The 60,948-nt window shown below is 39.7% G+C and overlaps 2 protein-coding genes across 5 annotated transcripts; one reads left to right on the forward strand and one right to left on the reverse strand.

Annotated features, from left to right (window-relative positions):
* The first annotated feature begins 1,611 nt into the window (after window positions 1–1,611).
* On the forward strand, window positions 1,612–11,346 carry chrna6 (cholinergic receptor, nicotinic alpha 6). 2 transcript variants are annotated; one of them, XM_031903396.1, is made up of 6 exons: window positions 1,612–2,102; window positions 5,980–6,119; window positions 6,352–6,396; window positions 6,710–6,819; window positions 6,925–7,903; window positions 10,827–11,346. In XM_031903396.1, the coding sequence occupies exons 1-6, from the start codon at window positions 2,033–2,035 to the stop codon at window positions 10,947–10,949; spliced, it is 1,467 nt and encodes a 488-aa protein (XP_031759256.1). In that variant the 5' UTR covers window positions 1,612–2,032; the 3' UTR covers window positions 10,950–11,346. The 2 variants fall into 2 exon arrangements, with proteins under 2 accessions (XP_031759256.1, XP_031759258.1); XM_031903398.1 differs by having other exon boundaries at window positions 1,623–2,102; window positions 7,540–7,903.
* An 18,635-nt stretch (window positions 11,347–29,981) lies between these two features.
* On the reverse strand, window positions 29,982–60,412 carry prc1.2 (protein regulator of cytokinesis 1, gene 2). 3 transcript variants are annotated; one of them, XM_012967703.3, is made up of 14 exons: window positions 60,188–60,411; window positions 58,819–58,951; window positions 54,642–54,764; window positions 53,445–53,678; window positions 52,982–53,152; window positions 52,709–52,858; window positions 51,887–52,034; window positions 48,678–48,814; window positions 42,226–42,321; window positions 40,528–40,674; window positions 37,348–37,443; window positions 35,755–35,868; window positions 32,811–32,915; window positions 29,982–30,709 (listed from the first exon to the last, which is right to left on the reverse strand). In XM_012967703.3, exons 1-14 carry the CDS (start codon window positions 60,208–60,210, stop codon window positions 30,641–30,643), a joined length of 1,746 nt encoding a protein of 581 aa, XP_012823157.2. In that variant the 5' UTR covers window positions 60,211–60,411; the 3' UTR covers window positions 29,982–30,640.
* Between the last annotated feature and the right edge of the window lie 536 nt (window positions 60,413–60,948).

Here is a 60,948-nt window from a genome sequence, read left to right on the forward strand (position 1 = left end):
GAGTCAATAGGTTTTTCCAGTTTTCTTAGGTAAAATTAGGTACCTCGGCTTATATTCGGATCGGCTTATACTCGAGTATATACGGTAAATGGTTGAAATTAATGGATGTGTGTCTTTCTTCAACCTAACTTACTATCTTACTATGTTATTTGGAGGCCTGAATAACCATCAGTCTTGTTTATTATAATCTGATTTTGAGTCATAGGACCTCATTTATATTAGAAATCAAAGCACTATGGATAAAGTCAAATCGTTTTTTTCAGGGATTACGTAGGCCTAATAATTAGGATCTATGTACTATCTATTGTGTATAAAATGTTAAATAAAAACATATAAACTGCACATTCCTGTCTCTGTTATGAAATCTTCCATGACAGGTTGAAACTGGCTATGTATTTTTTACTAATGCTACCTTTCCACTCTGGTTATATTTAAAGGGCAATGTTCAATATTGTCAATGAATACAATTTGTGCAGAATATACTTTTGCCCATTATTTTAATAAAGATGGTTTTACTTGTTTTTTGCATAAAATATGACAAAGACTGAGCCTAATAGCAACTTCCTGTCATTTTTCAAGCAACTGTAGAAAGAAGAGGAATGTCCTATTTATAATGAGCTTCACAAGTCTTTAAGGTAGGAAAAATGTGCAGGCAGGCAGAAAAGCTCCATATAACAGGCCAGGGGTCAAAACTAGTAAATCAAAATAAGGAGGTTACATTGGCTACAAAACATTGTCAGCATCCATAATATCCTTAAAGAAGTAATCTACCCACTTGTTCAACATGAGTTCAATGAATAGGGCTTGGGCTGAACAAACTTTTTAACTATTGTTTTAATCATGAAACCTCTATGGCTTTTGTTATTTCTTAGGGTGAAGACACACAGAACTACTAATAGCAGCTACTTGTCACGGCTACAGAAATAGACAATGGTGATCATTTACTGATAATTGTCTCTACGTGGGTTTGACCAGAGGCAATTCTCAGTACTGTCTATGGCAGGGTATGTCTTCACCGTAAAGCTAAACAGGGGGTTAATTATTCACTTTGCAAGGATCAAACATAGAGTAGCCCTGTTTGCCTTGTTCCTTCTCAAGAAATAAACCACAAAGATTTTTCATAATTATAAAATTATGTTTAGCACAAGCGCTATTCATTGCACTTGTGTTGAACAAGGCTTGTACTGACCATTTAAGTGAATTCATTGCTATTATCATAACTGTTCTCAGGAAAAACTAAATACCTGTCACAAGTATTTTTACCTTTTTTGTTTACATTTGCACCTGTTCAAATCCTTATCCCCTTCTATTTCTTTTTTCCCTGTTACTATGTACAAAGGTTTTAACAAGATATTACAGGCAGAAATTATTGTTGGAGAATAAATATCTCAGAAATATATAAAGACAGAAAAATATACACAACTTTAAAAATTTACTTATGAATTAAGTGCTTTTTGACAGATAACTTCAGCATTTTTGAGGGGATTGCGATACACAGCAAGTCACACCAAAGCAACAGCTTTATAAATAACCATTTATTATAGAGTCTTTTTTAAACCATATTTCTGGTGTAAATCATTTTGCACAGCTTTATAAAAAGGTCCCTAAAAGGAAATTATAGGTTTCTGGTAAAGCCATTTGCTGGTTTATTTCAGAGGAGCTGAGAGAAGATCAGAGCTCAGTTCCTTCAGGACAGGCTTTAAACACAAACAGGTTCACTTCTCCCTGCTCCTCTTTCCCATGTAACATTCTTACGTGTATCCCTGTGGGCTCTATTCTGTTTCACATACGTACATGAGTACTTTCCTCTGTGAATCTTTGATCGTGAAGAAAATATCCATGGAAGCAGTTTGAAAAGGCACAAATTTCTAAACCATCCAATTACCTGTGTAAAGGACAATGACTCTCCAGCGCATTTCTTTGCCTGAGCTTAGTGTTGGAAGATAAAAGAAATAAATTGATTCTTGGGGAATACCAAATACCTGCATAATCCTGAATATGGTCACTGACTGGCTTTGCTAACTGTACAAAAATGTACCGTTTCCTGAGAAATGAAAAATCTTTTTGCTTTCTGCTATTAACTCTGCTGGCAGTCTTGAAAGGTAAGTCCTGAATTCAGTTTGATGGAATTTATATCTGTTTTTACCAAATGTCTTATAACTTTAATGTCTAAATAAAATGTGAGACTTTGTACTTGCCCTGTATTTGTTTTCTTGTTATTTATAAAGAGCCCTGTTATTTCATGAAAAGTATAGACAGTATAAGTGGATGTCACTTTTATTTATACTTTCTTGAGATGATTCTGTTTTACTTTGCTAATCTTTAGATTATATAATTAGACACATAAGGTTACATGTGACTTTGTAGGGAATATAGTAATATGGATAACGTGGTGGCCTTCATAAAGAAAAATATTAATATTTGTTTGATTACACAGATAAGCAACATATAGATCCATGTTTATTGTGGTCTTTCACTATTATGCTTGCTGAATTACCTTTGATGGAATAATTGTTATTAATTATCTGTTACTATTAGTATGTCTCCATATTTTTTATCAGTTAATTTTTTCTTCTGCAGTAGAAAGAAGCATCAGAGGGCAGTTTTTTTAATTAAAATACTGTCTGTCTGTCTGGGCTTCTGGACATTATAATGAATGAATGCTTTAGCACTGAAGTGGTTAAAAGACCAAGAAAACATAGTCAATGAAATTTTAATCTGGTCAAGCCATGCATTAAACTAAGACTTAAGGGAAAGTCCTAACAGTCTCAAGTACCTTGCATAACATCTGCTCCACTTGTCATATCAAGTTTATGTGGATTAGGCATAAAAGCTTTCTAAGCCTGCTTTTGCTTTCCACTTCATCTGTTCATTATATACAACTTTAAAAGGCTTGCTTGGAGGAGAATAAAAGGGGGGCAGTTGAGTTTTACATATATATGTGTAAAGCATGGTGTGGGCTGTACTCCAGCATTATTAAGGATAAATCCATAAATGTTTTTTTCGCAGGGCAAGCAGTCCTTTTTTATGCAATAGGGTGTGCCCTTAAACTCAAGGTCTTCTGCATAAGGTGCCATCAGAAACCTAATTTTTACTCAGGGGTCCAGTATTTGCGTAAAAATTTCGGCCTTCTGTAACCATGTAAAATATTAATTTGCAGGACCCTAAGAATGACTGGCCCTCTACTGTTAAACATCTTAGGCTAATGCCAATTGTATCAGATCAGGTGCAGGCACACACAGGGGATTTGGGCGTGAAAGTGCTCGTAGATAAATGCAGGTTGAGTATCTGCCCCAGGTGGTACTTGCCTTTTCCCCTAAACGGGACACCTTGCATTTTCTCTTTGTTCAGGTGCAAACATATCAACTCACATTGATGCATGGAATAATTTTATTTCTCCTCAACCTATTCATCTGTAGTAACAGCTGAGTCTTCAGCTTCTTGTAATTTGCACCTGGATTGATGTTAACCCCTTACTAAAAAATATTGAAGTTACACCCAAATATCCTCAGTAACAGACAGCATAAGGTAAAGAAGAAAGCATGATCAGGACCCGGGAGTTAACAAGTGGACAAGAGGCAACCACAAATTAAAACCTCTAGTTTGATGTCTTACTGCAGGCACTTTTTTCCAGAACCAAACACCAAAAAAAAAACCCATTGAAAAAACCCCATGAACATCTAAAACTGTACAGCAATTACCCTATTTTACCAGTATTCTGATTTATGTTGCTCTTTCATACTGGAAAATGATTTTGCATCTATAATTACATATTACATTTAAGCTAGCAATCAGCATCCCCTTATAGACTGTAAAGCTCTTTTGGGCAGGGCCCTCGTCACCTCTTGCATCGGTTATTGCTTTGTATGTAATTATGTTTGTCCAATGTATAAACCCACTTATTGTACAGCGCTGTGGAATATGTTGCCGCTTTATAAATACATGTTGATAATCATAATAATAATAATTCTCTCCCCTTCATAATTCTAGCATAATAATGGTCGTGAGGAGGCATAATTCCTGACACAACTCTGGGCAATGTGTAAAAATTCCTGCAGATGCATTTGCACTTTGATACTTATCAGACAAAATTGCATTAAAAAGTTTTAAGTTCAAATGGCATCATTTTTATTACTTTTTTTGTCAAAATATCATCTTTTGATGCAAATCCCTTCCATTTTTTCAGTGATGGATTCTAGAAACTGAAGACCCTCTGCTTTTCATAGTGCATTGTGCACAGATTCTCTGGAAAGCAGAGGAACTTCAGGTTCCAAAATCCATCAGTTCACAGGGTTTGGAAATGTTGGAGTCAGTGGCAAATCATGGTGTCTGAGGAGAATGACTCCCCTTTAATACGGAACAGAATTACATATTCATGTAAGAAAACTTTCCATTGGGTAGTATACTAGGTCTGACCTACAAGAAGGCATGACCTCTGTATTTTATTATTTCCCAAAGAAATACATTTTTATATATATTCAGTCCCCATATTTTAACATTTTTAGAACCACCTTTTGCTCATGGGTTTTAAAGAGGATTACTATTTTGCCCAGCGACATAGGCAAAGTGTCAAAAGTCATTAACAATTAATAAATGCAATAAAAAATGGTCCTTTGTCCATGCAGAATTTTTACAGAAAATGTTACCCCCCAACTTGTGCCACCTATAAGGCGGGTCCATTTCAGCATTGGGCGAATAAGAGCATGTTCTATATTTATTCTCCAATGAATAACCCCATCAACTTGTGCATGGGAATCATCTTGAAACTATTAGACTAGGTAATGCACTTTCAAATGATTGGCCAGATCAGTGTATTTTGCCTATTATTATACAAACAAATCTTCTCACTATAGGTAGATCCTAACACATGTGCTGAACTGCTCCGGTGCAATTACCCGTTATAACCAATCGAACTGGCTCAAATTCTAACTTGTAGAAATCTGATCAAAAGTAATTACTAATTGGTTTAGTAACTGCACTTGTACCATTTATGTTAGCATATGACTCCAATTCTTGTATTTGTGGCGTGTGTATTATTCTTGACTTAATAAAAAATGTAAGCCTAAATATGCTAAGACTTCTTGCAGAAAGGTTATATAATGCATACGTGAGAAATAAATCTTACAAAAACCTGTTTAGATCATGCAAAATTCTATTGTTTAGATATTGAAATGATTAATTAACTTTACACTGCAGTATTGTGTACTAAAAGTAAATTATTATTTAAGGAAACATAGCCAGTCAGATTATTCGTCTTCTTACAGAGTTACTGCTGTGATGGTACTGCAGAAAAAATCGGGCACAGTCCATGTGATTGTGTATTGGGTACAAAAAATATAATCATCCAAGTTACATAGTTACATGGGGTTGAAAAAGACCAGAGTCCATCAAGTTCAACCTTTCCAAGTAAACCCAGCACACACAACCTATACTTACCAATCTATACACTCACATACATAAACTATATATACAACCACTAATACTAACGGTTGATATTAGTATCAAAATAGCCTTGGAAACTATGCTTGTTCAACAAACTTATCCAGGTCCCTCTTAAAAGGCATTAACAGAATCTGCCATTACCACATCTCTAGGAAGGGCATTCCACAACCTCACTGCCCTCATCATGAAAAACCACCTACCCTGCTTAAAATGGAAGCTCCGTTCCTCTAATCTAAAGGTTTGGCCTCTGGTGCGTTGATCGTTTTTATGGGGAAAAAGAACAGTAATGTACTTGTAATCATGTCCCCTTGCAAGCGCCTCTATTCCAGAGAAAACAACCCCAGCCTCGACAGTCTAACCTCATAGCTTAAATCTTCCATCCCTTTTACCAGTAAAGCTGTCCCTACTATTATGGTGTGTCTTTGTTGTTAAACTGTATTTCTATAAAGAAATCATAAAGCTACTGGAGCACACAATGCTATTGTGCCAATATAAAAAAAGGTTCCAAAGATGACTGTATTTTTTGTGTTGCCCCAGGTTCCTTGCAATGTGAGACCGAAGAGAAGCTTTTTCAAAAGCTGTTGGCACGTTACAACCAACATATCAGACCAGTAGAAAATGTGTCTGATCCTGTTATGGTACATTTTGAGGTAGCAATCACTCAGCTTGTTAATGTGGTAAGACAAAGTTACTTGAATATTCCCCTACTACTGTCCCACTTTCACTGATCCAGTCACATTCCATAAGATTGCTAAATGAACCTTACAATACCAAATAATACCACCCAGATCTATATCATGTTAATAAATCTGGTCCTCAGTTTCATTCTGCATGTTCTGTTATAGCCACTGCAATTTTGAGGGGGTTTACACTATTATATCCTTAATCATGACTAAAATTATGTTGTAGGATGAAGTTAACCAGATCCTGGAAACAAACTTGTGGCTTCGTCATGTAAGTAGAAGAGATTTATGCATTTGGGTAAAAAAATATAATTAAAACTGGTGTGAATATATTTATACAACCAAACAACAACCAACAGTCTTCTCATTTGTGCCTCAAGACTCATTAAAATTTGTGCTTTATAGGACATTAGATACCCCAATATTAAAATATCAGAAGTCGTCTTGGAGTTCAAGGAAACGCTCTGCTTATAGTCGTGTGCTTGTATGTGATAGAACTCTTCATGGAATACCTATATTCTGGCCTACTTTTTACCCTATAGCTATACAAATAAGCTACAAATAAAACATCTTCTTCCTCATAGATATGGAATGACTATAAATTGCAGTGGAATCCTGAAGAATATGATGGGATTGAATTTATGCGCATTCCAGCAGACAAAATATGGAAGCCTGATATTGTTTTGTACAACAAGTATGTATGTTTTTCTTTACACTTTTCTTTAAATTACTGCGGCATTTACATTTAATTTGTGTTTCATTTTAAATCGTCTCATTTTCCCATATTGATTTTCTGCAGTGCTGTTGGGGATTTTCAAGTAGAAGGAAAGTCAAAAGCTTTAGTAAAATACAATGGGTTGATAACATGGAGTCCACCTGCAATATTTAAGAGTTCTTGCCCAATGGATATTACTTTTTTCCCCTTCGACCATCAAAACTGTTCAATGAAGTTTGGATCCTGGTCATATGATAAAGCTAAAATTGACCTTGCCATCATTGGTTCAAAAGTGGACATGAAAGATTTCTGGGAGAACAGTGAATGGGAAATAGTTGACGCTTCTGGCTTCAAGCATGATATTAAGTATAACTGCTGTGAAGAAATCTACACTGACATAACCTATTCTTTTTACATCAGAAGACTACCCATGTTTTACACCATAAATCTAATAATGCCCTGCCTCTTTTTATCATTCTTAACAGTTCTGGTTTTCTACCTTCCATCAGACTGTGGGGAAAAGGTTACCTTGTGCATCTCTGTTCTGCTTTCCTTGACTGTGTTTTTGTTGGTAATAACTGAAACAATTCCATCAACTTCCCTTGTAATCCCACTTGTGGGTGAATATCTTTTGTTTACAATGATTTTTGTAACTCTGTCTATTGTAGTTACAGTATTTGTGTTAAACATTCACTACAGGACTCCAACAACCCACAAAATGCCCATGTGGGTTAAGGATGTATTTTTGAAACGTCTGCCAAAATTATTAATGATGAAAAAAACTGTAGAGAAAAAGAACCGACCATATTCTAAACAAAACAGGAAAAAAAGCTGTGAGAAATCAAGTGAATTGGTAGACTCTGAAAGCGCAGAGGTGGAGCAGTTTGAAGACGAGTCTTGTTACCATTGCATGAGATCAAAAGAACAAAGCTCCAGGGTCAGAAGGAGGCAACAAAGGGACTCTAATGGTGCAGTTCAAGAATGTTCATCTGAGTTGACTGAGGTGGTTGACAGCATTCAGTTCATGGCCGGAAATATCAGAGATCACAACGAAAGAAAAGAGGTAAACAAAAATGGCATTGTTAGAGATCATACTAATAGTGATTTTTAGTTCAAAAATATCTGTGTACATCCCACAAAACTCACTGTGCATTAGTTTGAATTTTATTCCTATCAAAATTTATAGTGGATCAAACAATACTGAATAAGTATGTAATTGATTTTATCATAATATTTTTAAAATGTTGTATTAAATAAAAATGCCAGAGATTGTTGCCCCTCACGGAACACCAGTCCAAACACCTTAAAGCTCACAAATGAAAAGTATTATTAACATTTTAAGAAAGGGAGCAACCTCCTTCCCGCTGTCTCTTACCACATGACACTAAGGGGCAGATTTATCTAAATGTGAGTTTAAAGCTTAATACATAAAAACTCACCCATGTTCTATTCATTCCTATGTGATTTTAAGAAGCGTAGTTATCAATTGGTGTACTCTTACTTTCACCTATTGATAAATACGCAAATTAAAATCCTATAGAAAAAAATAGAAAGCGGGTGAGTTTTTATGTTTTAATATTATAATGCTTATCCTCCCTGTGTCTACATATTGATGTAGCACTTTAGAAATAATCTTATAAATAAATACATACATACTGTACATACAAGTATGTTTGGCCCAGGTAAATTTTCATGTAAAGAATTCACCTTGGGCTACTATTTATGATATTATATTTGGGTCCCATGGGAGAAAAGCACTTTACAAATGTTTCATTGTTGTTGTTGTTATATTAACACCTTAAAAGATGATGAGTAACTCCAGTAAATGAAACATTATTCATTGTAAGTGATATACAAGTCATACCAGTTACCAGGCTTCCTGTTTCCTTAAGTCATCCTGAGCTAGGGGTTGGCACAACACTTTTATAGGCTGTACAGTATTCTAGCATATTGATATGTGACTACTTGACAGACAAAAAACGGCTCTCCAAAGACTTTGGTCTAACTATGGTCTAACTATGTACATGCTTCTGAGTGGGGTTTGAGGGTACTCTTCTATGAAATGAATATCTATTATGCCTAGACACATTCCTATAAACTTTTTTAGGACCATACACCAACTGCACTGTGTGCAATAAAGCCTTGGGTTGATGACAGACCAGCTGTTTTTTTCTGCCAGAGAAGGTGTTTGAAGGCTTTTAGGCTGCCGTCAGCCTAGTGTGCACAGTGATAGCCAGAAGCCATTCTTTGTGTGAAATAAGCATATTTTATACCAAGGGTGTCAAGGTAAACCCTATATGGTGGTCCTAACTATGTAGCTCTGGTGATATTTTTCAAAGGCTGGCAACTTCCTGCATTTCTTGAGATAAGTGTCTCCTGACCTGGGCATTGGTCTCAGTTACAGGCTTGATCCTCCCCTACCATTAGCTTTTACAAAGAGATTGACAAAACCAAAACATTAGTTTTCATAGTCTTTAAAACATAGCAACCATCCAAACCAACACCCATTATTAAAGGTATAAGACCACCATTAAAGGAATGCGTGTGGGGGTGCTACAACCACATGGAAGTTTGTAGTGCTTGGAGTGCTCCCAAAAACCCTTTACAAGTACAAACATAAAAAAAATATCTTGTGCTTGAAATGTTTTAAATTGCAAATCAAGTTAACATTAAAGGGGCGTATTTGTTATGCTGTGTAAAACTAATTCGCCGAAAAAACGCTGTCAAAAGATGTGTAAAATAAATGGAAAAGATCGCCGTATGACCGCCGGATATTACGCCGTTATTTTCCATAAGTTCCGGTGGAATAAAAAAAACGTAAAAAAAAAATTACGCTGATTTTATGCTGTTTTTACACATCGAAAGCCTGGTGAATTTTCTCACCTTTTTTTACACAGCATAATAAATATGCCCCTAAGTCCAAAGCATTTAGGGAATTTTCATTTCCTGGTAATATTGGCTCTTAAATTTACACTTAGCTTTTAGTGGACAGGGCTCTTACATTGCCACCTTTACTATCAAGCTTGAACTGAAACAGCCACAACCATCTCTTTTAAAGACTAACAGTTGACATGTTAAATGTTATGTTAAATCTTAGGTTGCACTGCCATTTTCCAATATTGATAAAATAGCATGCACAGGTATGGGATCCGTTATCCAGAAACTTGTTATCCAGAAAGCTTAGAATTAAGCTCAATTTCGTTTTTGAAACCACGACTTAAAGGAACAGTAACACCGTGTGCGTTATTTCCCGCTGCAAGCGGTATAGTTCGCCGCATGCTATATTATCGCACGATTTTATGCACGTAACCATTACTTTCAGAAAACTACTGTTCTGAAAATTACCATTTCCCTGAAAATTAGAGGATGCATCACTCTAGGGCCAACACATACTTGAAAAAATCCCACTGTAAAGTCCATGTTGTGTTGCCAAAAGCTCACGAACCACAATTACTAGTACTGCCTGTCCCAAGTAGGTGTTAATATCCGCACAGACTAATGCGATATTTAGCGCGTTTAACGTTTCATATGTGTTTGTGAATCATGCGTTAGTATTATTTCTATGCGAGAATTAACGCAAGGTAAATAACGCATGACTTTGATGAATCGGGACTTAATTATCGCATGCTTTTTAACGCAAAAAAGGATGCGATAAGCGTTATCGATGCTGGTCCCAAAGTGTGGAAAAAAAGAAAAAAGTATGGAGATCCAAATTATGGAATGACCTCTTATCCAGAAACCCCCCGGTCCCAAGCTTTATGGATAACAAATCCCATACATGTACAGTATATTAGTTAAACTAATACAAAGGTATTATGATAGCTATTGATTATATTATGTAATCATATAAAAAAACTGTTTAGTAATAATATTATATACAATTTACTCAAATCATTGTTTACAGCTGACTTATCTATGAGCACTAAACATCTCTACACAAAACAACTGATTTACATAATTATATAATATTATTTGTTGTTTTGCAGGAAGAAGATGACTGGAAGTATGTTGCCATGGTCATTGACAGAGTTTTCCTTTGGGTATTTATCCTCCTGTGTGTTGTAGGAACCACTGGCTTATTTTTACAGCCTATGATAGATGGTAACTAATTCTAGAACAGTGCATACTTGTGGAAATATGCTCTTACAAGACATAACACATGGTAGAGCAGCAGTATAAGAAAACGGCAAAAATGTTATCACTCGTACAAATCCATACACAATGCATGTGCACACAGATACGGGCTTTAGGCTTTATTAGTTTGAATGGTCAACACAGAAATAAATACTGCTCATAAAATTTCATGTTCTGCAATTTCTTTGTGAAGAGTACATATAGATTGTGCTCATATGTTAATTCACAAATTAAATCTTTCTGTCCAAAGATCAGTATATCATCACACAGAAAACACCACTCAGAGCATTAATTGCTTAAAATGTTAAAATGGAATCATTAAAAAAAATTCTTAAAATAAAACCAGTAAGGAAACTTGTTCCTTAGACTCCATTGACATGTGTGTTTTTTTAGAGTCTGATGCCCATTTTCCAGATATTAATATCCTGCTGGGTAATAACATTCGTGCACCCATATTTACAGGCTGAGGCGGTCAGCCTTCACCCATCATCAGAAGCAGAGGGCTAAAGAAGTTCAACTCCTTAAGCTATAGTTGCTCCATGGAGTTTCATGTAGTTACCCTCCATGGGATTATGCAGCCTCTGGCAAGATACATTTAGGCCCATTTATCAACATTTTCATTTTCCTGGAACATCTTTCTTTGTTTCATGGTTTTAGAGGATTCTGAAACCACCACTAGACTCATATCCACCAATGTCAGTCATTTATCAAAAGATCTTAAATTTGAAAAAAGATGATAAAAAAAACCTGGAAAATTTGAATTTTTTGTATTGTCGCACAAATGAAAAAGACAACCCCCCCCCCAAAAACCTTTAAAATCCAAAAAGCAAAAAAAGACCTTCCCACTGTTTAAGGGACACCTGTCATTGACTTCTACATGATCTCGACAGGTTTTAGACAGTGTATTTTTGCTTTCAGATTTGTCTCAGTTTTGTTGCATAAGCGTGGATATGCGCAGGCTACATTAAAAAAACACTTAAAAATGTTTTTTGTTGTTCCTGCACTCAAAAGAATTTAATCCGACGGGGTGCAGGCACATGTAGTCGATATTCAATAACAAATTCGAGACTTGATGTTTGTTGCCGGATATTGGCTGCATGTTTCTGCACATGGGCACAGGCACAACAAGAAGATTGAGCATACATGTTTCTCCCCGTGTGCCCTTGCCCTTATAGGTGTCCTTTGGCAGTCCTTCAAATGTGCAACAAATAGTAATTTCATCTATTGTCTGCACATTTAAATACACACAGGAATGCAGAAGTAAGAGATATAAAGAGGCTCAGTGATATCCTTATATATCACTTTGGAATGGAGAAGACAAGATGAACTGTGAGGGTACAGGGTGGGTTTTTCAGGCATGAGGAAGCAGCCACAAGTGCAGGCATGAGGAAGCAGACTCTGCACTTGTGGCTGAGAGAGGACAGTCTGTCCTGGGATGGAGAAGGAACAACTATCAAATTAAATGCTGATAGACCCATGGTCTGAGATTTGAGGCGTAATTTAAAGCTCTTTCTTGCCATTTGTACACTAAGGTGTTTCGATCTATAGATTTGGGAGAAGATGTTCCTCATGTATTGGTAAGAGTGTCAGCGAAGTTCTTTAGAGAGGAGATCAATTTGGTTCCTCTGGACTCCACTTATTTGTGGAGGGTGGTAAGATCTGTTTTACAGCTACTGAAAAAAATGAAAGTCAGTGAGGAAGTTCCAACAGTAAAGCAATTAATTGTGTTTTATGTACGACTGATGGACAAGTTATTGAAGATCTATAATATGTGTGTGTCAGGCTGAAAACCCTTTTCATCTAGAGCAACGGCCTACTTGAGAAAATTGTTGTAACATGTTCTACTGGGAGTAGCAGAAACCTATAATAGTACAACTTTAATAAAAAGCATTATACAACAATAACATACATTTTAAATGGGCTATGTACCAGTTAGCATAATATCTGGTAAGGTATTACTAGCTCAGAATACAGCTGATTGGGAGAGAAGAGTAACATTTTAGGTCCTCTGCTACTATGAAGCGCTTGTTGCAAGATCCTAGCACTGGCAGGGTTTATAGTGGCATTGCAGTGATGCGTCTATGTTTCAGAAAGATGTACAGTTAAGAGCCCAGGCTAATACAGAAGTGGAGGAAACACAAGGAATTGAATTTTAGGACATAGCTGAGGGGCTAGAGTTTGGTAACATTGGTAATTGAAACATTGCTGTGTTGTTGTCAGCTAGAATGACTGGTAGAATATGTTTATTTGCATGGATGGTGGGTAAATGTAAAAACTTTATATCAATGAAGGGAAGCAACGACTGTGTGTGGGTACAGCAGGGACAGGACAGTTGTGTAATGATTGCCCTGCAGTGACTGTGCAGGAAGATATGTGAGTGGATGGAGGGGACAAGATGAACTGTGCTGGGTGAAGGCCCTCAGCTTGAGAGAAAAATGTTCTGTAGATGGATAGTCAATGAAGAGAATGGATGCTAGAACAGGTTGTGCAGGCAAGGAGGGTACAGGATGGGTTCTTCAGGCATAAGGAAACAGAACAAGGAGAGGACAGTCTGTGCGGGGACAAGTAATGCAGGTTAGAGGAAACAAAATGAGCCATGTAAAGTCTGTTCAGTGAATAAGGTATATAGTATGGTTGTACTAGGATAGCTGGAATAGGATTGGGTCTGCAGTGGGGTCTATTTACATAGGGTTTAATATTTGCTGTTTTATAGACATTCAAATAAAGATATTTCTGAAGTCCAAACAAATGTCCTTCTGAACAGGCCTTTTATAAAAATATTAAATGTTCGGTACACAAGAACAAGTAATTGTAGAAGCTACCAGTAAGCATAATTTGGGCCTTTTCCTTAGAGGTGTCTTTCTGTCACCATTATAAGCACCAGTTACAGTTCTGGAGTTGGTTGGTGTGATCGCTTATTAATCTCACTCAGTGTGTGATTAATAAAGAAACTCTGTTCATACAAATGAAATATTTAAACATTCTACATGCTTTTTCAACAAGGGCTGCCAGTTGCATTTGAACTTTGATTTTTGCACAGTGTTAGAGATATTGTACCTGGGTAGAGAAATTCTTCTGTTAAAATCGTTTGCTCTACTGCTCATCCTTTTTTGTCACAAAAAGCCGGATAAGGTTTCCATCCTTTGTTGAAAGAAATGTGAAAAGCTTTTAAATGATTTAAAAGGCTCAAGCTTTTCTGTAATGAGGATAGTGTTAGCAGAATGCCTGATCCCTCATGTGCTTCTCTACTTCTATTTTGATCATCTAAAGCACTCACCTTTCTCTAACCTCTTTTTAGATCTGTGCTTTATCCTATCAGGAAACAAAAGCAGGTGCTGAAAAGAAAATTGCATGCTTCCAGTTGACAGAGCAGTAAATAAAACATCTATAAATGTGTCAGCCTTTATTACAGCAAGCACAATATCCTATTTTTCCAATAGAGATTTTCTATGAATTCTGCATGGTTGCAGCTGAAGGTAGCAATCATTTTCATATACTCTTCCTTCCTATAGACCAGTGCTGTCCAACTTCTACGGTGCCGAGGGCCGGAATTTCTCTAGCATACATGGTGGAGGGCCGCTAATGGAAGCCAGTTTTGACCACTCCCCTTTTTGAAACCACACCCACTTCAAACCACACCTATTTTATCACAATGGTGGTAGCACAGCAAAATCCCAAATGCTTGGTCCTTACTGTGGGGATATCAACCATCATTCATATGTGAAAGAATTATGTCATATTAAGATATACCCTTAAATTCCATATGCCTCCTGCTCCCCTGTGGATAGCAGAGCACCCCCCAGTACATAATTACACACCTTTGGGACCATTTAATGGCTATTTCCAACTGCTAACAAACTCTCACAACAAACCCCTGCCAGGTTCACCTCCCACAAGCAGCATAGGGCAAGCAGAGTATGGCACACACAGGCAGCACTCTGCCTGTCCTATGCTGTCTGTGTGTGCCATACTCTGCCTGCCCTACCCTTCCTGTGTGTGCCATACTCTGCCTGCCCTACCCTGCCTGTGTGTGCCATACTCTGCCTGCCCTACCCTTCCTGTGTGTGCCATACTCTGCCTGCCCTACCCTTCCTGTGTGTGCCATACTCTGCCTGCCCTACCCTGACTGTGTGTGCCATACTCTGCCTGCCCTACCCTTCCTGTGTGTGCGCCATACTCTGTCTGCCCTACCCTGACTGTGTGTGCCATACTCTGCCTGTGTGTGCCATACTCTGCCTGCCCTACCCTGACTGTGTGTGCCATACTCTGCCTGCCCTACCCTTCCTGTGTGTGCCATACTCTGCCTGCCCTACCCTGCCTGTGTGTGCCATACTCTGCCTGCCCTACCCTGCCTGTGTGTGCCATACTCTGCCTGCCCTACCCTGACTGTGTGTGCCATACTCTGCCTGCCCTACCCTTCCTGTGTGTGCCATACCCTCCCTGACCTATGCTGCCTGTGTGTGCCATACTCTACCTGCCCTATGCTGGCTGTATGTGCCATACTTTGCCTACAGTACCTATGTCTGAGGTGTGAAGAAGTGAACAATGGGAGTGATTACAGTCTGAGCCTGAGGTGTGAACTCTGCAGGGGGTGAACAATGCAGAAACTAAAAGGTGTGAAAAACACAGGGGATTACATTTTTAAACAATACAGAGGGATTACAGCCTGAATCTGAGGTGAGAACCATGCAGGGGGCCAGTTAATCTCAGTACTGATACCATTTAATGCTTACTCAAAGGTAAGCCATCAAAGCAGCCAGACAGGTGGGGGGCCACACAGAGGGGGGTCGCGGGCCGCATGTGGCCCGCGGGCCGCCAGTTGGACAGCACTGCTATAGACCATAGTACATCATATCATACAAAAAAAATTTTTGATCCCTCAGGCTGCATTTTGGAATCCCGGTTGGAGAGCCCTCGTCAAAACAACAGCTACATCTCATTATAGGAACTGCTGTTTTTTATATTCATTTGGTGGGACACCTGTGACCTGACCTGACTGTCCAATTCATGAAATCATGAGATCATTTTTTATAATCATTTCTACTGCACAATATATTCTACTAACATCTTACAAATACTGCTTAGATCGTTTGAAATCATTGCCACATTTTTAGGCATTAGGTATCTGAAATATAGCTGAAGAAATACAGTAAGGGAGAAGCAGAGGGGTGGGTGGAACAGACTTATGATAAATAAATAGAGACAGATCTGGGACATTCCATTTACCAAGCTACTATTGCCAATGGCAATCCTACTGCTTTAGTTGTTCTTAAGATAAGAGTCCTTAGTGTGACTCTGCATATATAAGTAATGGATGCTGATTATCCTTTTGCCACTTCTGCCAAACAGAATCCAGTTTATGGCAGATATTGTCACCTTTAAAGGTAGTTGTCATATGAAAGAATGTCTATTAAATAGTGTGAAATGGTTTTCAGGCTTGGTAGATACAAATACCTTATTCTCACTACACAACTTCAAAGGTTTACTATACTTTCAACGATTTGGGGGTTGCCCCCTTTGTCAGACATAACCATTCAGTGAAGCAGTAAACTATTTATAACAAACAGGTAGTAACATCACTAGAACAATTAATATAAAGTCCTGCAGGGTACACACCCAGAAAGCCCAATAAGATGAAAATCCAGTGTTTAGTCAATTGTGTTACTGTGTTTCCATATTATCCCAGTCCATGCTGTAAGAAAAATCACTATGTTACACAAAAATGCAACAATTATTAGAAATGATGAATCCAAAACAAAATAGTAACCTATGAGTATAACAAAATTAACGCTACCTTACCCTACCAGGCTAGCCTGTAGGATGCATCTCTATGCAACTCTAAGGAAGGAAAACAAAAGTTCGAATGAATGATTGTATATATAGACCTATCAAGATATTATATTAACTTTATAAAAAGCAAACTAAATTAAATTCCTCATTGAGGCCATGTGGATATTTAGTCTGTAAGACCCATATCCAATAACATTCAAGCTGTAGTAAAAGTTACATCTTTTTTTGCAATATTTTTTTTGAGTACAAAGTATTGGTGAAGGTGCCTTCCCCCATAACTACTGAGCGCCGAGCGGAAATAGCAAGGGAGGACTGGGTGTGCATGTGAAGAAATTTCTACTTCTATTTTGGTGGCCATGGCCTAGCATGGATGTGACATGACATTATAATACAGTTAACTGTAAAGATTATTCCATTTAGACAAAAACCTGAATAATATACTTACAGATTCATTTTTTTTTTAAATAAAAATAACTTTTTATTTAAAATTTGTACTTTTTTATGTACAGTATGCCAACTTCTATGCAGCATTAATACGCAGCTTGTTTTATAATTATTGATAAACCTTCAAACAATTATTCTTTTGTCCCACCCCCATACAATTCATGCATCATGCCCCCTTATCCAGTAGGGTTAGCACTTTTTCTAGAAAATAAAATTGCATCTTCTGTATGTCTAACAATTTATAACATAGCCAAGTGGCAACCCTACTTTCTAGACTAAACACTGTATATGCACCCAAACAATTCCCTTGCCTCCCTTTCTGTTTACCATGATCCTCTATATAAGGCAGCTAGCCCACTGGACACCCTTCTTGCAGTGCCTTAACCTCCCCTTGTTCTTACTGATGTGCCATTTTGTTCCTAAAAAAATGTTTTTTATATTTACAATCACATTTTCACCCATGTAACATAACTTTATGAAAAGAAACATCACTCTTCTCGAGTTATTTTTGGCAAGAATTAAAGTTTACTGCCCTCTGTTCACTCTACCTGGTAAAATGCACTAATGAGAAATTTAAGCTCCTCCGGTTAGTTTCGAGATATCAGATCAAGAATTCCACAAAAATCTTCATGGTCCCCCTATTAATATTTTGATTTTAGAGCTGGAAAGGCAGATTAAAACTGGCTTTCTTATTTTTAGTCTCTGCGTATGTGGTCACAACATGACCTTGCAAAGCTCCACATCAAAAGCTTCTTCTCGTGTTAATAATTCAGTTCTTAAGTGCAGTGGCCAAATTGCTTTTCCTATTTTAAGCACACAAAATGTCAAAACTCCTGAGCCTTGGGGACAATGGGAATACACTACATGATAGTGCTATACCTACTTCTACCATTATGGTATATGCTACTCATTCTGTTCTTTATTAAACCTTTATAGAAAACAAAGTAGGAAAGAATGCGAGTCTCTATGTACTATATATACACAAATATATTTATATATATTTACACACATACAAGGAATCTTAGTATATTTCCATGACACTTTCCTTGGCATCTGTGCTTAAATCTTATCAGGAATCCTTACAGCTTGCAGTCTGGAGTCTTCTAATTCCTTTGACAGCTTTATGGTTCGCTGGTACAATTTAAAATGCTATCAATCACTTTTTTTCCTTTTCAGATAGTCTTCAGCCTTTTCTTTAAGCTACAAGCATACATACGAACATTGTCATAATTACAGTTTGTGCAATTAAAAGCATATGCATTACGAAGGCTGACATTGGATAGGAAACAATGGAGTATTAAAGGAGTTGCCCTAAAGGTCCATTCACAGTAGTGTGTTAATTTTGTTATTCCAACTGAATGGGTTGCAACATATCAGCAAGATCTTAAAGGAACATGGTAATCACAATGTTAAATCCTGTGTGGGAAAAAAATCAGTTTGTGGGGCACCCTTTCCCCAGCTCTGAATTGATACAGAATGGCAGTCTTAGCTAAGCACCTTTTTTGGACCGTGGTGACAGAGGGCATACAGTGAGAATGTGCATCTTACAGGGTCCATATGACATACTAAATGCCTGTATTCAAGAAATGAATGTTGTGAGCCTCTTGTGCATAGCTATAGTGGGCTATTGACCTTCTATAATGGGATTGCTGGGTTTTGCTTATGGGAGTGGGTTTCGGCTGTGGGGTTTTCTGTCTCTTTTGTACAGATTTGTGAATAAAGACACATCTGTGAATGCATTGCCAAGTGGACCCAATAAAATATTTCTGTTTTAAATTACTCTTTCTTTCAATTTTGGTATATATCCTATACTGCATTTATCAGAGTAACATTAAAAAATAATTCTACCTTCGTAGGATGCTATTGTGTAACTCAAATGTTTCCCTATAGAAGTAATTTGTTTTGTGCTAGACACCATATTCTTATAGACCCACACATCTCTCACATTTAGTAATACCAGACTAAAAAGTGAGAACTTGGATACATGTAAGGTGACAGCTTTATTGCTACTGCAAGCAAAAGCAAAAGGAGGTCTGGAATTACCTGCTTCATTGCAGACAGAAGTTGCAGAATTTATTTTGACTTTCTAGTGATATGTTACTAAGGGGTTCAATTTATAATGTGTGAGACTGAAGTAATGGTGGAAGGTAGCAGAAGGTGCGTGTGTCTGTGTGGGGGTGGGAGCGTGCGTCTGTGTGGGGGTGAGTGCGTGCGTCTGTGTGGGGGTGGGCGCATGAGGGTGGGCCTGTGCGTCTGTGTGAGGGTGGGCACGTGCGTCTGTGTGAGGGTGGGAGCATGCGTCTGTGTGGGGGTGGGAGGGTTGGAGCGTGCGTCTGTGTGGGGGTGGGAGGGTGGGAGCGTGCTTCTGTGTGGGGGTGGGAGGGTGGGAGCGTGCTTCTGTGTGGGGGTGGGAGGGTGGGAGCGTGCGTCTTGAGGTCTGGAATTACCTGCTTCATTGCAGACAGAAGTTGCAGAATTTATTTTGACTTTCTAGTGATATGTTACTAAGGGGTTCAATTTATAATGTGTGAGACTGAAGTAATGGTGGAAGGTAGCAGAAGGTGCGTGTCTGTGTGGGGGTGGGAGCGTGCGTCTGTGTGGGGGTGAGTGCGTGCGTCTGTGTGGGGGTGGGCGCATGCGTCTGAGTGAGGGTGGGCGCATGAGGGTGGGAGCGTGCGTCTGTGTGGGGGGTGGGAGCGTGCTTCTGTGTGGGGGTGGGAGGGTGGGAGCGTGCTTCTGTGTGGGGGTGGGAGGGTGGGAGCGTGCGTCTGTGTGGGGGTGGGAGGGTGGGAGCGTGCGTCTGTGTGGGGGTGGGAGGGTGGGAGCGTGCGTCTGTGTGAGGGTGGGAGCGTGCGTCTGTGTGGGGGTGGGAGCGTGCGTCTGTGGGAGGGTGGGAGCGTGCGTCTGTGTGGGGGTGGGTGCGTGCGTCTGTGTGGGGGTGGGAGGGTGGGCGCGTGCGTCTGTGTGGGGGTGGGAGGGTGGGCGCGTGCGTCTGTGTGGGGGTGGGCGCGTGCGTCTGTGGGAGGGTGGGTGCGTGCGTCTGTGTGGGGGTGGGAGGGTGGGTGCGTGCGTCTGTGTGGGAGGGTGGGTGCGTGCGTCTGTGTGGGGGTGGGAGGGTGGGTGCGTGCGTCTGTGTGGGGGTGGGAGGGTGGGTGCGTGCGTCTGTGTGGGGGTGGGAGCGTGCGTCTGTGTGGGGTGGGAGGGTGGTTGCGTGCGTCTGTGTGGGGGTGGGAGGGTGCGTCTGTGTGGGGGTGGGAGGGTGCGTCTGTGTGGGGGTGGGAGGGTGGGTGGGTGCGTGCGTCTGTGTGGGGGTGGGAGGGTGGGTGGGTGCGTGCGTCTGTGTGGGGGTGGGAGGGAGGGTGGGTGCGTGCGTCTGTGTGGGGGTGGGAGGGTGGGTGCGTGCGTTTGTGTGGGGGTGGGAGGGTGCGTGCGTCTGTGTGGGGGTGGGAGGGTGGGTCTGTGTGGGGGTGGGTCTGTGTGGGGGTGGGAGGGTGGGTCTGTGGGAGGGTGGGTGCGTGCATCTGTGTGGGGGTGGGAGCATGTGTCTGTGAAGAGGTGGGAGGGTGGGTGCGTGTGGCTGTGAGGGAGTGGGTGGTTTGGTGCGTTTGTCTGTGAGGAGGTGGAAGGGTGGGTGCGTGTGTCAGTGAGGGTAAATCTTTTGTCCTCTCGCTGCATTTTACAGTTTGGTCACTTACCTTTAATAATAATGGCACCTACTGGACACAGAGGCTCTTTGCTGCACAGGATAAGATAAATCTTTTCCTGCTCTTCCAGTTGTTCCTTTAACATTAAAGCATTAGAACTCAGTTTATACCATACTGTATGTTTGCTCCCAGTTGCCAATCAGAATTGAGCATTGGTACAATTAAAATGAGGACAGGACATAGTGTACCCATGTATAGTGCATTGGTGTTATTGTCTTAGGAAGACATTAGCCGGGGCTAATGACTACAGCAACCAGTTAATATTTTATATTTATGCACCACAGGCACCTTAATGCAAAAGTGATGTTGCTAGTGTGATGTCCCTGAGCACGGGACCAGTCTATGGGCACATAAGCAGCACAGGGGCAGGTAACGGTACTACAAGCTTTATTAACAAGCAATCCCTTTGGTTCAAAACAAGGTATAACTGCTCAACAGGAGTCCCTCTGGCAGTGCCCGGCCTCAGGCAGCAGGCTCATGTAGGGACCCATAGGGTTAAGCTCCCTATGGCTTTATTTCCCTATCTTTTCTTATCTGTACTGTTATTGGGCAGAGCCCTCTATATTCAAGTTACAGTTTCTTAAGCTATCCCTTAAGGTGGCCATACACGCACCGATAATATCGTACGAAACCTCGTTTCGTACGATATTCGGTGCGTGTATGGTATGTCGGCGAGTCGACCGATATCGCAGGAAGCTGCTGATATCGGCCGACTCGCCGATCGGACCAGTTTGAAAACTTTGATCGGGCACCATAGAAGGCGCCTGACCAAAATTCTCCCTTCAGCGCTGAATCAGCAGAAGGAGGTAGAAATCCTATTGTTTCTACCTCCTTACCTGCCGATTCAGCCCTGAATGGTGTGTGGCGGATCTGACGATGTTTCGTGCGACCATCGGTAAAGCTGGCCACGTGTATGGCCAGCTTTACAGGTTTAGTCAGGTTGACCACTCCCCTTGGCAGACTATATAGTGTCTTGCACAAGGGAGTGTCTTTCTCTTTGGCTGCCCCTGTCTCAGGCCTCAGTCCACTGAGCCTGGGTGCAGACGGCCCCAGTAAAAGCCACTTACCGTATATACTCGAGTAAAAGCCGAGTTTTTCAGCACCCAAAATGTGCTGAAAAATTAACCCTCGGCTTATACTCGAGTCCCTACAGCTTGCACCCTCTGCTACCTGATTCCCTGTGCGCTCGTCTGCGTGCCTCTCCTTCCTGGCTACTTGCCTCACACGCCTCATCGCATTAGACACGCCCACACCTATTCAGCACTGCTCCGTTAACTTTAAAACAGTGAGTTTTATATCTTCCTTGCATTCCTCTTGTGGTGCTGCCGTCCCCAGTGTTTCTGCCTCCTCCTCTGCCTTACCTTCAATGTAAACGCTCCTCTTCAAGTGTGGCACGTTCATGAGTTATTGTAGCTGCCCTGATGGGGGGGGGTGGAAGCTCCGGGAGGATGAGGGACGGGGGAGGGGGCAGAGCAGGGAGAAAATAGAAGGCAGAAAACAAATGTGCTTGAAGTTATATTCACTTTGTTGAAGGTGGAGGGTCAAGGCATAAACACTGAAAATGGATGGCAGCACGAAGGACTGAGCATGGATGTGGGGGAGTTGGAAAGCTGGGGGGGGGGGGAGTTGGAGTGCATAGGGAATACATAATGCTGAAAGTTATTAGTGAATTAAGCAGAGCTGAAAATCTGTGGCACAGATGGACAAAAAGGGGTAATTTTTCATAGGTAAAACTTCATAACTCCCTGAGGTGCTGGTGATGCTCTAAATGATTTAAACAGCCACCCTCCTCCACCCAGAGGGGTTGCCTGGGCAAGCACTAAGTTTCATACATGTAAGCATTTAAAACCATGTGCTAATAAGCCTCCATTTATAATTGTGGGTTATGTATGTACTGGTATGTGCTATGCACTTATCCCATCTCAAACTAAAAGATTAGAACTGTTCAGGGCCAAAATGTAGCATGGGATGGGAAATACTGTGGCTGTCATAAAATGCTGGGGTTCAGTCACTGTTATGACATGCAGGTGCTATAGATGGGAGCCAGGTTGTTTGTCTTAAACCATTAGTGTACTTGCAACTAATGTCATTTCCCACCATAGGCTTATACTCGAGTCAATAGGTTTTTCCAGTTTTCTTAGGTAAAATTAGGTACCTCGGCTTATATTCGGATCGGCTTATACTCGAGTATATACGGTATATCATCTGAAGTCGGGGACAGGGCCCCGTGAATGAGGAGAAGACAGTATAGCAGCATATTTCATAGCACCCTCTAGGAGTGGTGAGTTCAAACAGAATTATATAGAAAGAGCAGCCATTTGCTCCATCAAGGATAATAGCAAAGGAGTAGTCTTCCTAACAGGCATTACTGGCCTTAGGTTAGGGGCACAGAAGTGCTAGGGAATTAGGTTAGCAAATATGCCTTGCCCTAACCTCCACAAGAGCATGGGACTATGCCGGTGAGCTTTCCTACCTATCCTTCTGTTGGTGTTGTACCTGCCCAACCTCTTGATGAGAAGGGATATCCAGGGGAGCATCATATTTCTGCTATTCATCTATTTTACATCAATTGTATAACTGCATACTGTTCTGCATCTATTGAGTAAGTATTGAAATACCCTGAATACCATTGTCTTGGACAATAAAGCATTATCTAGTTCATCCATAAGAATCCTCTGGCGTCCATTTCTATCTATTGCACCACACTATTTCAGCTAGTTGTAGTTTAACAATACCCTCAGCTCCATTATCTAACTCCCACTTAGCGGAGGCCCACTCCTTTGTATTAAGGTCGCATGTAACACATGCTCTACAGCACGCTACTAGCCTGGGTTGGCCATATTATAGCCAAATAGGTGTTACACTCACATGTATGTGACAGTTATTTAGTAGATCTGGGCCACCAGCCCGGTTTGAGACACAGCCCAGTAATGAGAGTAGCTCTCCCTGCTGTAAGTGCTGTATGGTCTTTGTACATAAAGTCCCTTATAATAGTCACTTGCAGCTCCCAGGCAGTCCAGTAACAGTTCACCTCACAGTGAGTCTCACAGTTGCACTTCTGTAGGTGTGGGGATAACGGGAAGATTAACTCAACTGCTGGTGTACAGTGCTGGGGAAATGCAATCCAAAAGGAGGGGACGCCGCAGCTTGTCCCACTCTGCTTTGCAGCCACCAGTCCCCACTGCAGCCAGCCTTTCCAGCAGCTTCTCTCTCAGCAGCTACTTCCTCTTCCCTCTGACCCCTCAGAGCTAACTGCTTCCTGTCCATGGGACCTCCTGGCCCCTCCCTCCTGAGCCAGCAGCTTCCAGAGCTATTAGGAGTCTTTTCACAGCTAGTAGCAACAAATCAGCACTTACTGTAGCTTTAATCAGCCCTCTAAGGGGCATCACCATAATTTCTGATCCACTGATTGAGATTCAGCCTCTTCAGTAGTAAGAAATAGTAAATTAGGCCCTGTGTCTATAAGTAAAAGTGCCTGTTGGAGGCAGAAAGGGAAAATACAGTTGGGCTCATTTATCAACACTGGGCATGATGTAGAACTATACAAATTTTACTAGTCACCAAGCATTACTGCCCAGTGTTGATAAATGCTCCTCTGTCATCAGAAACATTTAATGCAGGGCAAGAGCAGAAAAAAAACCAGCCCGAAGTATTGGTATTTATTCCGTTAGTCAGTTACATGTTAATGTTGGTATATAAGAGCAGGGCAGGTAACCTGGGGATAGGGGGGCACAATTCTCTGAACCCTGTCAAAACTGTGAACAATAATAAATTATTTTATGGTTTTGGAAATGTTGTCTATTTATGGGGATTTCCAGTGGGAAAAGGTGTATATTTGCTGACAGTCCTGCATATATTAGCTGCCAAATCCTGGGTCTGTGTCTCCCAACCAGATTTAAAATCCAGCCCTGCCAACCAGCACTAAGGTTAAACGCATCTCCAAAGCCCATTTTAGGGTAAAATTCTCCAAATTCACTAAAATCAGTCAAAGGAAAATCCTCTAGTCTGGGGGGTGCAGGATCCTACTATTTACCCCTTTTTTAGGCTAAAATGAGGGTTATTTGGCATAAAATCTCTCAGAAGGGGTGTGTTTTTACCTCTCATCACAGTGCCAACCAACGGACTAAACCAACTGTCACACCTCTAGGTGTGAAGTCACCTCTCATCACATGACAGGTGCTGCTATTAAAGGGGAAGTGTACCCTAATGAGTCAGGTGTATATGGCATTTATTTGGCCTCAGATGTACAGTACACACATAGCTTATTCTGCACACAGAGCATCGCTTTGTATGTGTGGCCTATTGAGTAAGTGCAGTTACTGTGCTGCCATATCTCTTGGCAAGATCCTCTCATTCATCAGCCATGGTTTCAGTCAGTGCTGCTGCTGTTGCTAAGTGTGGTGAAAACAAGAGGGTCCTTAGCTTGTAGGGTGCCCCTTCCTTAGCCTGAATAGGGGGTAGAGATGGGGTTACACTCAGCCCCAGCAATAGAAAGACCTTTGTCCTTAACTGGGGAAATGCTTTATACAAGGTATGTCTTGTAGGCATGTTTCTTCTAGTAAGGGAGCAGCACAAATCATTCATTACTCTGGCAGTGACCAGGCTGCTTGGCTGTTGGGCCTGAAACTATTCTCCAAGTAGAAGCTGTTGCATCTTGGGAATCAGGAAGTGATGCTGCATCCACCCTGAGGTCAGTAACACAATATGCCATACATATTACAGAAACCTCCATAAATCAGGGCTTTGACTTTTATAGTCATCCCACTGAGTTCTCCCCACAAGGAGAGCACAAACAGGTGCCCCAGTCTCTATAATACAATAGTGATTCTCTGCCTCTCTCCTGATAACATTGCAGCTATAACTGACAGCTGCTGCAGCCCCCATACTTGTTTCTTTTTACCTGGGCTGACTCACAGCGTGGTCACATGATGCTGTGTGTGCGAGAAGAGTGTTGTACAATATGGCTCTGCCTTAGTGTGGACAAATGGCTAATTGCGCTTAAGTATATTTTAACCCAGTGGCATAACTACTGGTGCGATTGCACTGGGACCTGCAGTGAGACGTGATTTGGGAAATCACTGCGGGCAAATCTGCGTATTTGTTTGCGCACCCTTCCCAAAATTAGACTGGGTTCTCTTCTGGAGGGGAGGGGGCCCAGGTTTACATCCTCCACCCAGCAGTAGTTTCGGTAACAGACTAGAGGAGAAATTGGTGGGAGCCCGAGGTTTTATTAATACAGGTATTAGTATTTATTTAAACTATGACACTATTTCCATTATATTTGAAACAAATGCTCAAGGTGGACTGAGAATTTGATTGATGAAAGTCAATGCAGTTAACAAAATAGTTAAAGAAGGAGGTATGGGCTGATACCAGGCTTAGAGCAGGATAAGTAGCTAAGATTATACATAGGGGTAATTTATTACAAGGGCCAGAGCAGCGATGGATGCTCCTTTGTCCATACCTTTTAAGTACCATATAGTATAATGTAGACATTGATATTTTGAGACAATCTGTAATTGGCCTTCATATAACTTTTTGCTAAGCAGCTTTTCAGTTTGGTATGTGAGTAGACGTTTGTTTGCTAGGGTCTTTTTTACCCTTGCAACCAAGCAGTGGTTTGAACAAGAGGCAGGAATATAAATAGGAGAGGACCAGCATACAAATATTAGTATTAAAACGTATCAATAACAATAAAATTATAGCCCTTAAAAGGAATACTTTTAGGCATCAGAAGCATGCAGTAGGGGGTCAAAAACTAATGACTGCTGCTTCTGCTTATATTGCCCACGGGTTGCAGCACTGGATCCACTACTGGTCAGAAATGCTCACATTGTTACCAATTAGGTCACACATATGGCTGGCCAAATTGTACTGATATGATTATTCAGCATGTTGTCCAGTCCTTATGCAGTGGTAGCTGGCGTGATGGAGTTTAATCTACCAAATTGCTCAATAGCCCATGATCGTACAGCCTGGATACAAACCAAACTGTATAAAGAAGTAGTTGATAGAGTCCTCTCATTACAATCCAATTTCCCCATCTGCACAAACATTGAACTTCCCATTGTACATAACAGGCAGCATTTTTCCCATTCACTGGAATGTAACATTGGCCTAAGGCAGTGCTGTCCAACTGTCAGCCCGTGCTCCGCATCCAGCCCATGGCCCCCCTCTGTGTGGCCCCCACCTGTCTGGCTGCTATGACTGCTTACCTTTGTATAAGATTTAAATGGTATCAGTACTGTGATTAACTGGCCCCCTGCATTGTTCACACCTCTGATTTAGGCTGTAATCCCCCTGTATCGTTTAAACATTTATTCCCTGTACTGTTCACACCTTTTAGTCCCTGTATTGTTCACCTGTTCATACCTCAGACAGACTGTAGGAGCTGTGAAGCATTGTATCACTATATGCACTGCCTGTCCTATCTGCCAGTGTGTATAGCACACACAGGCAGCATAGGGCAGAGCATGGCACACACAGGCAGCATAGGGCAGGCTGAGTATGGCACACACAGGCAGCATAAGGCATCCATTTAAAGCTTACACAAAGGTAAGCAGTCACAGCAGCCAGACAGGTGGGGTGCCACTCAGACAGCACTGGTTTAAAGGATTTGTTTAAAGTAATATATGGAATTATACACCTGAAAAAGAAACACCATAGTTTATAAAAACATTCCCAACTAGCATAATAGGATCTTCAGGCATTAGGGTCTATGATTGGTTGGTTGTACAAAAAAAAAAAAAACACTTTAAAAGTCAGCCCCAAGGAACAAAACTGTGATATGTATCAGCCAGCAAAGGCATCTAGATTTCACAATACATGTGAGAAGACTAAATCCTTTTGCATTTTTGCATTTCAAAGAAACCTGGAAATGATAGAACTTTCATGTTTGCATTATATGTTCTATGTCGCATGGCATGTAGAAAAGTATTTGATGGAACAAGTTGTTTAAGCTTGTGGTTTTCAATATTTATCCTAACTATATAGGGATGAGCAGATCACATTACAGATGCCTCAGTGTCTTGGGAATTATTTTAACAATAACAATTAAATCTGAATTTCATATCATGGAAGTAAGAAACTTTCAAAATATCTGCTTAAAACGCTTTACTGTTTCTACAATAATCAAGTGCCTGTTAACTATCGCCCTCATCTCACTCTTAATGGTCTGTGTCGGAGTCAGTTGTTTTGGAATACATTTAGCTGTGATAAATTGTCTAGGCCAAGGGAGTGCATGCCAATGCATTTGACCTAAGTGTCAATCAAAATATTATTCCTGCATGTAGAAATACAAATTGGGCCCAGGTGTCAGTGGGCCCTCCTGCCTCTAACCATTTGGTCTTTCATGGCCATCCCCTTTTCTTGCTTGGAAACAAAGAGATTAAAGACTGGATTATAGTATGTAAAGAAAATAGACCAGTGGATCAAAGAGGTTAAATGAGAAGAGGAAGAAAATAGTTTGGAGAATGGGCCCGTGGTTTGAGGTTCTCTGGTGGGCCCCTGGCATCTCAGTCCAACACTGTGGAGGTATCTATAAAAATAAATCCTATAAAACAGCTCATTATGTGATGTGGGAAACACTGCTTCATCTAAATAAACCATTTTCATAAAAACAAATCTTTTTATTAGTATGTTCTATGGGTTAATCCTAAATAGGAAATTGCCATTTTAAGATTAAGGGCCACCTCCTGGGATGATATAAATCACAGTCCATGAAAACCAATTAATGGACAGAGCTCCATCTTTTACTCCCACACTTTTTCTGTTATAGTTAGAGCTGCATTATTTCCTGTCAGCTGATCTTCGAGAGAGCACACAGATCATCACAAAATGGTAGCAATATTTAGGGCCTGATTTATCAAGATTTGAGTTTAGAGCTTAATATATAAAAACTTGCCTAAATTCTATTCATTCCAATGGGATTTTTAAAAGCTATTTATCAAATGGTTCTACATCATACTAATTTAATTTAAAGGTAGACAACCCATTTAACCTTTAGTGGATGTGCTTTCCACAATGTATAATTTTAATTTGAATACAGCACTGGCTGCTTTTACCAGTGAGGTATGAAAGGAAGGTTGGGGAGGCACATAAGCCTTTTTTAGACGCTAAGTTAGGAAGCACTGGTGGGTGTAGGTTGCAACAGAGCCCTGCTCTTCAAATGAGCACTAAGGAGTGGTACAAGGTTAGAAAAACTGGGTGGAGCACACAGCAGCCAATCAGATTTCATTCAGTGACTTCATGTTTTTCAAACCAACATGAAGTTTGTTCTCAAACTTCCCTTTCTAGTTTATAGTTATTATTCCACTCCCCATGTCTATAACAGTATAAAATTGGAAACTTATTGCCAGGACAAGCAGTTACAATAGGTTTCTTTATTGTAAACAACATACACAAAGAATAACAGAAACTGTACAAGAGATATAAATTCTTACTGTCAAAGGAACATGCATTACAAACATATGTACTTGCTGAGACAGAAAACTTGTGTTCAACCCTTACAGTTACACAGATTTATCAGCAGAAAAATGCCCCGCTAGACTTAACACTGGCTACATACAGACACAGTTTAAGCACCCACCGTAGGTAACTCTGCATATATTTAGTTATTACAAGCCCAAGAACTGCCCTACAGCTTTGTAATCACCATAGATGGTGCAAGGTATTAGGATCCAAACGAACAAATAGCAACAGCACTCAGAGCTACATGCGGGACTTGCCCTTCAATTATCCTTTATTGCGGAAATGCAACGTTTCAGGGCAAAGACAGCCCCTTTGTCAAGCATGACAAAGGGGCTGTCTTTGCCCCGAAACGTTGCATTTCCGCAATAAAGGATAATTGAAGGGCAAGTCCCGCATGTAGCTCTGAGTGCTGTTGCTATTTGTTCGTTTGGAGTCTGTGGGGAGGGTGCCGATCCCTCCAAGCATTGTGCACCAAGCGGTGATTTTCTTTTGGAGAGCTGAGGGAGTGCGGGTGAAGGTACATTTTGAACTCGTGCAAGGTATTAGGATGCAATTAGGCATTCCCTCAAACCCTGTAATATGATTTGATGGGAAATAGACTAAATGGAAGATAATCCATAATTACAGTAGTTTAAATGCCAAATTGGAGAGCTGCAGAAAAAAAGCTAAATAGTTCAGTGCAATCATGCATACACATTATTAGAATATAGCCATCAACCTGATGCTTTAATACAATTGTAAGGTGGATTCCCCTTTTAACAACCTTTACAAATGAAATGTATTACAGGCACTACAGAGCCTCTCCAGTAAGGTTCATAAAAAAAAAAAATAAGACTCCCTGCTCCAGTGACAGCAACAAACACCACTGGTTCTACAAAATATTTTGCTGTGTGGTCTAAGCTTTTAAAGGCATATGTCATGATTATGCCAAATGGAAATTGGTATCTGATGTCAATTCTCTTTATTGGAAATTGAAAAGATCTGCCAATAACCAAGAGATTAAACAAAACCAAGAAAAGAAAAAAAGTTCTTTAAATGACTATTTACAGGCTATTTATTCTATAAGCCATACACTGACAAGGCCACATTTAAAAAGACATGACAAGAAACGATATTTACAGTTACAATTAATTGATTTTGCAATATTTTTTTTTTTGGAATTGCAATTGTGATAAAAGCCACAAAAAAGAGGCTAAAAACATTTCAGAATTTCAAAAATAGTGCAGTTTTACAGCATTTAAAAACAGAACAGTGTAATGTTACAAGTTCTCGTTTACCGTGGAATTGAAAATTGCATCAGTATTGCTGGACTTCTTTGTCATCTCCTCCTGCAAATAAACCCAGAACAAAAGGTAACCAAAAAGGAATTATCCTGAAAAGTACAGACGCACCAAATTCATAGTTATGTGTGCATTATAAACAGCTGTTGTTACTCTATAATAAGCAGTTAATATAAAGAGTTCCAGTAATTAATTTGCTAATTAGTTGGGGGACAGTGGAGCTTGAACCCCACCCACCTACCCATCTGCTTGACGCACAAGTTATGCTGTGGGATCCAATAACTAATCATTAGTAGTTCATATAAATAGAAAAACAATGAATGTGCTAGTAAGTCAGTCTTTTAATGGTGGTCCGTGGAGTTTATATGTTATGTAAATTTCTTTGAAAGTAACACATTTTTGCATATGTTATGTAAGTTCTGTAAGTATAGGGGGCCCAAAAACTAGTCCTTCCACTGCTGGAAAGTTAATTTAGCAGCTGCTCATATCATACAGTAAATAGATCCCAATAGGAAGTTTGTAAAACTGTATAACTTTCGTGACAAGGCCGGGACCCCATTTGGACAAAGATTTTACTGGGCCAGGCATAACAGTCCCCCTCTTCCCTCCTGATGGTGGCCCTGAATTTGTTGCCTTACAATCTTTGAAAGTTTAACCAAAAAGGCTGGTCCAGACTGGGATTTAAAACAGGCCCTGGCATTTCAAATACACAGACGCCAAAACAACCCACCACCAGCTCAATAAATTCACTGTCTATGGCATCTTACAGCATCCCTGCTGGCATTTGCCTTAATCCACGGATTGCCAGTCCAGGCCTGCTATTAGGCTTTAGCTCTCATTTCCCTCCTTTATGGGCAGTTGAGTGATTCATATAGCAATGTTTCAGCAAATCCAGTGGGACCACATTTCTCATTCAGTACAATAAATAGGGACATATTATGGAAATTCAGATACCGAAAATCATTTGAGGTAGAAGTTTAACAGATGATTCTGAGCAAATGGGCAGAATGGGATAGACAAAGGCACATTGTACCAAAACTCTAAATGTAAAAGTAGAAGCAAGATTTTGAGGCGCTTGCAGATGTGACTCCACAGCAATAAAACAGTGCATAGTATCTGATAAGAACCGCTCTGTAGCTTTTACCCCATTGGTGCCAGAGTGAAGGGTTAAAATGAATCTGCTTCATGAAATCCTTTATCAGCAACTTGAAACTGCAGTGACCAGTGAAGGGGGTGGGGGTGCATGGATCTGAGGGCTAACTCTACTTATAGAGATTCAGTCATTTCAGTTCAGGCTAGCTTGAGAACAGATTCAATTCAAGTAAGGGTTGCCTATGGGCCCAGAGTAAAACCAGCACCATATATTATTCATTATTGCCTACAAGATCAGGGGTTCACTTATCCTATATGTCTCATTTAACAGTGCTCTCATTTTAGCCACTAAGGTTCTTGCATTGGTAAACATGCAATTTATACCAGTATCAACATATAGTTAATGCATTCCCATGTTCCTTTATAATGCTCAGATACTCATCTAAACCTGACAGAATTTCTCACTGCTCTCCCCCAATGCCAAATGTAAAATCTCCTCTAATTTCTAGTCATCCTTTCCCCCTGAAAACACCTGCACCATCATAATTTAGGGTGCAGCCCATACCTTGAAACAGACTGTAGATTAGCATCCATAAAGTGGCTCCCTTCACCTAGTTTTCCAAAATCCTTTTTAAGAGCTTTCACTTTTCCTCTAACCTTATCATTGGTACCAACATGTACCACAACCACCTCATGCAGAACCCTAGCTCCAGCCAGCCAGACAGATTGGCATGCAAGGTCCTTGTGACAGGTTACAGTATCAAACTTTCTAAGTAATACTTTAGTTACACCTTGGGAAAAGTTAATATAGTCAAATTTGCTTATTAGTGCATAAAGTACATTTGTGTAATTGTGAAATTGTTAGATCTTGTGTCTGTGCTCTAGCAGGTTATATGTAAACTCTGCATTAAAACATACACACAAAGCTGCCACAAACTGGCAGCACCAATAGTAGGTATAACTGGACTGGAAAAATATGGATTTTAGTTCTAACCGGTAACATGGGCATTAAATAATCAGGTATAGTATAAAGTATATCAAAAAATGCAGGTCATACCTTAAACTCTGAGTAGCTGCCAGGCTGGCTGGAAAGCCCACTTGTCTGTTTGTTACTGTCTTGAAGTGGTGTTCTCACAGGGGTATCTCTATTTTTCATTGGAGTCTGCAAGGTACACTACATCATTACAGTTATTCGCAAAACTACACATTTTTATTGCTAGAATGCCTCATGAAAGTTTTGTATTTAGTGTCCATGTAAATGGTTGAATTATAACAAGCTAAAATTACCAGTAGCTTTAAGGGTAATGTCATACAGGCAACTTCATCACTTCATGTCACCACATCATGACTAACTAGTACGCCAAGAGGCTTACTATTCTGGATGAGACGCATCCCGAAAAGCTTATAACTTTTTTTTTTATCAACTAAGGAAAAACTGCATGAATATTTACAGCAAATCTACTCATTAACAATGCACCTGCACTAAGATCACCAAAGAAAATGCCACCAAAAGCTTGGCCATAAACTTCCACATTTAGATTAAATTTGTACATAAAACTGTGCACGTAACCTTGCTTTGGACATCACCCTATATGTCTGGGAAGGTTCTCATTCATCCAGGTCATAGTATAACTTAGGTAATAAGTCGACTATGTCAGATCAACTGTCAGATGACTGGTGAAATGTCTTCATGAAAAACACAGCAAGTTATGTTGACTGATTTCTACAGATATCACCCTATGGTTAGTGACCAAGTGATTGCCTTGAAATGACAGATGACACCATCTAGATTGCTTCTCTTTTGTACTGTTCCAACTTTCAGCTTATGCATGTCATAAAAACAGACCTTATATTTCCACCATGATTATTCTTAAGACCCTCAGATTTCTCCATTTAACTCCACCACAAAAGTATAGCTGCAGATGACCTCTTGTTTTTGTCTATATGAATTTTGTGGTCACAGCCTTACTGCACTCCCACCTAAAGGTTTAAGATTTAGTGGTAAACACAACTTTCCCTTACTTTCTATAGTTTATACAGGAGCAGTGACCAGCTCCATGTTGTAGCCCCCACCCTTTCCAGCTACAGTCAGGTGATCTCAGTGGTGGCCAATAAAACAGGAACCATTTGGCTGGGGGTTTTAACCTTAAAAGCAAGCAAGTTGCAGGTAAAACTCAGTTCAATTGTAAAATGTATAATGATGCAGCAGATTTCCTAATAAATCAGATGAAAGTAAGTGTAGGACTGGCCAGAACAGGGATGATGTTGATGTAGTTGGCCAGCTTGAAGTATATTGCAATATTTGGACAAAATCTCTGTTTTGCTTAAAGGGTAGGGCATTTTTGGTAGCTTAATGCACAGTCATGCACAATGTCTTACACCTGTATGTAATATAAGGCACTAAGTTTGCCCAAACACGTATGTACTGGCAGGTGACATCACATCTTTGACTTTGCCCTTAGGATTGAAACAGGCAGCCAGTTTCAGAATCAGAATTAAAGGAGAAGGAAAGGCCAAAATGTTAGGCACCCCCAAGTGACTTAAATCGCTTTCCTTGTACCCCGGGCTGGTGCCCCTGTTAGGAGAAAACCGCACCAGCCCGGGGTACCTGCAGCGAGCACTTCCTTCTTCCGCGGCGAAATCCCTGGCTTTGACTTTGCTGTTAAAGTTCGGCTTTTCACTCTTATGCGCATGCTCAGCGCGCCAACATGGAAGAAGGAAGTGCTCGCTGCTACCCCGGGCTGGTGCTGTTCTCTCTTAACAGGGGCACCAGCCCGGGGTACAAGGTAAGCAAAAAATGTTGGCACCCCCAAGTGACTTAGGCTTGCCTTCTCCTTTAATGGATGCAACGAATCCTGGATTCAGTCTGGGACTTGGCCAAATCATAGTCCCTTTTATTTGGCTGAATGAGAGTGCCTGGCTGAATCAAATCCAAACCTTTAGGTGACTTTAGATCACTATATTATATAAATGTTTGTTTTTTTTCCTATAACTTTTTCAATATATTTCCATAGTAAAAGAAAAGTAAATCAAAAAGAAAAGGTAGATAATAACAGAGGAATATTTTGTTCCACTTCAATTTAAGAACACTTTACTACTACTTTGTTAAATAGATAGTAACTGGGTAGGAAGAATCCCTCCAAATCTAGTCTATCCATGGTTGCCAGATTTTAATGTAAATGCCTTTTTTTTTTTTCAATCCGCAAAGCACAATTTTTACCTCTAAATTAGCCTAATTTGCATATTTAAATCACTTTATAAAATCCCGAAAAAGTGGATTTGGTGCATCCCCAAAAAAATGCATTTAAAATAAAGATAATTAACCGATATATGCTTGCAAGTTACTCATCAAGCTTCCTATACGATAACTTTGGAACACCGAGATTGTTTACTGCATTGCATGTATAGTACATGCTTAATGTTTAAATATAGTAACCAATGGACAGTGAACAAAGGAATATCATTCAGTGTAAAAAAATCTCCAGCATCTGAATGAGTTAGTTAGAAAACTAGAAAAGTCATTTCAGCTGCACGTAGGGAAATATGATGACCCACTAAACCACTGAATAAAATTAATGAAGTTTACCACTTTAGGTGCTCTTTAACTAAGATTATCTGGTTCACTGACTTTGATTCTGCAGCAGTAGTCCACAAAAGATAATTTAAAAAGATATTTGTATATCATATCATAAACATTAATAACGAACAAAACATATTTTGCCCTAGATACTACATGCATGAATCAGGTGATTTATTGTTTATTCTTAATAAGTTATAGTTGGCTGAAAGCTCAGACTGATTTTGTAGCCTGTGCTCATTAATGCAAAAACATTCCTGGAAGATAATACTAATAAATGACCATAATAAACTGACTACTTTATAGGTTTTAAATTGACAATTTTGCAAAGTTTTAGCACAAGCAAAACTGTATTACAATATTCTACATATGACTGTGAATGATACAAGAAATGATGAAGCACCAAAGTTATATATTTACTAACCTTAATAGTAGAAAGAGGCATTTTTCCATTTAATGACTGACTTGAAGTTGAAGAAGCTGTGCTGGAATTACTTACAGTGGTTCGAGACATGGCAGAATTTGATGTTCCATTAAGCTTTAAAAATAAGCACATGGAAGGTCAGAGTATAGCAAAGACAACAGGTACATAAGAAGGACAGACACTTTTATGGCTATGAAAAAACAAACCTTATGACATTCTGTAACAACTGGTAGACATTTGTTTTCAAAACTCTATGATTATAGCAGTTTAAATAAACATTATATCTTCTCCATAGGCCTCCCTCCCCTGACAAATTGCACCTGTACTGGGTTAGCAGTTAGCAAATTGAGGTCACTTTCCATTATGTTCCCAGCCCTTCTTGCACCAGGAACATGCGCAGTTTTAGCCGATAGTCCTGACTAACTGCACATGCTCTTTGTTACTCTGTTTAATCACCAGGTAGATATTTACATTAAAACAATAAATTATAGCAAGCCACCTAATACCAGTGTGAATACCACCCTAGACCCTAATTAAACAATATAGTAATACAAGTATTAGCAGTATAACACATGTTTATTTGGTGCACAAAACTATCCGATTTATCCAAAATTAAAAAAGTATTACCATACCAAAAGGATTTAATTTGGATAAATCTATGATTGTTTTGTGCATCATATTGTGTTGTGCATATTTAAAAATAAACATTTATATAGATTACCAGTAGACAGATAATGCACTCCTGCTAGCAAAACACTCATGAGGCAATGGACTGTATACTGGTACTTACTATTTAAGAAACAAACATGGAGTGGCTTCAATTTCTCCATTTGACCCGTTTACAAAAACACTGATTTTTTGTGATTAAAACTATAGGCAAAAAATATGTTCAGCACATGTCCTGTTTACTGAACTCAATGTTAAACAAGGGGATATATTGCTCATTTAAATCTCAGAGACTCTTCAAGCTGTAGCACTGTATACTTGCTAGGGTGGTACAAAGTGTTGATAAGAAAGCACAATAGTAACTATTATACAGAGACTATGGGGTCTTTGCACCACCCCTCAAGCCATGCAAGACAGCTGCACAATAACAGGGTTATGTAATAAGAATAGGTGCAATATATTATGTAGCAACCAATCAGCATGTAGCGTTTACAGGTCACCTGTTTAAAAGCAAGTAGTCTGTAGGCCAACATTACTATAACGAGGGGCTTAGGGCTAAGGAGAGCAGGAAAGTACTTGCTTCACCTCAATTTTATAAACTGGTAAAGTTATACTGACATTCTTGTAAAAGAATATTATATTTTCCAGAGAAGTCATAATGCATATAAAGGGGAAAAAAAACAAAACCAGAAAAAGTAACAAACCAGAAAGTCATTTAAAAATAATAGTAGAAAGAATCAACCTTAAATGACATTATTTTGAGAGAAAAGCTATAACTTTCCTTTCAAATGGAGAAAACTGATTAAAAGGCTACATTTGTGATATGAATTTTTGGAAAACAAAAAGCTTTTCAACGTGCGAAATGGCATTTAATGTATGTTTGCTCTTGTATTCTAAATCCCATTCACTGGAGGCACTTCTGCTTACTTTTCGAGTTTTATTACTTGGAGTACCCTGTATACAGGATCCTGCTGGGCGCTTAATTGGGGTCTTGAAAGGAGTGTGCTCTTCTTTCTTAAGGCTCTGTAAGATAAAGTTTCTTTTATTATACAAGAAATACAATTTAGAAAAACAAAAAGTAGGAAAAGGAAAGGCTAATAAAGAGTTAATCTCAAGCTGCAGGCACCCCTTCAGTTGTCTCAATAGTGCCCTTAAGTCTCCCCATATTTCACCTGTTCAGAAGATCTGAAGCCAAACAGGAAGAAAAAACGCTGAGCTGTGTAAAGAAAGTTCCCATAATGCCTCACTCCTGCACAGACACCCAGACCAAGTTGAACATGATCAGTTAGTAAGACTATGGGGCACATTTACTTATCCACGAACGCGCTGAGCGTTCGTTCAATCGGTCCAATCATATTTTCCCCGACTTTTTTGGCGCTTTCGTGGCTTTTTCAACGCTTGTGTGACTTTTTCATATTTTTTGCCGCTGTTTACTAAGGTTCGGTACGAAAATTTCATGACTTACGGATCGCCAATATGATATTATCGTGACTAATACGATTTTTTCATAAGCATTTTCGTGATATTTGCGATCTTCAAAAATTTTCGTTTCCAATCCGAGTTTTTCCCATTCGGGATTCAAATTCGTGTTTTGAGAAATCTGCCCCTATGAGTCAGCTTCCTGCTGACTGGCTCAGATCCACATTCCAAAGGGGGGGGGGGAGTGAGTTCTAAGCATTCTTGAGGGAGGGGGGAGCAGGAAAGAGCAGAGAACAGAAAGCTGCGTGTCTGTGGTACAGGAATTACAGACACAACTTATCTTTTTTCAGAGAAGTCAGTGGAGCGTTTCTGTGAGTGCTTATGGCTGTATTTACATAGACCTTTCTGATAAAGCTTACTTAGTTTTTACCTTTCTTTCTCCTTTAATCTAGATTTCTTATTTAGGTATTTCTTTGCTGAACAAAAGATATTGGACAAATAAGAGATGATGTTGAAATAAACAGAAATCTGTGCAATATGCAAGTAAGCGGACAAGCCTGATTTAAAAAAAAAACTTAGAATTGTGGTACAGGTAAGGGATCCCTTATCCAGAAACCAGATATCCAGAAAGCTACGAATTACGGAAAGCCTGTCTACCATAGACTATTTTAATCAAATAATTCAGATTTTTTAAATTGATTTCCTTTTTCTCTGTAAAAATAGAACAGTGCTTTGTATTTGATCCCAACTAAGATATAATTAATTCTTACTGGATGCAAAATAATCCTATTGGGTTTAATTAATGTTTTATTGATTTTTTTTTTAGTAAAATTAAGGTATGAAGATCCAAATTATGGAAAGACCCCTTATCCAGAATACCCTTGGTCCCGCATATTCTGGATAACGGCTATACCTGTATAAAGCAAAACTATAAAAAAAAAAAAAAAACTTTACAGTACATGCACCCACATATAACTGGAAATAGAATCTTTTCCTATTCTTAAAGTGATACTGACATCAAAAAACTTCTTTTTAAAAAATGAATCTGCATCCAAACCTACCCATGGGTCATGTTGACCGTTTTTTCTTGAATGTTCTGTATCTCTAAGTAAATCTTACTGAAGTTCCTGGACCCGACTATCTTCTCTAGCTGTCCGTCAGAAGTGGAGCTTTCTGACGTCACAAACTGGTAGGAGCCTCCCATTACACATTCCCTTTCTTTGAGCCAGCGTCTGTACCTGACCCTCACATGTGACCTTTATTTCCCTCTCTGAATCCCTTTGATGTTTAACATGCGTCTGTCTGCTGCCTGTGAGTTTTATTTCACCTAGCTCTTTCCTAGCCTCACTGGGCTCTTCGTCCCTCGCCGGCAAGTTGGAGTGATATCACCGCCCCCCAGCAGCCGATCAGCAGAACAATGGGAAGGTAGCATGATAGCAGCTCCCAGTAGATATCAAAATTGCACTCAGTAGTAAGAAGTCCAAGTCTGGCTTGCGACTCCTTCAGTTACATGGGAGTAGGAGAAACAATAGGCTATCTGAAAGCAGTTCTAATGTGTAGCGCTGGCTCTTTCTGAAAGTTCAGAATCAGGCACAGTGCACTGAGATGGCTGCCTACACACCAATATTACAACTAAAAAAAACAAAAAACACATTTGTTGGTTCAAGAATACAATTTTAAATGGTGGAATATACCATGAAAATCATGACAGTATCCCTTTTATTTTTCTAAATACATTTGTATTTAGAACAGAAAAAAAAAATATTTTTATTTTTCTATCAAGTTTTTAGACAAAATAAAATATAGGAATGTTTAAAATGTAGTCCTCTAGCCCTCAACAATCATAAGCTTCACAAGAAGACAGGATTTACTATTGGTAGGGTAAATTTGGACAAAGCATTATAATGCCCTGTACTGCTACCCAGCAAAGATAGTGTTATTTCAGTTATTTTAACCTGAAAATGCTATACATTACAGTAGATAAAGCAAATTCTGTGGAAAGCTCACTTTGAAATGAAAAATTGGAGCAAATATTGCAAGCATGCTGACAAATGCACAGATGTCACATTCCAGATTTAATGCTGTGCCCTTTTGCTTATTTTCATATAGTAATGACTATATTCATCTTTAAATAATTTAAGATATATCTTCTGCCATGACCATACTCACCTGGGCAGCCAGATTACTCTATGCTTGCCTAGTTTTCAAATTGGGTGTATAAAAGGGCATTCTCTCTACATCATGGTTTGCAGGCTGTAAGAGCAGCGGCAGAGGGTCTAGGCTAAGCTAGTTAGGGTGGGAATACTGGAATGTGGTTATTTATTTGCTCTCCTAGATACAACGGAAAGACCAGCTTAAAAGTCATCTAGGGTGGATTTCAGTTGAATGCTTATTTGCTGTCCTAGATATTCTAGGGACTATGGATAAATGACTGATACATCAATATTTTGCTAATATAATGCTTTCTTCCGCATTCACATTCTGCAATTATGTTGGACCACATCATGTAAAATAGTTTACATGCTGCTATCACCTGGACTAAGGGGTACTTTGTGATGCTTTGCTGCCTGTGATAAAGGTGATGTCCTCCAGCAGGTGACAAAGCACCCCATATTCATTTGTAAGATAATTCATAATAATAAGTTCCACACTAATATTCCATACAAAAAAGGAAGCCATGACACTTACCCGGTCTTGCTTTTCACGCTCCTTTTGTTTTTTGTGCATCTCCCATTGACTTGTAATATAATCCATAAACCTGTGTCCTTTAAGTAAAAAGGCACATCCTTGTTCAGTCTCCCATGCTTCTATACGGGACTTTAGCTCTTCCTCCAACTGACAATTAAAATCAGTTTTGCAAAAAATGCATAAGTATAGTTGCAATATGTAGCAAGACTTACTAAAAATAGTGAAGAACTACAACATTTTTAATGTGGTATTTTTTAGGGCATCTTTAGTAATGCTGAAAGGATTAGAGTTTTTAATTTCTAGCAGACCAAAGCTAGGATTATTTAAACAATTGATTGTTTAATTATATTTCCATTATCCTTAAAATTTAGCCATGCTATAGATCAGTGCTGTCCAACTGGCGGCCCGCGGGCCGCATGCGGCCCTCGACCCCCCTCTGTGTGGCCCCCCACCTGTCTGGCTGCTTTGATGGCTTAACTTTGTGTAAACTTTAAATGGTATCAGTACTGAGATTAACTGCCCCCCCCTGCATGGTTCTCACCTCAGATTCAGGCTGTAATCCCTCTGTATTGTTTAAAAATGTAATCCCCTGTGTTGTTCACACCTTTTAATCCCTGCATTGTTCACCCCCTGCAGTGTTCACACCTCAGGCTGTAATCACCCACATTGTTCACTTCTTCACACCTCAGACATTGTATGTACTGCCTGGCCTGTGTATAGGCAGCATAGGGTAGGCAAAGTATGGCACCATAGGCAGCATAGGGCAGGGAGTGTATGGCACACACAGGCAGCATAGGGCAGGCAGAGTGCTGCCTGTGTGTGCCATACTCTGTCTGTCCTATGCTGCCTGTGGGAGGTGAACCTGGCAGGGGTTTGTTCTTGGAGTTTGTTAGCAGTTGGAAATAGCCATTAAATGGTCCCTAAGGTGTGTAATTATGTGCTGCGGGTTGCTATGCTATCCACAGGGGAGGAGGTATATGGACTTAAGGGTGTGTCTTAATATGACATAATATAATTCTTTAACATATGAATGATAGTTGATATCCCTGCAGCGACCATTGTGATGGGTGTGGGTGTGGTTTGAAGTGGGGGTGGTTTCAAATGGGGGAGTGGCCAAAACTGGCTTCCATTATCGGCCCTCCACCATGTATGCGAGAGAAATTCCGGCCCTCGGCACCTCAGAAGTTGGACAGCACTGCTATAGATTATGAACATACACACACCTGTTAAACAGGTTTTTCCCTTCTTGTGTGGGGCCTTCCTGCATGGACTCTATTAGCTGAGGTGATCACACAAAATGGAGAATTCAGTTCGGCATAACCCCTATAGAAACATACAGGTCTGGCTGACTTGGAAATGCAAATATCTGTACTCCTCTTGGAAATTTAGCTTGAACATTATTTAGAAATTATACACGAATGCCCTGAGCCCTTTAGTGCCGTGCTCTGTACCTTGCGTCAGATTTGTAATGATCCAGGCACAAGTGATGTGTAACAGTACTATGGGGATCAATTTTACCCCCCTTAGTGTTCTTGCACTTGCATTAATAAAATGCAGCTACAGTGCAGATGAGTCAATGTAGCTATATATGGTGCATAATACTGCACAGCAGACCCTTCTGGACTTTAAATGTTCTGTTCAAAGAAAACAGCAAGTGTTAAATAATAGCAGAAAGACAAACCCAAAGTTACAACTAACCTTTGACAGCATTTTTTGAAGTTTTGCTCGTTCTTTTTCCTCTTTTAGCAAGCTTCCTCCTCTATTTGAAAATCTGTTGGGGTCTGTTGCTTTTTTCTGATGAAACAAAAAAAAACCCATTATATATAGATATATTGTATTTTTAAACAAAAGTTAGTCAATTTGCACTAGTCATTTTGCTCATTTGCATATGGTGATGTCATATTCCTAATTAATGGTTATCACTGGCTATATATACTTACATAGTTACATAGTTACATAGGGTTGAAAAAAGACCTGTGTCCATCAAGTTCAACCCATCCAAGTAAACCCAGCACACCTCACCCACACCTACCAATCTATACACTCACATACATAAACTATAAATACAACCACTAGTACTAACTGTAGATATTAGTATCACAATAGCCTTGGATATTCTGATTGATCAAGAACTCATCCAGGCCCCTCTTAAAGGCATTAACAGAATCTGCCATTACCACATCACTAGGAAGGGCATTCCATAACCTCACTGCCCTCACCGTGAAAAACCACCTACGCTGCTTCAAATGGAAACTCCTTTCCTCTAATCTAAAGGGGTGACCTCTGGTGCGTTGATTGTTTTTATGGGAAAAAAGAACATCCCCCAACTGCCTATAATCCCCTCTAATGTACTTGTACAGAGTAATCATGTCCCCTCGCAAGCGCCTCTTTTCCAGAGAAAACAACCCCAACCTCGACAGTCTCACCTCATAGTTTAAATCTTCCATCCCCTTAACCAGTTTAGTTGCACGTCTCTGCACTCTCTCCAGCTCATTAATATCCTTCTTAAGGACTGGAGCCCAAAACTGCACTGCATACTCAAGGTGAGGCCTTACCAGGGACCTATAAAGGGGCAAAATTATGTTCTCATCCCTTGAGTCAATGCCCTTTTTTATACAAGACAGCACTTTATTTGCTTTAGTAGCCACAGAATGACACTGCCTGGCATTAGACAACTTGTTATCAACAAAAACCCCTAGATCCTTCTCCATTAAGGATACCCCCAACACACTACCATTCAGTAGATAGTTTGCGTTTATATTATTTCTACCAAAGTGCATAACTTTGCACTTATCAACATTGAACCTCATTTTCCAGTTTGCTGCCCAGTTATCTAATTTTGTCAAATCGCTCTGCAAAGCGGCAGCATCCTGCATGGAACTTATAGTTTTGCACAATTTAGTGTCATCAGCAAAAATAGAAACAGTACTGTCTATGCCCACCTCCAGGTCATTAATAAACAAGTTAAAAAGCAAAGGACCAAGGACTGACCCCTGCGGTACTCCACTAACCACACTGGTCCAATTAGAAAATGTTCCATTTACAACCACTCTTTGTACTCTATCCTTCAGCCAGTTCTCTATCCAATTACAAATATTATGTTCTAGGCCAATATTCCTTAATTTGATCATTAACCTTCTGTGAGGTACTGTATCAAACGCTTTAGCAAAGTCCAAGTAGATGACATCAACTGCCATTCCAGCATCAAGGTTCCTACTCACCTCCTCATAAAAGGCAACTAAATTAGTCTGGCAAGATCTGTTACGCATAAAACCATGCTGGCACAAACTAATGGTATTGTGAACTGCAATGTATTCAAGTACCCTATCCCTTATTACCCCTTCCAAAAGTTTTCCTACTACTGATGTCAGACTAACAGGCCTATAGTTTTCAGGCTGAGAACGGGATCCCTTTTTAAATAACGGCACCACATTAGCAATCCGCCAGTCTCTTGGCACCATGCCAGACCTCAATGAATCCTGAAAAATTAAGTGAAGAGGTTTGGCAATCACAGCGCTCAGCTCATTTAATACCCTGGGATGAATCCCATCCGGCCCTGGACCTTTGTTTACCTTTACATGTTCAAGTCTCTTTTGAATTTCCTCCCGAGTGACCCATGCGTCAGTAGCTAAATTACTAGAACTGGGCATATTACAAGGGAAGCCTTCATTATCTGGCTCCTCAGATGTATAGACAGATGAAAAATAAGAGTTCAAAATTTCAGCTTTTTCCCCGTTTTCATCAACCAACGTACCCCCCCGTGATAATAAAGTTCCCACCCCTTCTTGCTTCATTTTTTTACTATTCACATAATTAAAAAATAATTTTGGATTCTTTTTACTCCTAGCTGCAATATCCCTTTCCATCTCTATTTTAGCTTGCCTGATAGCTTTTTTGCATGCTTTATTTGCTTCCTTGTACCTGATGAAAGTTTCCGCTGTCCCAGCTAACTTGAATGCCCTAAAAGCACGTTTTTTCTTACCAACCTCGACAATAACACTTTTATTCAGCCATAAAGGTTTCGCTTTGCAATGCCTCTCCTTGCTTACTAGGGGGATATACTGTTGTGTATACCTACAAAGCAATGTTTTAAAGATGTTCCATTTTCCTTCTGTGTCTAACCCCATGAAAAGCCTTTCCCAGTTGACACATTGCAGAGATGCCCTTATACTGGCAAAGTCTGCACGTCTAAAATTGAGCGTTTTAGTTACTCCCTTAATGCTGCAGAGACAGCGCTATATCTCAAAGGAGACCATGTTGTGATCACTGTTCCCCAAATGCTCACCCACACAAATGTTAGAGATAAGTTCATTATTATTAGAAATCACCAGGTCCAAAATAGCGTCATTCCTAGTGGGTTCTTGAACTGCCTGAAATAAAAAGTTGTCATTTAGCATATTTACAAACTTACTAGCTTTTTCTGACTTAGCCACCCCATTACTCCAGTCAATGTCCGGATAATTAAAGTCCCCCATAACAACAACTTGACCCAGTTTTGAAGCCTCCTCCATTTGCAACAATAGCTGGGCCTCATCCCCCTCATCTATACGGGGTGGTTTATAGCATACACCAATGATCATTTTCTTTGTGACCTTCAGCCCTACTGAAATTTCTACCCAAAGAGATTCGACGTTTTCATTGGTAATGTCTTTATTACATGGCTTTAAGTCTGACTTTACGTAAAGACAAACCCCTCCACCCTTTTTAATCTCTCTGTCCCTCCTAAAAAGTGTATAACCATTTAAATTCACAGCCCAGTCGCATTTATCATCCCACCAGGTCTCAGTGATACCTATTAAATCATAATTTTCAATACATGCAATAGCTTGCAGCTCCCCTAATTTACCCGACAAGCTACGCGCATTAGCCAGCATGCAGCGGAGATTATTACTTCTCCCTCTGATGTTTACATTAGCTAAGGGAGAATTAGAGCTAAGGCAATTATGAGACTGCTTTCCTTGTAACGGAAGCTCCTTATCTGATAAACTATATGCCCCCCTCACTCCTCCCCCACAACCCTTTGCTAGTCCCCCTACCCCGTCTACACTAATTTTCCCATGGAATTCTAGCTCACCCACCCCCCCCTTGTCTAGTTTAAACACTCCTCCAACCTCTTAACCATTCTCTCCCCTAGCACAGCAGACCCCCTTCCATTGAGGTGCAATCCGTCAGGGCTGTATAGATTGTACCCCAAGGAAAAGTCAGCCCAGTGCTCTAGGAACCCAAACCCTTCCTTCCTACACCAAGACTTTAGCCACGCATTTAGCTCCCTAAGCTCCCGCTGTCTCCCTAAACTTGCACGTGGCACCGGCAAAATTTCCGAAAAAATGACAGGTTAAGGTGTAGGGTGTGGTTGCCTTGAGAAAGGTCCCAGGAAGGACCGAAATGTCACATTGGCTGTATATGCACATTTAAATATACTTTATTGATTTGCACAAAAATCCCAGTGTTGGTGGTCTTTTTTGTATGACGTGTTATATTTTTACTGTGCACCTGGGTATACTGTATATACTCAAGTATAAGCCTAGTTTTTCAGCACCCAAAATGCGCTGAAAAAGTCACCCTCGGCTTATACTCGAGTTGGGTCCCCCCAGACTAGCACCCTCTGTCCTTTGTGTGCAAATTAGGCCACCCGCAACCAGACCCTCCAGTACCTATTGTTTTTGTTGACCCTCTTCTCCACTTACAGAGCTAGTTTACGGTTTTTCTTTGAAATATATATTTAAAAACACATAGCCCACTGATGCCTCAATTAATGTAACTTTATTGGTATTTATTTTGATTATTGAAACTTAGCAGTAGCTGCTGCATTTCCCACCCTAGGCTTATACTCGAGTCAATAAGTTTTTCCAGTTTTCTTAGGTAAAATTCGGTACCTCGGCTTATATTCGGATCCGCTTACTCTCGAGTATATACGGTAATTTAAGCGGTGTGCCACCTTTCTGGTAATATCATACACACACGTGTGTGTGTGTGTGTGTGTGTGTGTGTGTGTGTGTGTGTGTGTGTGTGTGTGTGTGTGTGTGTGTGTGTGTGTGTGTGTGTGTGTGTGTGTGTGTGTGTGTGTGTGTGTGTGTGTGTGTGTGTGTGTGTGTGTGTGTGTGTGTGTGTGTGTGTGTGTGTGTGTGTGTGTGTGTGTGTGTGTGTGTGTGTATATATATATACACACATACATACATACATACATATATATATATATATATATATATATATATATATATATATATATATATATATATATACACATACACATACACACACAAATCTAAAACACATGTTAAAAGACCAATTCTAACATTTTTACTGGCATTTCCTGTTTTACAATGCTCGTAAACATTTCCCTTTATTTTAAAATGCACGGGTTTTTTAACTTATGCCAGGTAATATGCATAGCTGCCCTAACATTGTAAAAACTGATAGTAAAGAAAAATTCATTTACAGCTTTCAGTCATTTAAGCCCATTTTATGCTTATATGGTCTTGCAAACAGCCGCTTGCATAATACTAAGATTTTAATTTTATATAGAAAACCACTATACCTGAAACTATTTGCTGCAAGATTTCCTGTGAGTAGCAGATGTTTGATAACATTTTTAAGCAAGTTAATCTGACAAAACTGTAAAACAGCCATTACTTGGCACTTATAAGGGCTCTGGTACACGGGGAGATTAGTCGCCCGCGGCAAAACTCCCTGCTCGCGGGCGACTAATCTCCCCGAGTTGCCTTCCCCCTGCCATCCCACCGGCGAACATGTAAGTCGCCGGCGGGATGGCAGACGCGGCGGGGCGATTTCGGGAAATCGCCGAAAAAGCCTCGCGAGTCTTTTTCGGCGATTTGCGCAAAATCGCGCCGCCGCGTCTGCCATCCCGCCGGCGACTTACATGTTCGCCGGTGGGATGGCAAGGGGAAGGCAACTCGGGGAGATTAGTCGCCCGCAAGCAGGGAGTTTTGCCGCGGGCGACTAATCTCCCCGTGTACCAGAGCCCTAAAACAAATAAAAAACATACATTAAAAGGGACAGTTCACACAAACTTTTGGTATGTTATAGAATATGAATTGTCTTTGAATTATTTGCCTTCCTCTTTCCAGTTTTCAAATGGGGTTGCTGCTCCAGCAGTAAAAACTATTGCTCTGCAGGGCTGCAGGTTTATTGGTAGTTATTTTTTTTTTTTTTTATTATTATTACTTATCTTAAATTAAGGCCCTTTCGTAGTTATCTTCCAGTCTCTCATTCAAACCACTGCCTGTTACTAGGCTAAAATGAACCCTAGCAACCACATATACTAAAATTCTTAACTGGAGAGGAACTGAACGACGAGCTAATTTAATTAAAAAAAAAAAAATGTATTTGTCTTTGTCTCAAAATTAATGTATACTTCATAATAAAATTACATTTTAAGGTTTAAATTGCTTTAAACGGCCAAACACTTTTATGGAAATTTTAGATGCCGAAAGTCATTTGAGGTAATTAGGCAAGGTTTATGAGACACGTATGTGGGTTCTGAGCAAAAGATAGTCAGAACAGAATAAAGAAAGCACAGGGTTTATATAGACTTTGTGACAGTAGCATATGTCATAAGAAACGTATGAGCATAGTTGTTACCAGTTTAACAGTTTTAGGGCTCTGGCACACGGGGGAGATTAGTCGCCCGCGATTAACTCCCTGTTCGCGGGCGACTAATCTCCCCGAGTTGCCTACCCCTGCCATCCCACCGGCGAACATGTAAGTCGCCAGCGGGATGGCAGACGCGGCGGCGCGATTTCGCGCAAATCGCCGAAAAAGACTCGCAAGTCTTTTTCGGCGATTCCCTGAAATTGCCCCGCCGCGTCTGCCATCCCGCCGGCGACTTACATGTTCGCCGGTGGGATGGCAGGGGTAGGCAACTCGGGGAGATTAGTCGCCCGCGAACAGGGAGTTAATCGCGGGCGACTAATCTCCCCCGTGTGCCAGAGCCCTTAAGTGTTTAGCAGTGCTGGGCTCAGAAACACTTCTGAATGATACAATCCAATTAAAATTGCAATCAGGGGTTAAGGATATTTTTTGCAAAAAGTTAACTGTTAAATCTGAAATGCGTTATATTTTTTTACTCTGTAAAAATTTTTAGGGCATGACGGATTGGCCTCAAAGTCTAATGTTAAATCTGAAATTACCTCAAGTAATACAAACTGTCCCCAGCTGGTTTCCCATTTGTTCACAGCATCAAGCATCTCTCTGCATTTTTCATACTGTAATCTCATTCGGACAACTTCTTCATCATGTTGGCTGAGAAGCTCTTCTGTAAAGTCATCTGTAAAGTACAAAATATTTTTAAAAAGGATACAGGGGGGATTTCACAAAAGTTGGTATAGCACTTTTGGAGTAAAGTTGTGTTAAAAGTCGAGTAACTACATTCTTCATATTCACAACCAGAAATCTGCCAATACACTAGGGAAGCACCAAGCCCAGTTTTTCAGGTTCAACCGAATCCCTGAATCCATACCAAGGGATTCGGCCAAACCCCAAACCAAATCCTAATTAGTGTATACTAAGATTTTTTAACTTCTGTGTTTACGCAAACATTTTACCCTTCCAAATCCTAATTAGCATGTGGCAAAAAGTGTTGAATCCAGACCGAATACCGAACCGAATCCTGAATTCAGTGCATCTCTACAAAATACCAACACAACTGCCACTTTTAATTTTTTGGTGAAAAGCAAAAAAAAAAAAAAAAAAAAATTTGTTTACAGACACTTTTGTGAATATGTAGTTTAAATATGTCTGAAGGTTGTCATTCATCCAGATCGTGGCATATATATAGTAAGTCAAATCGACTGGATGTGGCTTACTTTTTTTTTCTCTTGAAGACATTTCACTAGTCATCCAACTGGCATTTTCAATTCAGAATGTACAAAGCTCTGGGTATAGATACCCTGGAATCTTGTTGCAATTAGCATAATCTGGTTAGTATAGAGGTAAAGCATTGATTGTATTAGCATGATTAGAGCTCTATAGTATTATTAAACTGTCCATGAAGAGGTGCCAAAATAGCATTGTATTACAATAGATTTTTGGAAAGAAAGGCTCAATACCTTCAAAAGAATCACACCCAGTCATTGGTTCAAATATGTGGATGACACTCTGATTAGGACACACAGACACAACAGTGAACCACAACATCAAGTTTACACATGAAGATATGAAAGATAACAATTTTTTTGGAATGCTTGGTAAAAGTCAAAGAAGGTGAAATGCTGGAAACAGAGGTCTACAGGAAACCAACCCATACAGACTAGTACCTGCTATTTGAAACCCACCATCCACTAGATCACAAACTGAGGGTTATCAGAACCCTAAACCACAGAGCAGACAAGATCCGCACCAGCACAACAGTGGTTAAGGTGACAGAGTTGGAACATCTCAGAGGGGCACTTAAAACTTGCAAGTGTCCAAATTGGGTCTCTGTTAAAGGACAAGGAAAGGCTAAGTCACTTGGGGGTGCCAAAATGTTAGGCACCCCCAAGTGACTTAAATCGCTTACCATGTACCCCGGGCTTGTGCACCAGCCCGGGGTACCTGTAGAGAGCGCTTCCTCCTTCCTATTCGCTTGCTAGCCAATTGTCCCGGACAAACGCATGCGCAGTAGAGTGAAAAGCCGACTTCTCTGTTAAAGTTCGGCTTTTCACTCTACTTCGCATGCGCGCGATCGATCAGGAAGGAGGAAGCGATCGCTGCTACCCAGGGCTGGTGCTGTTCTCTTTGTACAGGGGCACCAGCCCGGGGTAGAAGGTAAGCGATTTAAATCACTTGGGGGTGCCTAACATTTTGGCACCCCAAGTGACTTTGCCTTTCTTTCTCCTTTAAAACCAGTAGAAAGAGAAGCAAAAACACCAAAACTACTGTTGAAGGTAAAAATAATGACAACCTGAAGAACTTTGTCCTCTCATATTTAGCTGTGGTGTCCGAAACTCAGACAGTTTTTTTTAATGTTGCCTTAAAACCAACAACACAGAGGCAGCAAAAGACCCAATAACAAAGCATAGCAAGAGTATGGGGTCTATTTATCATGCTGTGTAAAAAGTGGAGTCAAACATTACTGGTGATGTTGCCCAGGGTAACCAATCAGCAATTAGATTTCAACAGTTACAAAATCAAAGCAAAGCATCTGATTGGCTACTATAAACAACATCACCGGTGATGTTTTACACCACTTTTTACACAGCATGATAAATATACCCCTAAGTGTATGCAGGCAGGTGGTTCAACATCTATTGTCTGCAAGGTTTAAGAACACCTCATAGCTCCAATCATGCTAATACAATCCTTACCTCCATGGCTTCTCTGACCCAATGCTGGTTATGTTGATTGGAGAAAAAATTCCAGGGTACTTAACTCATGAGAGATCTTTGTACAAGTCATTCTGAATTAAGTAATTCCAGCAACTTCCCAACTTTCAAAATTATTTTTTTTAATGTCTATTTTGTCAATTTCCAGCCTGAGAGTAAACAGTAAGCTATTATTGCAAGTATGGGATCCCTTATACGGAAACCAGTTATCCAGAAAGTTCCAAATTACGGAAAGGCCATCTCCCATAGACTCCATTATAAGAAAATAATTCTCATTTTTAAAAATGATTTCCTTTTTCTTTGTAATTAAACAGTACCATGTACATGATCCCAACTAAGATATAATTAATCCTTATTACAGGCAAACCAATTCTACCTGGTTAAAATAATGTTTAAATTATTTTTTAGTAGACTTAAAGCATGGAGATCCAAATTAGGGAAAGATCTCTTATCCAGAATGCACTGGGTCCCAAGCATTCTGGATAAAAGGTCCTATACCTATGCATATTTTTACTGTGGCCCCGTTTACTATTTTTCCAGTCTGTCATTCTGTCCCCTGCCTAGTTGCAGTAATTAGAGTTTTCTCCTTAAAGGACATGGAAAACCCCATCATGAAAATTATTTGTCTTTCTAAATACTGCAGACTCAATATTAACACATGAGCATTGAAGCTGTCATGTATGTTTCAGTTTTTGACAGAATATTCAGTGTAAGAGATAGGAGACGTCACTTCCTCTTGTGTGGGCTTGGGTATTGAGGCATGCACATAAAAAAGGTTTTTTTTTTTTAACTCATATGCATTTCATTCTGTAACATTTTCAGAAAAGTTATCAATTATGTTGCCAGGAAAAATAATGCCCATTTGAAGACTCTACAGAAACTATTTTTGAAGCTCTTTTCTCTTGAATGCAATGTTATTTGGGCAAAAAAAAAAAAGTGTGCCCTATCACATATTATATTTATTAGGGTTTCCATTTCCTTTAGAAATATAACTGTCCACATATAAAAGGTAATATGGCAAAGAAAAGTAAAGTTACCATTATAGTATGGAGTGAATGACTTTCTTTGCTCTGTGCTATAAAAGCATTTGTCCCAGTACATCTTCAGCTCTTCTCTAATTTTCAAAACCACATCCTTCAGATTTGCTTTCTTAAGGTCTTCTAGACGTATAAGTTCGTTTTCCCACTGTGGGCAGAGGAAATTTGATGAGCAGAATGTTAATATAAGCCCTGGCACTGTGATAAATGTCACATGGGCAGATTTTCCAATGGTGCTGTTCTTTGACATCTGTAGAAGTCACCTAGATGTGCAGGTTCCCAGCAAAAAAAGCTTCAGCTGTCTTTTCTCCACTGGCAGTCTTCACCAGCAGACAAAACGTTGTGTGCGACATTTTTATACTTCTTTTATGGGACAGAATCATACACAACAAAGCAAACCTACTGTTTTCATTTTAATAGCCCTCTTAAAGTCAGTGTTTACAATTAATATGCTTTTAGATTTTTACTGTTAATGTCTACATAAAATACAAATTCTAGTGTGCTTCTACAGTAATAGTTTGCTTTTTACATGCTTTAAGAGGATCACATCAACAAAAATAAAGAAGTTCAGAATTTTATATATTTTAGATGAGTAAAATCATGCTCATGGCTACAGCTCCAGCATCCCTGTGTACCTTAGTGTTGATGTGAAATGCTTGTTCTCAGAGCCTGCAGATTCATAAGTTTGAACTGGAGGTAAATGGATCGAAGGCATTTGCATTTATAATAAAATACTTATTGTTGGCAAAATAAAACATTTTAGATACAATAGACATATGCCAATAAACAAGTGAGCTTTTATAATAGCTACAGAAAACTTACCAGTTTGATTGAATTGGCAATAGGACACAGAGGAGATTTTTGGCATGTTTCCTGCTCATCTTGTGGTACCAGTAAGCGGCTCCACAAAACTTGAACTCTTTCTTTGAGGGCACTCAGAGTGGACAGCATGGTTTCTTTTTTCAACTCAAGCTTAAACATACAATAAAAAAAAATTAAGCCAGATAATAAAAACAAATATCTGTAACTTGCTGCACAAGCATTTTTATCATCAATTTTTTTTAACCTTATAAAAGGTATACAAGTATAACAAACCTGCTCTTTAAGAACCCTCAGCGCCTTGATATTATCAGCTGTAAGAAAGAACGCCTCTTCATCCTCACAGATGGCATCCTGTTCTAAAGAATTTTCAGGCTGACGTCCCATTTCATCCAGACACTGGCGAATTTCTGCTCTCAGAGTAGAAAAGACCTGCAGACGTTGTTTCTACAAAAAAAAAAATAAATAAATAGACTTTACTTATCCTTTAAACCTGCTTTATTCAGCCATCGGTTCATGCCCGAGTGGCACACCCTTGAACTTCTTTTGAAGGAAGGCGATTCTGCTCAAAGCACTTCATTAAGGTGACTGCATGTAAGTAGACATTAGTTGCCAAATGAGAATTTGAGCACCTTAAATACTGCTTTTGCTCCATGTGCCATAGGAAACCCAAATTTCAAAGGCCTTACAATGAGAAACACTAATGAATACAATGTTGATTTTTGCAGTAAGAGCTTACCTTTTCTTCAGTCTGAACTTTAATATGTTCTTTGAGTTCTTCCAGCTGTTGGCGACTTGGTATACTTCCAGTTGGTATGTAATATGGAGTCACACAAAGGTCAGTACACAGCTCAATATCCGTTTGCTGCAGCAACCTGAGCTCCTCCAATCTGTCATTTTTTTCATTTAGCAACATTTCTAATCTCACTCTTAAATCCCTCTCTGTTTGAAGGACAGTCATGCCCTCATCCACCTGCAATAAACAGTTTTGTAATTTCAATAATGGGCACTTTAAATCAATTGTTATTTTTAAATGCCCAGTGAAAAGCTTCCAAATACATGGTATACATTAAATGAGGTATTTCCGACCTCTGGGTCTTGCAAGAAACAATAGTATAATAATAGCAGTAGTTAAAGTAAATTTTTACTAAACCAGTTTGTTGGTCAATAATAGTGAACCAAAAGAATGCTATGATTCCTGTATTAAAATTTACCATTTGGTCTGGCTTTTAACACACCCTTTTATTGTTTTGCTTAAAATGTACAGTGCTACAAATACAAGAAGAGTAAGATTCAAATTGAAAAAAAAAAAATGCAAAAGTTTTGGCAGCCCTGGCCAAAACTTCAGAATATATTATTCAAATATGTAATTTGGCAAAGGGTCCCTAAACTTTTGCATACAACTGTATGTACTTTTACTTGTTTACTTGTAATTACTTGTAATAATAGCCATTATAGTATACCTAGGTATTTTCTTTTAGTGTATAACCTAATTAAAACATGGTGCAAAAAAAAAAAAAAAAAAAAAGAAAATATGAGTGAGGTCAAGTTTTCAATTTCTGGTGTTACATAACTTGGAAAAAAGAAAGCAGCAAAAATACTTAAAGCTGGCATTGATGGCTCATAAAGTGCAAAGAGATGCAATTCAAATATATACATTTGCTTCTCACCATCATCAGAAAGGAGAAGGGGAGACGTGTCCATCATAATATATGTAATATGATTATTCTTTTAGATAAGCCATTTAAACACATTTTATTTCTAATTATTGCCATACTATTGCAAAAGACTATTCTGGGAAGCAAAAATAAAGAAAACAAATTCTATCAACATGGTTGATGGCATAACAGCTGCATGGATGGAAGGAGGTGGGTTATATATTTTATACTGGCGTACTTGATTATAAAAACATTCTTGTTCAGATCTATTTACTTACCACATATTCCTCTATCGATAATTCATGGCACAGTAGTTTTAACTCTTTTTGGCAGTTCTGAATACTCTTCTCAATCCTGTCTTTCATATCAACTTCCTCACTGATCATACGGTTTAATAATTCCTGAAAGTCAAAAGTATATATGTAAAATATATGTATATGGAATGCCAGTTTGTTAGGCACTCCTCCCAGTGACTATAATTGCTGACATTTTTTGCCTCCAGCAAAACCAATTGGACTGGGAAAATGTACCTAAGATTGTCACATTTCCCTGATTTCAGATATCCCATGCAATACCCTGGGTTCATGCAAACTATAGTACTTGTAAGGTGCTTGCTATAATATACACACCACCAATTCATCCATAAACAAGAGGTGTGCCAGTTCAAGGTAAAAGACACAGTATTTTTTTTGCCACTGGAGGGTGCTTGACGAATATGAATGATTGCATAACCCAGATTTGGCCCCACACATGGGTGGTCTTATCAGGCACAGATCCTCTTGTTCGGTGACCAAGCTAACTAATAGAATCTTTACATATGGCCAGCTATACTTTTCTTTTACTCATTTAAAGGAGAAGGAAAGTCATTTTTGCTTTTTACTGCCAATAGATTTGCCACATTAGTTCCACCTAGAACAATATATATATTCTGCAGAAATCATTACCATACCCGAGTAAACAGCTTTCTCCGTTTGCTTAAAGGACAAGGCAAGACATGCAAAATATAATTTTTTGCCTAATAAAAGAAACCAAAATTCTAAGCAGCTTTGCAATCTACATTTATTACAAGTTTGTAATGGTTTGAGTTATTTTTATTTATAATTGCTATTAGAAGCAGTGTTTGCCTGTCCTTTTCTATTCTCTGCCCTGGTGGCTCAGACTGTTGAAACATTGTAACACAAGCCAGCAGACTGACAGACCTGCCTTGATGGAGAAGCAAGACCTTTGCAACATTGTTTAAAATGTAACATCCAGGAGTTCACCAAATGCTGCTTTCAATAGCAATTACATTTACAAACTAGAAAGGGAAGTTTGAGAACAAACTTCATGTTGGGTTGAAAAACATGAAGTCACTGAATGGGCTCTGCCCACTTTCTCTAACCTTGGACCACAGTTATATAGTAAAAACCACTGTGCAAAGTTTGGAGACCCTGGTTTTAATAGTGTCTGAATGGCAGCAACTTAAATTTCCCCACTGAAATTCAACGAGTGACATCTGATTGGCGGTTGGTGGCTCCACCCCCATTTTTCTAACCTGAAACTGCAGTTACCCAGTGACTAATTCTGCAAAGTTTAGGGACCCTAGGATTAATAGTTAAAGAACGGCAGCAGTTAAAATTTAAACCAATAAAAGTCAATAGGTGAATTGTGATTGGTGGCTCCACCCACTTTTTCTAACCATGAGTCGAAGTCACCCAGTGACAAACAGTGGGCACCCTGGCATAGTGTGAGAATGGCAGCATTTTAAATTTAAACCAATAAAATTCAATGGATGAAATCTGATTAGTGGCCCAACCTACTTTTCCTATTTTTGAACTGCAGTCCCCCAGTGACCAACTTTGCAAATTTTGAAAAAAATTGTGAGACTGACAGCATTTTACACTTCACCATTGAAAGTAAATATGTGAAATGTAATTGGCTGTTGGTGGCTCCTCCCACTTGTTCTAACCTTGAATATGTAGTCATCCAGTGACTGACTGTGCAAAGTTTGGGAACCCTGACATAAATAGTGTGAGAAAAGCAGCAAAAGTCTGATTGGCTGTTTGTGGCTCAACCCACTTTTTAAAACCTAAAAATGCAGTCCCCTAGTGACCCTGGTGTTAATACTGTGAGAATGGCAGCAGGTTGAATTTCCCCATTGAAAATCAATAGTTAAAATCTGATTGGCTGTTGGTGGCTCCACCCACTTTTTCTCTGAACCACAGTTACCTGGTGACTAGCTCTGCAAAGTTTGGAGACCTTAGTATTAATATTTAAAGAATGGCATCAGTTTAATTTTAAACATATGAAGTCTATAGGTGAAATCTGATTGGTTGTTGTTGGCCCCGCCCACTTTTCTAACCTTGAAACAGTCACCCAGTGACGAACTGTGCAAAGTTTGGGAACCCTGACATTAAACATGTGAGAATGGCAGCAGTTAAAATTTCCCCACTGAAAACAATGAAAGAAATGTGATTGGCTTTTGGCGGCCCCACCCACTTTTTCTAACCTTGAGTACACGCAGTGACTGTGCAAATTTTGCAAACCCTAAAGCCTCAAAGCTGTAAGATTGGCAGCAGTTTCAATTTTCCCATGAAAGTCAATGGGTAAAATTTGATTGGCTGTTGTTGGCCCCTTCCACTTTGCAGTTTAAAAAAAAAAAAAAAAAACAACAAAACTTGAATGCGTAGTCACCCAGTGACTGACTGTGCAAAGTTTGGAAACACTGGCATCAACCCAATAAAAATCAATAGGTGAAATTTGATTGGCTGTTGGTAGCTCCGCCCACTTTACAAAACTAAAACTGCAGTCCCCTAGTGACCAAGTGTAAAAAGTTTGTGGACCCCGGTGTTATTACTGTGAAAATGGCAGCAGGTTGAATTTCCGCCAAATCAATAGGTAAAATCTGATTGGCTGTTCACAGCTCCGCCCATTTTTGGGCATCCAGCAATCATCACATTTTCATTCAGGCTGAGCCCATGACTATGTGATTCAAGTTTGGGGAGTGTAGCCTCAAAGCTGTAAGATTGGCAGCAGCTTCAATTTCCCCATTAAAGTCAATGGGTGAAATTTGATTGGCTGGTGTTGGCCCCTCCCACATTGGGGTCATCCAACAAATGTTGCCGTTTCATTCGGGGTGACCCCATGATTATGTTATTCAAGTTTGGGGGGTGTAGCTTCAAAGCTGCAAGTGCGGCAGCTGTTTGAAAATCTTCCCTGTCAAAGCCAATGGAAAAATTGGAGGGTTCGGAGCGGCGCCACAAAAAGACGGGGGGCCGGATCGCTTAGAAAAGCACAAGCAACCTGCTCCGCTATAGGGAGAAGTGTGGAGAGTTTGGGTGCTGTACCCCTAAAACTGTAGGAGGAGTAGCGTTTAGAAAATGGAGGGCGCTAAGAAGAAGCCAAAGTCGAAGAACAGTATGTTGGGGTTTTCAACCCAACATAATAATATTTAAAGCGCTACAAATTTTTAACTATTTCATATTGGAAAGTTGCTTAGAATTATGTTTTCTTTCATTATGCGAAAAATTATTTTTGGGGTTGACATGCCCTTTAAAGGAGAAGGAAAGGCTAATAAAGAGCTGCAGGCATAACTTCAGTTCTCTCAATAGTGCCCTTAAGTCTCCCAATATTTCTCCCCTTCAGATGATCAGAAGCCACATAGGAAAAATAACCCCCTGAGCTCTGTAAAGAAGATTCCCATAATGCCACGCTCCTGCACCAAAACCTAGACTGGTGTACATGCGCAGTTAGTAAGACTATGAGGAAGCTTCCTGCTGATTGGCTCAGAACACACATTCCTAAGGGGATTGAGGGAGTTCTTAGCATTCTTGAGGGAAGCAGGAGAGGAGCGAACTGCGTGTCTCTGGCACAGGAAAACAAACAGACAAGAAATCCTGTTTCTTTTCAGTGCAGCATTTCTGTAAATGCTTAAGGCTGTATTTACATAGCCTTTTCTCATCAAGCTTACTTAGTTTTTACCTTTCCTTCTCCTTTAAGCTGTAGCTGCCAAATTAAGTAGCTTCCTGCCTGCAGTCTATCCGTTATAGCTCAGATCACACATTCTTAAGGGGGGGGGGGAGGGAGTTCTTAGAATTAGTGGGAGAGGGAGCCGGAGAGGGGAGAGAACTGCGCAGACACTGGCCATGAGAATTAAGGATGTTTCTTAGAGAGAAAGTCAGACACTGGAACATCATGTTTACAAAAAGAGAGAATCCTGAAAATACATTTTTGATAGAGAACTCAGTGCAGCATTACTGTAAGTGCTTATGGCTGTATTTAGATTTTTTAGGTATTTTTTTTTTTATATATACCAGACCGCCATAGTGAAGGAGGATTCATACTAACTATTATACATGCCATTACGGACCAGTTTTAGACAGCATATCTACAGGTCTCTGGCTGTTAAGTTTGGGCTTCTAGCAACTGAAGAATCACAATGTATGTAATTGTATTAGAATCCCATGTTTAGAGTACCTCAATGTGCTTCTTAACTTCTTCCATACGTCTCAGTCGCATCTCTTCTTTGATGCCCAGCCCATCCCATATGTCCATAAGCCTTGCAAGAGCATGGTTCATACTCGAAATTAGAGAGGCAGCCAAAACTTCACTATAAAAAATATAGGGGAAGGAAAAAACTTTATTTTATTTTAGGGTTGTGTGACATGTGGTGTTTCTATGCTGCATATTACTGAATCACAGCGCAGTGTAAAAATGTAAGCGGTCTTATGCGTGTATATAAGCCAGGCATATTTCAAAATTACCCATGAATCTTTCTACTTTCCCACAAACCTTTGCACGTTCCCAATAATCCACCACATTGCATCAGTCTGAACGTCATCATACATATTGCCACACATAATAACACAATGTAGAATCCTGACAAACTGTAGTAGCTATGTATAATTGAACAATGGATGTTAATATCCGTAATAATTTGCACCAAAAGCATACAATGACTATAGGGATCTGAACAAAGGGCATTAAATAGTGGTACTGCTGAAATTCTGTAATAAAGTAGAATGAAAAGTTTGCATAATTTCAACAATGATGCTAAAATACACTTTAAGGATTTTTGAAGGATCTTACACTTACAGGGCTAGTTTACTGTTTTTCTTTGAAATAAATATTTAAAAACATATACCCCACTGATGCCTCATTTAATGTAATTGTATTGGTATTTATTTTGATTATTGAAACTTAGCAGTAGCTGCTGCGTTTCTGAGAGTTCCTCTGCAGGGGGGCCCACAAACTCTAGTTACACCATTGCTACATCATTTGTGTCACCTGCCAAAACAGAATTGTCAGAAGAGAACCCTGAATGTTGAATTTTTATAAATAATGAACTATCAGACCCAGGTGCAAAACAATTTCGTATTCCACTATAGTTGAGCAGGAATGCTGGTATGTGCAGTTATAGTTCAATGCCTACCAACCTCCTCTAACAGTCAAGAGTTGTATATGCCTTTTATTAAAGTAAACAGCATTAATGCAGCCATAGGAAACTAAAGGCAATTTAAGTGTTGAACTAAAACTTTCAACGTTGTTAAGAGTCTTGTTATGTCTATCTTAACAGCTTGTGTCATGAGTACCACACAGTAGCTGCGAGCCTGCCGATTTCCCCATGTAGCTGGATACAAAAAGTTTCATATACTCATTAGCCACATCTTCACTACAGTTTATTTTATCGGGTGTTTCAGGTGTCTCTTTAAACCGAACAAATTGTAATAACATTACGATAGCTCTACTTTAGCAGCAAATAACTAGCAAGGACAAGCACACAAAGCTCTCAATGTAAACATAAGACACTGCACTGCGGCTACCCTGGGCCACCATTAGTACTTACCTTTTCCTGGTACCCCGCGGCATGGTTCTGTCTACGCAACTAACTGTCCAGAAGGACCAGCACTGGAATTCCGACGGGCGGACAGAAGGAAAAAGAGACAGAAACAGACAGGCGGAATACAAGCACCAAGAACCGAACTATTCAGCTAGTTTTCAAATTTGGCTCCACGGTTTCTACTCCGCTCCTGATTGGACGAAGTGAGGAAAGAGGGGTGCGGCGTAACATATCCCCCCCCCTTAGGCGGCCCTTTCCGGGAACCGTCACGCGACGCTGTTGGGCAAATAAGAACGCAGCAAAGTAGAAACTTAACGACGTCACCGGTGCTGCTGTGTTTCTGTATTGTATGGGTTAATCTTCGGGCTTTTGTGTTGGGGGACAGTTGCTGTAGAGCTGCAAGAGCTATTAGGAGGTTATAGGATTGGAATAATTTGGGTCACATAAGTGTGAAGAAATGCTATGTGGGACCTGAGGGTAGACCTTGGTTCCAACATATATACGGACGTGACGTGGGGTTTTCTGGATAAGGGACCTTTCCGAAATTTGGATCTCCATACCTTAAGTCTACTAAAAAATCATTTAAACATAATTTAAACCCAACTGGATTGTTTTGCATCCAATAAGGATTTATTATATCTTAGTTGGGATCAAGTACAAGGTTCTGTTTTATTATTACAGAGAAAAAGGGAATCATTTTTAAAAATTAGAATTATTTGCTTATAATAGAGTCTATGGGAGATAGCGTTTCCATAATTCGGAACTTT

This window comes from Xenopus tropicalis, chromosome 1 (assembly GCF_000004195.4).
Source record: "Xenopus tropicalis strain Nigerian chromosome 1, UCB_Xtro_10.0, whole genome shotgun sequence".
NCBI classification, from domain to species: Eukaryota; Metazoa; Chordata; class Amphibia; order Anura; family Pipidae; genus Xenopus; species Xenopus tropicalis.

Coding starts and splice junctions, on each gene's coding strand:
- chrna6 (XM_031903396.1), top strand. CDS start 2,033: ATGTACCGTTTCCTGAGAAATGAAAAATCTTTTTGCTTTCTGCTATTA. Junction 6,120..6,351: donor TCACTCAGCTTGTTAATGTG/GTAAGACAAAGT, acceptor ATTATGTTGTAG/GATGAAGTTAACCAGATCCT. Junction 7,904..10,826: donor ATCACAACGAAAGAAAAGAG/GTAAACAAAAAT, acceptor GTTGTTTTGCAG/GAAGAAGATGACTGGAAGTA.
- prc1.2 (XM_012967703.3), bottom strand. CDS start 60,210: ATGCCGCGGGGTACCAGGAAAAG. Junction 42,322..48,677: donor GACAGTTTGTATTACTTGAG/GTAATTTCAGAT, acceptor TTGTTTCATCAG/AAAAAAGCAACAGACCCCAA. Junction 35,869..37,347: donor CAAGTAATAAAACTCGAAAA/GTAAGCAGAAGT, acceptor TTATTTTTAAAG/CTTAATGGAACATCAAATTC.